Raw genomic sequence first — 71,345 nt, forward strand, 5'->3', positions numbered from 1 at the left:
TTTCACACATGCTCCGTCTTAGGAAGGGGTCATGTTGCAGGTGTTGTTCAGTGCTCCGTCACGTGCTCCGTTGGTGTTAAGAAGTAGCTGTGATGGGTTTGCACTTGTGATGTGTGGCGTGGTGCCGACCTATAGGTGAGACTGAGCGTGACAATGGCCTGCATGGTGAGAGATGTGACCTCCACTGCTGGTAGATAGGCAGACAGCAACGAGCATTCCAGCATTAGTTTCTTACAACTGTCTCACGCCAGGGAGAGGTGGGGGGGGGGGTGCCTTTCATTAAGTGAGATTAAATCACATCTAATGCTTCAGCAGCATGTCCCCGAGCCAAAAGACACCACCCACCCCCCACCCTCGCCCTGACGCTTTAAAAATAGACAAATGCATTTCAGAAAAGATTTGCTCTTTTTGTTGGTGGCAGCTTGACAACCTGTTTTTAACGTTCCGGCAGCACGACTCGGATGTCACAGCGTGTGGGAAACGAGGGGACGTGCAAGGGCGATGCTTTTGGACGTTGCCCTTTTTCCCTCGATTCCACCACCCACCTCCTCTTCACCAGCTCGCGACATGTTCTGAAGCAGCGCTGCTTTGCACCCGTCGGGGCGGATCACCGGTGACGACGGGCTGAATATGGCACCGTGGGATCCACAGCGACAGCCCAGAGAGGGATGGTGGACAACATCCCACTCGGGAGTGAAAAACAGGATGACATCCAAGTTCCAAAAGCAGAAACGGCAACAAATAATAAAAAAAAAAAAATCTCGCTCCTGCTAACACACACAGAGAATGATGAGTCTTGTAGAATATTCAGTTCATAAATTAGATTTATTTTTGATACAGTTTGTAGTTATACTCATTCCAAATGTTTAAATCATTTCATAAATGAAATTAATTGATTTTCTGGAAACAAAAATCTGTCTTGAGGAAAAAACCTGCACGCCTGAAGCACCATGGTTTTGTATCGTCTCTGTTATGTACAATTACATATACTCTTTTATTATTTTTGCTTACAGTAAGTTACACTGTACATAAATATGCCACACATATCCCTCTTTGCATTTTAATCTGCATATGTTTTCCTCTCACCATGCACAGGGTTTCTTAAACCTGAAGCACAGGCACTGAATTTGTCCTCGTTTTGAAAAAGATGAAATAATAAACCTGCTAGATTCTGATGCACATGTTCAGCCCTGTTCTTTCTACCGTTTTGGCCAAATGTCCGACAACCAGGAAAAATGTTGTTTTTTTTTTTGTTTTCATCTAAAATATTTTCATAGAAAAAGATGAACAGCTCATTTGACAGACATTTCAAGAATAAGCAATACATTCATTTTTTTTTTTTTTTTACATTAACCCATGCACATTATAGCAAAGATGATTTTGTTTTTTTATTCTAGTCAGGCTTTAAAGCCTTCCAGTTTGTTAAAGTTACTTTATTGTTCAACCTTACTGACAGTATTAGGGATAGTCTCAGCGCTGACTCTCAGTTCAACAACTCAAGGGGTTTGTGAGTGAGCCTGTACAGTAACAGCAGAGCTGACATACAATGAAGGCAGTCAAGGTGCTTTGTTGGTCTGATAAACATCCGAGTGCTTTTTGTTGTTGTTGTTGTGCGACACTCAAGAACCACACTGACGACCTTGAAAGAACAAACGTTAAAGAAAGTGTATGAAGTAAACTCCTCCGCGCGTTTGGTTTGAATTTTCTGCTCTGATTTACGGCTGCAAAAAACTTGTCTTTGGCAAATGTGATTAACTGATAGTCTTACGTGTTTACATTCTGATGTAAAAAACAACAACAAAAAAGATCTTTTCAAAGGAGGCTGGAGAATAACTGTTGTGCTGCTCTTTAAAAGGTGCTATGTGTAACATTTTAACCAGCACGGCAATGAAAACGACCGTAAGCCGCGATAGCTCGGTTATCATCATTAGCATACATACGTATGGAAAAGACTGAGACAACAACTAGTCGCTATTTAAAGGAGAAGTGTGAAGAATTTAGTGATGAGGTTGCAGATTTCAATCGACTTGACACCCCTCCGCTCACCCCTTCCTCTTCCAGAGGAGTACGGTGGCCTTCAGGTAATGTAAAAACGTGAAAAGCTCTCTTTAGAGCCGGAGTGACTTAACATTACGTTACATTACAGTCATTTAGCAGACGCTTTTATCCAAAGCGACTTACAATTCAGTATCTATCTACACACCGTAGACGCAGCTACGGGAGACATTTTGGGGTTAAATGTCTCGCTCAAGGACACATTGACATGAGACTAGCCGGGGATCGAACCGACGACCCTGTGATTGAAAGGCAGCCCTGCTCTCCACTTAGCCACGGTCACCCCACTTAAACGTGCATTCTCTCTACTGGCCATCAGGGGGCGACTCCTCTGATTGCAATAAGAAGTCTGATTGTATAGAAGTCTATTAGAAAATGACTCTACTTCTCACTTGATTTATTACCTCAGTAAACGTTGTAAACATGAGTTTATGGTCGCAATCACTAGTTTAAAGTCTTCTTCAATACAGCATGATGTTCATTTAGTACATGATGGTCCATTTAGAGTTAAACAGACCATAACGCAGGGTATGATTTAGGGAGTGGCTACCTTGTGATTGACAGGTCGCTACCGCCACCAGAGCCGTATACGGCAAATCTATGTCAGTCCTCCGCAGTCCAAATACGGTTACTTCCGCTCACTGGTTGCAAGAAACCAAGATGGCGACGGCCAAAATGCTGAACTCAAGGCTTCAAAGTGGCAGTCCACAAATCAATGGGTGACGTCACGCCGATTACGTCCACGTCTTACGTACATTCTATGAGTCCGTGAAGAGGACCCACTCTTTTTGTCGATATGAAGGACTTCTAAGTTAACGAAAACACAACGATTCTTAGTTTTCCGGTGATTACAGACTAATGAAAAGATAGTTGTGAATATAATATTCCGATTTCAATAGATCCCCCTAAATCCTACGCACTGCTCCTTTAACGCCCATGGTGCTGTATTATTAGTCGTGTTTCCCAAAATGCACGCCGGTACGTCCCATAAACTCTGTCACGAATGATGCTGCTAAATGTCCTCGCGCTCCATTCTCTTCACTGAAAAGGACAAACCTGTCTGAATTCATTCTTTCTCCTGGCATTTCTTACCATCTATCATCTGCCATCGGCAAAAACAGTCGAGCACACATCTGAACAAATATGAGACGAAAAAGGAAACTGTGTAGAACGCAGAGAGAGAGAGAGAGAAGCAAAGTGAAAATGATACACATAGCACCTTGAATCTACATTCTCCTGTCTCTCACTCACTCACTCATTCACTCACACGTGCGTGCATGTGCACACACACACACACACACACACACACACACACACACACACACACACACACACACACACACACACACACACACACACACACACACACACACACACACACACACACTTGACATCAGCTAGTCAGTGCTGAGCACAGTTTAGCATGCAATAATTCTGCTGATTTCCTGCTAGTTACTGTAGAAAACTCCTTCATGCAGTTAATATCTCAGGCACCTGATCGTGACGGACGTTAAACTTAGAACAGCTCAGGTTCAGTAACACTCTTTTCTCCCGACATCTTTCTTTTTTTTTTTTTTCTTTTTTAAAGAAAACTCAGGAAACTCAAATAAACTCAAATAATTTGTATGCAAAACGGTCCCTCCTCTCACGTAAGACAAATGAGTGTACAGTGAAGTCTTTCCCTTTTCTTCCCTCCACTACCTACTCACAGGTACAGGATGAGGAGTGGTACAGGCATGTACCAAAAAAAACTAAAACTAACAATACAAAGCAAAACGAACATCTAGGGAAAAATACTTCTGCTCGTCACATTACAGCAGTTCCTCGTAGAAGAGCAGGTATGCCTGAGAGTTGAGTACCCTTGACTCTGGTACCGTCTGAACGGTGGTATCACTGATGTACACCCACTGGCCCTGGAAGCTGCTCCCGGCTTCCCTCGCACCTGAAACGCACACAAACACACACACACACACACACACACACACAGTGTGTCATTATTGTGGGGCACAGAGACTCATTAGAGAAATATATGGGGTATGTGGTGCTGTATCTGTTTCGTGGTGGGGATGTCATCATTTTCTTTTTAATGGTGGCGGTCTGAATAAAGCCCAGTGTGGGTAAACAATCTTGTTCAGTGTACAGAAATGTAGACGAGCTCTGAGAGGATGGCTCAACAAAGCTAAAATAAGACTTTCCAACAAAGTAGCATGTAACATTTTAAAGCTTCTCAATGTCACAAGGGGACCAAAAGTTGTACTCTGGTCCGACCATTAATCAAGTCGGGACCACCTTAGCTTAATGGTGAAGCCAGCGCACAACGCCTTAACCCAGGGGTTCCCTTAACCCAGGGGTTCCCTTAACCCAGGGGTTCCCTTAACCCCCGGGCCGTGGACCTGCAACGGGTGCAAAGCATTTGCTGCGAAGCGCAACGCCGTAAACCGCAAATAAATATATGAAAAAAAATAAATAAATAATATACATCATAGGCTATTTGTGCAGTAATTGCATTGAACTTGGCAAGGTCCGTCTGCTTTCCTCTCACCAGCCGTGCACGCAACACACATGCACGCAACACACATGCACGCAACACACATGCACGCAACACGGTCGTCACTGTCATAATCACCCGCCTCCACACCTCACAAATTGGATCGGACCGAGCCGCTACAGGGCTGTACAGAATGTCATTTTTTACATTTAAAGCTACCTATTGAGGTTTTTTTTTTTAAACAAAGTTTTGAATGTGTGTTAATACAGGTGCCTGCACCCTTTTATGTACAAAATTTAGGACGCATTTTGAAAGAATAAACGGCAACAAATATTAGATGAAGCGATAAAGAGGTTTTTATTGTCATTGTAGTGATACAACGAAATTTCGTTGGGTTTGAAATATGGATTGAAGCAGAATATTTCGTTAGATAAAATCATCTTGTGAATTATGGAAATGATTGTGTGTGTTTGAGAGAGATTAAGGAGGACTGTCACTGATGTGCACACGTTTCTGTAAGTGTCCATATAGACAAACAACTCTGAACTGAAATTATGTTGGTCATTCCTACAACTCATACAATTTTTGGTGAGATCGCTTTTTTAATTTTTTTGCTCTTATGAAAATGCTTTAATTGATGCAATTTGCTGGCTGGTTTTACGTCATCTCTTTTATGTGAATTCTTTATCGGCCGATTACTCGTCTGTTGGCTTTTTCCTGTTCCAAACTACCGTTATTACATCGGCCCTGTGAGGAACAGAAAGAGAGAAAACAACATGGATCTATAGAACACAGAGAGCTCTGTTCACCCTGCCCTTTGCAGAGGACATTTTCTCGGTCACAAGGGGTACGGCCTTTGCTGCAAAATGCTGACCGCACACAAACACACCGACACAGAAAATAGGTCTTAAAGGAGATTCAAACCCTGACCTGACTGGTTCCTGTGGTGCTGTTCCGTTTTCCTCTGGGGAGAGCGCACTTTTACATATGCAGTGTAGTGGCCCCCCCGCATTGAGCCACTATGTTCAACAATCCCATACAGGCTGTAGAGGACACGCTCACCAGCTGCCAGGTTCTAGTAAAAAATAAAAATAAAAAAGGAGGAGGAAGGTTAGCAAAAAAGGAGAAAAAGAACAAAAAAAAGGAAAGGTTTGAGAAACAATAGCACAGAAATAGTAAAGTAGTGGTAAACGAGAGTTCAAAAAGCTCTGTATCAGAAGTTTGACACAGAGTGTTTTTTACCTTGCAGGATGCCGAGCAGAATGGAGCCAGATCCAGGATCAGGGGAAAGTCAACATGGCGGTTCACTTTTCGTAAGTTCATCCCTGCCTTGAAATACAAAACAACAGCGTTTGAACATTTAGGCGTGTAGATCGAACACAAGCCGCATGTTTGGAATATGTAAAAAAAAAAAAAAACAGAATTAGCAATTTACATCCATGTCATCACTTCATCAGTTTATACTACTGGACATTTCTTTGATATTGACATGATTAGCATCCTTGAGTCCAAGAGGGCGAGAGAGATATGGCGTTCATATGGTACGGACGCACTGACAACTCCAAATGAAATGGCGAAGACATAAAAAACACACTCAATATTTGACTATATGCACGATAAAATGAAGGGCGAGAAAAGGCAGCGTGCGGCTGCTCACCTGGTGGAAACGTTTCAGATGCAATGTGATGACGGGAGGCAGCGAGGAGATCAGAATTTGCTTCCTAGCACTGGTGTAAATCTTCTCCAGCTTCTTGTCTACGGCAACAACACAAAACACACAGAAAATGTCAGGTTTAACCGTTAAAAACGTAATTCTGTCTCCGTGTAAAACAAAATAACAATCCAGACTGCAGGGGATGAGTTTGATATTCTAAAGACGGGTTTTGTTTTGTGAGTATTGCTTTAAGGGTTTCCTATGTACAATAACCTGGCAATAATCAAGAATCATTTTGCAATGAAATTGCACCACATCAACTGTTCGCAGCCCGGTTGCTCATCCTCAAAGCTCTTTGTCGTTCCAGATGTTTTTGTCTTACCTGCCGAGCTGCTCTTGCGCAGCTGTTTCTGTCTGCGCTCGGTGCAGCTCTCACACAGCAGCTTGTTGTTGCCCATCAGCAGCTCCACAGAGGTGAACTGGTGCAGGCAGGACTGGATGGAGCACTCCTTGGAGCTGGGTGTGTAACTGTGGGACAGCGCCTGGAAGGCCCCCTGGTAGTGCTGATGGTGGAGGTTGTCCCGGGACTGCGTGTCTCCCGGCTCCTCTGGAGAGCAGTGCGTCAAAGGAGAGCACTCCCCCGAAGCGAACCCGAGGTTGACTTTGGACACTGCGGTGACGAGCTGCTCCACGGCACCGCCTTGCCTCGTGGCGGAGGACGACGAGGACGGGGAGGTGGCGGAGACGGGCGTGGGGGACGGAGTGAGGGTGGAGGTGGAGGACGGGGTGGACATGTGCCCGTGGCTGTGGCTGGAGGAGAAGGCGCGCGGGGCCCACTCGCTCTCCGAGGCCTCGCTGTCGGCGTCGTTGCTGCTGTCCTGAGCGGCCGAGTCTCTCTCGCTGCCGTCCGACAGGCTGCCGGCAGCGGCCATCTTGCAGACGGAGACGCCGCGGGCCGATCCGGCGGCCACCCCCTCCTCCTCTGGCCGCTCCGCACTGCAGCCTGCTCCCTTCTCCTCCACAGAGCTTGAAGACCTCCGACTCTGCTGCTTCTTGAGGAGACAACGACAGATACGTTAGCCTCTTTACAATTTTACATGTAGGTTTAAAAAGGATCTTGATTAGTTTCCAATACAAGTTGATGGCCATCTGCCCACATAACAATTTGCACTGCTCAAATATGAAATAAAGCATCTACATTACCAGTAAAGGAATGCAAAAGATGCCACTGAAATGAGAACATTTCTCTCTTGTGCACAATATAACACAACGATATGTTGCAGTAATGATTATCCTCCTTGTAAATTATGTAAAATATATTATGTGCTGCTTCGGCTGGTGTGCCAGATGTTAAATACTGTGGTCGCTTTGTGGCTCTATCAGTAAGGGGCACACACTTTATTAAGACACGTATAAATAGGGTGTGACGTGGATGTGAAATACCTTAGAGGTTAGGTATCAAATTTGATAAATAATGTAGTGATGATTACACATCTGGACAACATCAGCTATTAGCTTATTGGCCATTACAGCATGTTTGACATGTATTGTATTTCTACTGGTGTTAACGTCACAAGAGAGTAAGAGAATTTCCCTTAGAGGAATCTGAAGGGTCAGGCTTTGTCTTCTTTCAAAGTCTCACACAGGAAGAGGAGAAATAACAACCGAACAAGAAATGAATGACATGTTGAAATGTGAATGACCAGCATGTCATTCAACAACTCTCATACAGCAAACAAACAAATGAACAAAAGCATGAAAATCAACAGTAAAGAGAATCGCTTTACAAATAAGCAGCGCTCACAAGCAACTTCTTCTCCATCACACACTTAACATCAGGGCTGTGCCGAACGTCTTTTTTTAAAAAAAAATGTTAAGCTTCTATTGAGGGTTTAGAACAAAGCTTTGAATATCTATTAAAATATCCTTGAACAAAATCCTCAACTTGAATATTCTTTTCACGTTAAATCAACTTTCTTTAATGAATAGAAGATAAATAGGAATATGAGCTAAAAGCATGTTGTGAATTTTGAAAAATGTTTCTTTTTTTTTTTTTTCAATCAATTTTGACTTTGGGACTCACAAATGCTCTGGAGTCATTGGACAAGTTGAGTCAGAAAGAATCCTACGCAGCCACCACCGGAATCTAACTTGATTCAGAAGATGTCAGCGTTACGAATGAGGCTTCCAACTATTCGGTACGGCCCTACATTACACACGTATATCCCTACCTGTCCGCTCAGCTTCCTCGTGTTCCTGTTGACGGAGTGCGCGGCGGCAAGGACCTGCTCGTTGTTGTGAGTCATGTGGGTGTCCTGCTCCCGGCTGCCCTTCCCCAGCCTTCCGGGGTTGGAGGGTTTTGATATCTGAGTGCGACATAGAGAGCATCTTCACTTCTGGAACCGTCAGCAACACTTAAACCTGCCAAACGCAAAAAACAATCTTGCCGCCTGTCAAGTAACTGTGGCATTTTTCTTGTTTCCTTCTCACTAACTTAGGTATAGTGTCTGTAGGAGAGTGATAATTATCATCCTCTGATAATATTTGCACAGATTTCCTTATGAACAGTCGTAGCAGCTCACCCTCTCCTCTATGATGGGTAAAGAGATGTCTATGAAAGCCTCTTTCACTGTGGAGATCTGGAAGACAAATCACATGGAAGTCAGTGTCAGCATGCATATATATATATATATATATATATATATATATATATTCATCATCTTTCTAAATAGTCAGAATCATACAGTCAACCTCTGCTGCAGATTTTCTACAGGTCTGTGTGAAGCTCTGAGCGGCTATTTTTCAGCTTTTCACTCTCCAGCTGCACACCTGGTGCTCTCTACCTTCAAGGATGTTCATGAATTTTAATAGTGGCGTTTGCTTTGTTAACATCTCTCGTGTTATTGTAAACGCCTGCCGCAAACAGTTGGTGTTTGAGCGGGTCCTTGAAGGGCTTTTTGTTTTTCTCAGACTTCTTTCTCAGCACATCCTTTGGGTGTGGGAATCATAGTCAAAAATGTCCCCTGGATGTAACAGCTGGAAGAGAAATGGGCGACTTGATGCTGGTTAGCTACACCTCGGGTCAGTGACAAACATCTGTCAATTCATAGTAAATGGAGAACGCCAGCGTTGCTGGAAATTGTATGGCAATCTACCGTGCTTCCCGCAAGCAAAATAGAATGAAACGTAAAGGAAAGTGGGCAAGGTTACACATTTTCTATTTTAAAAAGCGATTACTGCCTAAAGCCGAAGATAGGGTGATCTTGTTGACCCCGTGCTCTTATGTGTTGCGTTGAGGTCATCGCACCGAGCTGTGCCTGTTCACCCCCGTGCACACTTACATGCTCGCACTCTTCACACATTATTGTGTTGGTCAGCTCGCCCACAAAAATGCGGTCGACGAAGTTCATCTTCACACCTTCCTTTCCGTATGCTGGTGGGGAAGAGAAGACATTGTTTTTAATCGAATAACGCTACGAATAATCTGTCCATTCACTCCACTAAACCACGGTGGTCACTAGTATTGACAGTAGAAATGTTTCGGTAGACAGTGAAGGTTTATCTAACAAACACTATACTGTGCTCTGTCCTCCATCAAACCGGTCCTTTGCCTGATAACGAACTGAGCTGTAGTTCCTTTAACTGCCACAAGATGGGACTATTGATCTGGGCCAGCTACCCAGGACAGCGAGATCACAAACCTTTGACTTGGCGTTTGGTCTCCTCATCTGCTGTCTTTTCTGTGGGATTGTTGAAAGCCTTCAGAATTCCTGCTTTCACCCTCTAGACACAACAAATACAAAAAAAAAATAAAAATATGATGACGCAGGCTTAAAATGATGCCGAATAAATACATTAATTAAAATACAAATTAACCCCGGGATGGGTGAATTTTTTCCACGAATTCCCTCCATTACATCCATTAGTGAAACATCAAAACCCAGCCCACAGCTCAGTTTGACAGGTACACCTCTTATAAGCGTCATTAGTGTAAAAATAATTATTGTGCTTGTCGAAAAACGTTACCATGTGAATCTCTTAATTAACAGTGCATGTTTGTGTGTGTCTATGGGCTCTTCACGGGGCCCTCTTATTGGAGGTGACGTGGTCAGTGAGTGTGTCTGTGACAGAGCTGTGAAGAGGCACAGCCACAGTAAAGCACCAATCAATAGATAATTGGCCGCGGTCTATGTCTGCGGTCGAGACCAGTCAGCCCCCCCCCCCTCCCATTGTCCCGGGACCCACGCACTGGACTGGCTATTTAGGTCAAAAAAAAGTCCTGTTAATCCCAGCCTAGCCAGAGTGCACCCCACTCAGTCAGCAGTCAAACCAGGCTGAGCCTCTCCTAGTAATTAATTACCAGTAGCCCCATACCCTCCCTCTCCCCCCCTTCCCCAAAGTAACAGCGTGCACTGTCCCACACAGGATGGGCCGAGGGAGGGGGTTTCGGGGGAGGGGGGGCGGGGGTTGGAGAGGGTTGCTGGTACAAGGGTGCAGGGGTGGAAACAAAAAACGAAGACAGGGCGAAGAAGGACAGTCCATGCCCTGAGAGAGTAATAACTACCGTCTCAGCTAATTGGTGATAATTGACTGGGGCCAAATTAGCATATTTAGATCTCTGATACTAATGGCCAATCAACACAAACACTTAGGGCCTCTAAAAGGTCGGTGACACCCACTGCTAAAAATACCAGTCTCGCTCTGTGACACACAGCTCACACAGGACAGTGTGTGTGTGTGTGTGTGTGTGTGTGTGTGAGCTATTTGAGCGGAATTTAAGTGTTACTCAAATGTGCCTCTTCACAATGAATAGGTGTATTCAGGTTCACTTGGAATAGATTCATCGCTGTCAGCTTAGAACATTTTTCTTTTGTTGTGTCATGTTTGTCCAGTGTTTGAAGAAGCTATATTAACAAACACCTTATGATAGGAATAATCTTTATTAGAAAAGTTTGTAAGAAGTTTAATGTTTGTGTTCATTTTAAAAATCCTTCAACAATGTCAGCTAAAAATGCCACTGTATCTCTGAATGTGGCTGGCTGTGTAAATGAGTTTCTGAGTGAATGAATAGAGGAGGCTGTAGCCCCCTCCCTCTTTACCTCCTTGATTGGATTGGGAGATGGGCTGATGAGTATGTGTGTGTGTGTGTGTGTGTGTGTGTGTGTGTGTGTGTGTGTGTGTGTGTGTGTAGGAGGGGGGCTGTGGGTGACCCTCCAGCACAATGGGACAGCCCCGGAGCTCATTCAGCAGCTGTGGGTTTCCCAAGATCACACAATGATGCCGGTCGTGCCACTTGCAAGTCCCCTAAGTGGCACAACTGTCAGTGTTCACAAGTTTGAATGGGAGCAGGGGAGCCCAGCCTGTGGCCCCTCCTGGGTCTGGGGCTGACCACTAAACACACCCGCTAACTTCTCCTCCTTGGTTCACATAGCCACTGGTGGGGCCACAGGGGCCAGCTCAGCCCTGAAAAGGGCTGCTGTGGGGCCTCCTAATTGCTCTGTGAAGGGAGTCTGTACAACCATAAGGTTGAAACAAAACAAAAATGACTGGCAAAGCAAAAAACAAATATTGGGTTGTGAGAGCATACCCACCCACACCCACACACACACACACACACACACACACACACACACACACACACACACCGCTGGATCTTACATGGTCTTACATTATGACTACACAAGTCTAGGATGGCTTTTCGAAACAAACAAATTCCAGACGATTCTGTTATTGGTGCTACTCTCAACTCATTTCAGGCATTAGCATGAATGATATAAGTGAACTACCATCATTGTTGCTTATATCAATTGTTCAATATAGTCCAGGAAACACAACGCAGCAACCCAGGCAAAGATTTGAAGATAATAAAATTAAAAAAAACAACTAAATACAAATTGCCACATCAAATAGAAGAAAACTAATTAAGGTTGTACAGCCATGCTAGCAGCTCAATGCTAAATGCTAACGCCAGCATGCTAACATTTTCACCGTTACAGTGGTAACATGGTGATGTTCAGCAGGTTTAATGTTTACCATGTTCACCATCTTAGTTTTGAATGTTAGCCGCATGCTAAAATTGAATGGGGGGTAATGATGGGTTTGTTAGCAATAGCGTGGCTAAAAAAAAAAAAAAGCATGTGCATGCAGTGTCTGCCCTCACTAGCACAATTTCTCCTTCCAAATGTTGAAAATTAATTTTGAAAGAAACCTCAAACACTAGAGGTACGAGGAGCACTCTGTACAGATTTAAAGGACCTTTCTGTACTGAAGAGTACTTAAGCAAACTTTCAAAGGAAATAGATTAACAGCAATTATATTCAGGACTTGGTCATTACAGGAGTACGTGTGTGTATGTCAGCTCACTTTAGTTTCCTCTACTCGTATGGAGTCCAGTAGGTAGTGCAGAAGCTCCTGGCTGTCTTGTTGTTGGTAGCCCTTGAAGCGCGGCGCTCTGGGAAAAAAAGAAAATAAAAACATAGATGAAAGTCAAATGTATTGCCAGTATTTAAACAATTATTTGATTTAAATATTAGATCTTGTCCACATGCATTTTTTTTCTTCTGTATTTCTATAATTCAAAATTATTCCACAGACTTTCAATCATATCTTATGCAGGCAGGAAGTCTTAAAAGACAGACAATGCACTAAAATGAATAACCAATTGACACAATCTTTCCTCCATTGGGTTGAATACAGAGGACCATTATGGGCCAAAAGTGCTCCACACAGGACAAAGATAATAATAATAACAACAACAACAACAACAACAACAACCGGTAGTCACAGCACAGCTCTACCATGCTGGCAGGCAACTTATCGTGACCTTTTGCTGAGCACATTTTGTCGGTGGATATCCATCCCGGACATTCATGCCGGAGCGGTTAGAGGGGAGGCTCTCCTTGGGCCCGTCCCCTGGCCGTCCGCAGTGAAGCAGATGTGAGGACAGATGCCAGGGGCAGATGGGCAGCCAGGGCCGGAGCCAATGCAACCTGTTGGGCCGAGCCAGCCACATAACCACAGGACAGGTTGGTCCGACAGGCACAACGGCCACAACACACACGGAGAGGTTTGAGAAGCCATAAGTCAAACGTTTAGGACGTTCGGAGGGCGGTGGGTTAACTTCTTTTAATGGCATTGGGTCGATTACACCAGTGCTCCTCGGGTTCTTATAGTGTAGCATTAATAGATCTGCCGTCACTTTAAAGGGGAAAACTTATCTTTTGTGTATTGTGGTTTGACAAAAGTGTTTTTAAACGGAATTGGCCACCAATTCTTTGACCCAACAGATACATACCATTCTTTATTAATAATTATGCACAATAATAATATAAATTTATCATCCTGGTGTAGACAAAATCTGGCAACAGTGTTTTGTATCCAATTATTAATGCCATTCATAATCCTATTTATTGGAATAATTCACTTAAAATGAATCCTCCCTCTGAGACACGCTGACATGTGACCCAAGACGGGATGTCCGTGGTTGGGGGAGAGATGGCCAACCACCTGCCCTCGACACAGGTCATAACCAGGAGGTCTGGAGGAGCCTCGAGTCCCCCCCCACACACACACACACACACACACATAAAGACACGATATCTGTCTCTTATGCCCTTTTTGTGCAGACACATGGGAAAGGGTGGGTGGAGGGGTGAGGATGGTACAAAGCACATATGTCACTTATGCACCATCCCTAAAAGTGAACAGCATGTGAAGGAATGCTCGCCTCTCGTTCCACTGACTAGTCTGACGACCTCCCGAGAGAGAGAGACACAGAGAGAGGAATATATGGCAAAAGAGAGAAGGAAGAGAGTGAGACGGAAAAAGAGAGACAGAGAGGCAGAGGAAGTAGAGAGGAAAAAAAATATGAAAAGGTTGGTTGGGATCAGTGGGAATGAGGAGGTCTGGAAGCTCATCCCAGTGGAGAGAAGCAGAAGGGCCCTGTAGCGCTGCTCTCAATCTGGCCAAAGCAAACAGCTGCGGTGCTAACACAATTAATAGCCGGATGAGTTAGTACCAGACACAAGACCACACAAGCTCCCCGCCCCCCAAACACACACACACACACACACACACACACACACGTACTGTATGAGCGACACAATGCACCCGCACACTGCTCACATCGTAAATTCATCCAGCATTTGCTCACACATAGGCATAAACAAAATGCATCTATATGACTCAATGACTTCCAATATGTTCATGAAAAACATAGAGCTCTGTGCAAAACAAAGCCATACACATACCTGAACTTGGCTTTGTGCCGTCCGTTCTAAATTGATTCTATTGATTTGACAGATTGTATCCTGACCAACAATAAAACTCCTACCTCTCACCCAGGAAACTAAGTTGGAAGACTTCACTTTGAAGGTTGACAACATTCGCTGGCTGAATATGTTGCTAGGTGACAGATGAAAAGGACAAAAAATGTAGTCATATCTATGCTATATCATGAGATGTTGGTGTATTTGAATGCTTGTGGGCCAATTACAGAGTGAATTGTGTATAAATACATTCTAATAAATGTGTTTTTTTTCTTTTTCTTTTCTTCATCAGTAAACCATACAGCATCTATTGACTTCTGGTCTCTTTAGTTTCCTTTTTGTTCAATCAATCCACACACATACCTTGCAAGACTGTGGCTGCTGTGTTTGAATTCAGGATAAGTTAATGCAACCTTTGCCTCTGTGTCTCCCTCTAATTACAAGGAACGGTTTTGCAAGATTGAGAGACGCTAACAAAATCCATACCTGCCTTAGGTGACGTTTCATGGTCGGCGTATTTGCACAGGTTTAATTATTCCTATTATGGACATAGAGGAGTCATCAACAATCCTTATTTTCAGGTTTTAACATTCACTGGTAAACCAAAGTTAATGGAATCTTATCATCAGGGGCCAGTATTGAAAAACCTGTCATTTAGATCCGAATGATCAGGATAATTGAATCTCTCTTTACTTAGTCAAGGATCAAAATTATCTGTCCGAGTAATTCAAAACATCGGCAGGTTGGATCCAGGTTGATCATGGTGATCCCAATATGACCGGCTAAAGGATTTCCAAATCTCGACTCCCAGCCCCTGGTCTGAACAGATCAAAAACCATTGTTGGACCATTTCACAAAGTAGATTTGGCGCCCAAATTGTATAAAATTTAGCATTTGTAAGACTATACGGATGGCAAGCCAACATGTCAACAGCCAACTACTTGAGTACTTTTAGCAATCGCTAACTGCTTAGGTTATGCTAACAGTAGCTAACTGGGCAGTTGACTTCTATGTAAAGTAGCCGCTAGCAAGCTAGCTGGCTTTGTTGATGAACGTCACAGTCTATAGTTCAACTTTTAAAAAAGGGAATTCATTGCAATTATGTCATACATTGACTCAAACAAACACCAACGTAGCATTTTAATATATGATTTATATATGCTTAAGCTAACGTTAGCTAGCTAGCTAAAGTTAGTATGTGCCTGCCGACACAGCAAACTGTGAGATCCTTTTAAAATACCGGCACCAGATTGTTAAGTCAGAATCCCTGGAATGTGGTTTCTCGGCTCAGCATATGTGCGCACACCAATATTTGTATTACTTTTATCAATATCTGCCTCTTTTCTTCAACCTGAAAGAAGTTTTCCTCCTGAGCAGACCAGTATGCCAGCCCTGCCTCTTTGTGTTTGCACTGCGTGTACATCAATGTAGATGTGTGTGTCCTGCATGCCAGAGCACTAGATGGAATCTATTGTTGTCCTCTGCTATGTCTATCAGAGATGTAAGGCTTCTCATGAAGTCTCATCATGGATGGAGCAGACAGCTAGCATAGCTTTCATTTTTTTATTTTTTTTTGCAATAGAAGAAAGTGGCGTCCTGAAAATGTAATCAGTCCTTGAAAGAAGCAGGTGTAGATGAATGTCTCTCTGTGGCCTTTTCTATTCATCGTATGCATTAGAAATGCATAGAGAGGGCCTGCCATTCTTAACAAATAGCAGCAGTAGACAGGCCGTATGAAAAACCACTGTCCCTGACCTCAGACTCCAGGTGTCCATGGGGAGGTAGATAAATATTTGAATCAAAAGTTATTTTCCCCTGTCTTCACACCACCGACGAGCTTTGTAATAAAACAAGGCCTTGGTACAAGCTGGGACCCTCTCTGGCACCAGATAGAGTGTGTGGTGCTGACCGTCCAACCCACATAGCTTGGCACTGGTCCGAGCACAGACCAGACCCCTTTTGCTGGCAGGGGGAAGAGGCAGGCTGTGGGGTACTCAGCTGGTTGAGGTCAAACGCACACACGCACACGCGCACACACACACACACACACACACACACACACACACACACACACACACACACACGACCAGAAAGTCAATGACTCAAAACAGCTTCTTTTTTAAGAGGCTAGAGCTATGAAGAATGTTGTGCTCTAGTAAACAATTTAATTTAATTTAAACACATTGGTTGCATGGATATGAATGGTGAATGGTAAAAAATATTAAATTCAAGATGAAACTGTGACGGGCCACATTTAACTGCGTCAAATTTGGTCGAAATCATCTCAGATTTTTTGAGCTGCCAGATATTTACAAAAACTAAAAAACAAGGTGTAAATAGCCAAATTGTTGCGTTGAACAGCCAAATCTGGTTCAAATAAAAAAAAATTCTGATTTAGCCCTAATAAATAAAAAATTGTGCTCAATAGGGCTTCAGTGCTGCACATTAACACTCAAACTGGCCCCTATCGTAGCCAGATAACCTTATTGACCTTCCCATTAACACCAACATACTGGGAAAGTCAGTGAAAGAGAAACGGACAAGCGCTTTGGGTCTACCCGAACCTCTTGGAATGACAAAAGGGGATGATATATGTTATATTCACAGAGTGTAGTGAGCACAGAGGTCACTGAAATGGAGGAACATGTAAACAGCAGCAGTCCTTCAACTCGTCCTTTCAGCTCAAAGCTAGAGACCCGACTGACTGTAGATGAGTTGCCGTGTGGAGGAGTTTACTAGAGAAGCATGCGAGTGTCCAGGCTAGTTCACAATGCTACTGCAATCAGGTGCACAATGTGGATGTTGAAGGGAACAGCATTTAAGTGAATAAGGCCTTGAAAGCAAATCTCCAGTTCTTCCATAGAAATCACAATAAGCAGCCAAAATCATGTTGACCATTACTTGATAAACAACAATTTCCCTAAAATTGTTAAAACAACAAGGGCTGTACCGAATATTTCTTCAAACTCCATTCATAATGTTGACATTCAAATTATAAATCAAGATTTTTGTATGTCTATGCATTCTGTTGAAACCGGTATTTCTGCACAGTTGCAGATAAAGATTAGGCCACGCTAATCACTGTATCCCCGATATTCATGCTGCTAAAATTACACGCGATCATAAATATCCTCTGCTCTGGTGTTTCACTGACTGCGGTGAGTGAATAGTTTTATACTATGTGTAGAATTAGATTCCAGTGGTGGCTGCGAAGGATCGTTTCCAACTCGTGTGTTCCAAACATGTCCAATAACTCCAGAGCCTCCTAATGTCCAAAAGAAAAAATGTGTTGAAAAAAAAGATACGGGTAACCAAAATTCTCAACATGTTTTTATCAAACAAAATATTCTGCGTCAATCCTTATTTGTTGGCGTTTCAAAAACAACAGTTTCCCGGCGGTCAAAAAATGGTTTGCTCTCCCGCTTGCCGCACACAAAGGGAGGCAAACACTGACGATTTATAATTATTAATTAAGGAAAGTTGATTTAATAAAAAAAGACCAGCTCCTTTAATCCCAATGAATTACTTAAAACTACTAAGAATAACTCCAACTGAAAATGTTGTTAGATGATTTTTGTGTGTGATTTCAAACTCTTTCTTCATGAGGGTTAAGATCTAAAAGCTTGTGTCAGCTTTCAGTTTTTTCAGAGATGTAAATTCTTTAATCCTACCCACTCAGCTGTGGTGAAAAGAGGTAAAAAAAAATTAAAAATGTTTGGGATGATAACACCCCCCCCCCCCCCCCCAAATATTATTTATTGCTAAAATCCAGGTTGTTCAGCACACAGCTCACAGTTCAGAACAACAGCATAGCTGCTAGTACCAAATCCTATTACGTTTACATTATGGGGTTGGCTGCTCCCTTACATTGCCAATAGAGTGAAACAAGGTAGAATATCATATCGTACTACATGGTGCAGCAACTAGTGATTCTTTTTATTATCGATTAATCTGATCTCTTTTATTTTATTTAACCGATTAATAAATGTCTATAAAATTGTGAAACTTCCTCACAAGTTACCAGAGCCCATGGGGACGTCTTTAAGCTTCAATCTGGATTTCTTGGTACTTTCAACAGTCCAAGCTTTTCATCTGACGCACACGTTTTGGTGCGCAGCAACTGTTGAAATGTTACCTGCTGGTATCTCTTCGCTCTTTGCGCTCAGTTCACTCTGCGCCATTACTTGGAAATCAGAGACTCTTTTCAAGAAATAAAACAAGGTCACTGAGAATGAACCCAATACTTTTGAGTTCTTGGTAAGAGATGTTCAGAGAATTGTATCATTCCCCTATATACGTTGACGCTGTGAAGGTTAAAGTGAATGAAATGAGTTCAAGTGCTCAACAGTGATTTTTTTGGGTTCTTCACTGTTAGATTTTTTTTTGGTGTCAATCGACTAATCGATCGAGCTTTATACCTATGCAACTATGTTTTAAATAAGAAAGTGACAGAATTTTGCTTTGAAATCTCCAACTTCACGATACTTGTTGTTGTTCGCTACACTTTTGTTGCTAAGAAACAATGCGAGTGGATATTATTCTTTACTGTAATGGTGCCGTTTGGAACAGGCCACAGGTGAAGAGTTCGAAATGTTAAAGTACGAGTATTAATAATGAACAAATTGGACCATATTCAACATATATTGGGGTCTCCAGCAATACACCCGCCGTGTGTCAAGTAGATCGGATGAACGGTTCTCGACAAACGCAAAGGACATACACAAATACGTACAAAGCGTTCACATACTGGCCTTAACACACGTTAGCTTGTGGTGTAATGGGTGCTGCTGAGGCTTAAAGGCATATTCAATCTCTATTCCAATGCATGTCAGTGGAATAGATTAGCCCTAGCTTGAATTAGACGCGCATGAATGCATAAAGGTGTGTGCAGTGCTTGCTGTCTGAATGCACAATTGCCTGCATGTGTGTTGCAGGCTGAGGTGGTACCAGGTGAGGTGGCTGCCCACACACACGCACGCACACACACACACACACACACACACACACACACACACACACACACACACACACACACACACACACACACACACACACACACACACAGGCCTTTCTGATGAAAGCTAGGTACCAGAATAACTGTCAAACCGCATCAGAGACGCACCCAGTCATCCAATGTCAAATGCTCTGGTCACCCACCTGCATTACTACTCAAATACACACACACATATTCACATACACACACACACATATTCACATATTCACATATTCACACACACACACACACACACACACACACACACACACACACACACACACACACACACACACACACACAGGGTGGATCCAACCAGCAGTGTACCATGCTCAAACAAGAACCCAGCCGACCAAACATTCACACTGCTCATGAAAGAGCTGTTCATTCGGTTCACAAAACGTCGGGCTGTTCCTGCCCGTCACACGGCCTGTTGGACCTTGCTCCGGATCAAATGTGACACAGGTGGCACAGCAGTGTGGCAAGATAGCAGATAGAGCTGCAAATGGGTTGCTGCCGCTGCACCTCTAATAGGGTACAGAGCCCGTAATGTGTGGTTTTGTGTGTGTTGAAAGAGTGCGGGAAAGGCATTCAGCTGGGACCAGGTGCTACCTGGGTCTGGCTGGTTAAAGTGGTCACTATACTGCAGTGAGGGGATGAAAGCAGGTGAAAGCTGTGGCCTCCCGTGTTGTAAACTGCTGCTGGGATGACGGAGAACTGCAATACGAACTAACTACGGCACAATCTGGCAACTTCACGCACCCTAAGATCAAATCTGAGCATACAGAGTCATCGTGGGGGATTTGATGGCGATTGATAAGAAGAGCGGCGCCTTACTTCTGGCAGAGCTGGTTGAAGAGGATCTTGGGATTGATCGGGCCTTTCCCTGGTTCCTTCATGTTCTGGAGGAAGAGAAACATGGCCGCAGTCAGCGGCTCTGGACTGGGCAGCGTTACTGTCAACGGACTCTGTAATATGAAGAGACAGAAACATTTATTTACAAATTTCAAAAGACTTTATCAAAGCAGGATACCATTTGTATATCAAATACTCATCCCATGATGCCTTGAATTCTTCAGTGTTTAAGAGAGACAGAGACAGACAGAGGGGAAGATAAGGTAGACTACTGCATGCAATATTTCTATAAGTTATTCATAACTTCCTCCGAACGCTGCTTTTTCTCACTTTTTGATGTAGTTTCACTGTTTCATTTGTTCTTTACTGTATTTCAAATTCATCCAGACTTTATGTTTTTTTGATTCTCTATTCACCTGTGGAGGCTGGGGTGAGTAACTGATATACAAATGGTCATTTGGTGGGTGAAGCGTTCCTTTAAAAATTAAGACTGAAAGTTGACTGGAAGCCAAAAATACCAAACAATGAACATTTTCAATTAACTGATTTAAATCTAATCTAAATTCAGTTCTGGTTAACGGTCACTGATCTAACGCATGTAAATGATACAGCAGGGAACCATAGGTCATTGGGATGATCATTTCAAAGGCTATGGTGTTAACAAAGTAGAAGAGGTGGACGTCAAACTGTACCGCGTTGGTGTCGACCGTGGGGCCGATCCTCAGTTTGTAGCCTTTGTCCTTCACTTCCTGGATGAGGTCTATGAGCATGTGCGTCTGAGACAGGTTCTGTGGGGAGAACAGAACTATTTTCAGACCGCTATGCAAACATTTCATTAACATTTTGAATTAGGTATCGTTTGTAAGATCAACAACGTTAAGCAGCAGGAATACTATTTATACAATCATTGGATCATGAAATTGGTCATAAGCACTGAGTTTACTCTTCAACAAAGGAAAAGACACGGCGACAATTTTGCGCAGGAGAAAATAAGTTGTAGTTCTTCAAAGATGATAAACTGTATTCACAGTTTGCTTGTGGCAATCTAATGTGGTCAATTAAAATACCCTTGAGAAATGCTATCGCCATTGTAGTAGGATTTAGAAAACTTGTGGTGGGTTCATTATTCTAAAAGTGGGTTTCAAATCCACCCATTATCTGCGAGTTTGAAATGTAGAGAAGATCCTTGGTGGGGAGAGTAGCCTGAAGCCATCATTGTCCCCTCTTGTTAGAGACACATCCCTTCCTTCCCTTTCAAGAGATGTTTGCTTTGTCACATCCTGGCGATGAAGACAGTTGCTATGGAAAACGCACAATGAAGCTGGCATTGTGAACGCACACACAGCTCATCCCCTGACAATTACGTGTTTTCACCAAAAAAGATTGCAATTTTCAAGGAGACAACACAAACAGACAGGGAGAGGGAGGGAAGCGCGCTCACTGAAATTTCAATGAACGAGGAGGGCCCTGAGGGTGATTAACAAAATGGCGAAAAAAAAACAAAAAAACAGCTTCATTGTTGAAGAGGCACGATGGTTTGCAGTCACCATGACACGACCAGAGAAAGAATGGGGCTCCTCTACGGCTGTGTTGTATGGCGAACATGCTCTGCACCAACTGAGTACCACTCATGTATGGGAAGGTGAACGGCTCCGAGCCGCCACTACATTTACTGCTGCATTGAATATGCTTCAAAAATTACCTCGAGGCCAAGGCCGTTTACACGCGCAGTCATTGTAAGACTGACATCTGGTTTACTACAGGCCAGGCTCTTCCGAAGCGGCACTTGAGGAGTGTTTCCACATTGTAAAAGCCAGTGTTTCCCAATAATTACCTAGACTGTGGCGGCCCGCCAAAGTTTATTTTGCCCCGCCACAGTTTCATAATGAACCAAAATGTATTTTCTCAAAAAGGGTGGGCTGGCTGGCTCTCTCCGGGAGCATTTCCTCGGCAGCGGCGCACAGCGACCGGCTCTAGTTCCGCTCGGAAAGCTGTCTGGCGGTCCCTGGGCCGTGAACTTGCTGGCTGCGCCCTCCCTTCCTGCGGCGAGCGACAGAACGCCCTGTTCCCTCGCACGACGGCTAACCAGGCCGCACTCTCCTCGGTACGCGATCTGCGGCGATGTCGGCAAACCCACCAGACCCCCCCCCCCCCCTCTGGAAACACGCAGCCCGTCTCATTTACCACGCTTTGTGAGGGTGGCTTTTTTTAACCTCGTCATCGCCATTCACATTCATACAACCAATGATTCCATTATTTACTAGAGCACAGTGTGAAAATACTCTGTTACAAGTAAAAGTCCTGCAATCAAAATATACAAACATATAAATATAAAGTTCCATAAAATGGAAATACTCACGTAAAGTACAAGTACCTCAAATTGTACTTAAGTACTTGAGTAGCCTTAAAGTTACATTTCAGCACAACCCCTAGAGGGTCCGATATCCACCCACTAGTCTCATAAAATCCTGCCGGAAACACTGAAAGGTATATTTTATATATGCACGTCCATACTGTCGTGTTGAATGACTCATGCGACTCATTAGGCTATCAGGGTCTCTTGAGATAGAGCAATGACTACAGCAGGTTTTATGTGCCGTGAGAAATCCACCTTCAAATAATGTGATCATGCTTCAGGTTTCAGGAAACCTTTAAATCACACCTACTTCTGTTACTTCCTACGGTATTTATTCCGTCTAAATCGCGTAATACAACGGCACCATATTTCACGTAGGTTTCTTCCCTGATACTCGTCGCTATACCAACCTGCATGACAGCGTTGAAGAAGCAGGTGTTACCGAGGTTATTTATGCCTTTGACGGGGACCAAGGTGCTGTTGGCGGCTGGACTCTTGCCTTTCGGCGAGTCGGTATGTTCCGACGGTTCCTCTTGCAGCTTGATGATCTTGGGTGACGCTCCTGGAACCGAGAAAAACAAACCAAGTGAGTGATGCACAGTAGTAGAAACTTTAAAAACCAACGTCTACAAGCCTGGAAATTACGAACACATAATGGAGCTACGCTGTGTGGGCTGTCTTTGAAATACACTAAAGATTCGGTTTCTAAACCCCGATCTGGCTTTTATTTGGAGATTATTTTTGGATAATAAGACCTGGCGGCCAAGTTTAAAGATTGATCTGAGATGGTGGCTGAGTTGGCAATTTGTTTGAGATTGAGGGTAGACGTCGGCCTCCCTTCAATTGCGATTGCGGCGGGATACAGAATGAAAAATCGGGCTTAGCCTTGAAGCGAGACTGGGGCTGGGAGCAGGGCGCTGGGATGGCAGCTGGAAGGAAAGCTGGGTCATTTGGGAAAGCAGATGACAGCTGTAGAAGTTTCCGCTGGTTAGTGAGGAAGGGGTGGGGGCAGGGGGTGAGAGAGAGAGAGAGAGAGAGAGAGAGAGAGAGAGAGAGAGAGAGAGAGAGAGAGATGGCTCTCCAGAGCCAGCTGTTACTGCCGATCACCAATGAAAACTAACCTTAAAACAGAAACTCAGACACAGATGGTTAGAATCTGACAGTGACACGGTCGGTAGTGTAGCTGTGCGAGCTGAAGGCGTGCCAGCAGCTGACAAAAAAAAAAAAAAAAAAAACACGCCACGATGACTCAATAGCAACGACTGTGTTACTGACACGTGCTAGTAGTTAAGGATTTGCTGAGTTGAGGTGAATGATGTGTAACGGGCCAAAAGCATCATCTCTCAGCAACTTTAAAACTAGGTTGAAGCCGCTGTTTTGGGTCAAACAACCCTTTGCTGCCAATTCTCTCTCACTATTCAACAGATAATGGATATTTCACATTTTCCTAAACTTTGCCTTGTTACCCCAAGTGTAATAGTCAGTAGAGATAAAAAGTTTAAAAAAAGCTCTGAGCAGTAGATGTGCAATAAATGAAATTTTTTTTGCAACTGAGCCATTTAATATGAAGAACGTGCTGATAGAGAGTCTTGTTCTAATAATCACACTGTGAGCCTACACATTCACATAGTTAGAAAAAACAACCACCCATAATATACAATGTAGAACCAAATACTGCTGAAACAGTACTACCAATTTCAGCCGTAAAAGTCTCTCACGCAGGTTTGACAAAATACGGATCATTTATTAAAGGGTTCCCAAATGTAACGTTCATTTACAGACTATTGCACTTTTGATAATTACGAGACTTCTCACCTCTTTCTCTGTAAAATTGGTCGCTGCAGTTGGGAGGAGATGTCCGTGTGTGAAGAACACGCTATAACACGGTGACACTTCGCTCAGAGAGAATGAAGAAGCGGAGGTGGTGCTGATGGATTTACGGTTACCGGGGTGGGGGGGACGAGTGAAGCGATGAATGCGAGATAAGTTAGAAGGTGCTAATTGAGGCAGAGAGGTGTTCGCTCAATGCGGTGTTGGAGAAGTTTGACGGATTCAGAAGATCCCGGCCGTTTAGCCTCGTGCAGGATATCATGGGCTTCACAGTAGAGCGCTACACGGTCCCTCTGCTCTCTAAGGCACAACACACAGGAACCTCCTGGTATCTACAGGGACGTCGTCAGGATGGCTGCAGAAAACACTTGATTGATATTAACCTGGTAGGTTAGAATGAATTTGATTAGGAATGAAACATTGTGGAAGTATTCTTATTATTACTTTAAGCAATATTGTTCACAGTAAAAGGTTTCTTGTTATATATATATATATATATATATATATATATATATATATATATATATATATATATATATAATGGTTGAAATAAATGTTCATGTTTTAGCACATTAAATAGAAATTTTGATTTAGATTGATTTTCTACCTTTAGAAAGGGCGAAGATGGAAATCAACTCGCAAAGATTTAAAAGCTTCTTCAGATTTAAAGAAGGTTCTATATGCTAAGTTGACAAACATGCCCTTAAATAGCCCTGGGAACTGACTGGTGGCCTTTTTTTTTTTATTTTCTTTTTTTTAGATGGAACGGAACAGGATGAAACAAAACCATATGGTTGACTGATGCTTCACTGTGTCATTGGAGCGCTGACCAAAGTGGAGACCGGTTCACGCCAGTCGCTCGGCGACGCGTCGGCCGTCAGTTCGTAGCTCCGTGTCACCGGCTTCCATTGACAATCTCACACGAGCATCTTTGAAGACACCCACAGGAGGAGATTGCAACGCACAACATATTACCAAAAGGGAGGAAGAATATTGTCCATGTTGATTAGAAAATGATTGCTGTAGAATTACAAAGTGCTGTCATTTGCTTACAGAATTCAAAGGCTTTTGTAGTAAATAGATACGACAAGCTCCTTGTGTTGTAAGCGGATAACAGGACGTGTCGGTGCAAAATGGCAATTTTGTTACAGGGACCGACGGCAGCGCCTCAGGGTCTACAGGCTGTAGAGAAATCAACTAAATGCTGGGAAACACAAAAAGAGTTCGGTCCATGAGCACTTCACCCGTACGAGCCAGTCAAGAGAGCAGGCCGGCGGCGAGGTCGCTGGCCTGAACCCGCTAATATCCAATCTTAGGAAATTCAATTGAACCGTAAACCATCACGATCACCCGAATCACCTGCACCTTTACTCTCTCCGCTCTTTTCCCTCAACACACAATGGCTTTGCCCTTGAACACATTCAATTCACAGCACCGCTCCTTGTGCAACACGTGCACTGAAGAAGCTATTCAACCGGCAGCCGTAGTAACTCCGCCGCTGGCCGCTGGCCCCGCGGGCTTCTCCTCTTCAAGGCCAACGACATCAGCGGAATGTGAACCGTGGGCTTTTCACTCGTGGCAATTTGCATTTTATACACAATCACATCCCACTTAAAGGAAGGGGGGCATCTTCGCTGTTGAAACAGATTTGAGAAGAGCCGCACTTACTTGAACACATAAGCACGCATATACAGTCTCTTTCAGGTCTGCTGCATTGTTGTGTTTCTCTTGGCTGCACCAACTGTGGTGTTTGAAATTGACATTGCTTTATGTGAAAAACACGCAACACCGATGATAAATGAGGAGAGCGTTTGTGTCTAAGAAGGGGGCGAGGTTCAGCTTGTCGGGACGACGCGCTTCTGTGGCGCTCCACCCAGTGGTGCTAAAAGCATCTGGCCCTCTGCGCCGGCAACATCTGGAGGCCTATTTCCAAACGTCAATAGGCGGCCATAAGGGAGCTCCCATATGTCGGCACACACAATGCATGGCAAACAAGTGGAGGTGGGGAAAGACGGCAGCCCTGATCAGGGAAACAAACTGTGCTTCTCTGTATTTGGTGTGAGACCGAGAAGGTGTGAAGAGATGTGCTCACGCAAGTGTGAACGACTGAGCAAAAGAGAAAGTAATTGAGAAAGAGAGAGAGAGAGAGAGAGAGATGTGTGTACATGTGTGCGACTACTTGTGGTGTTTTTGAGACGATCCGCAAAAAAAAAAAAAAAAAAAAGAAGAAGAAGAAAAAAATCAACAGACTTAATGCAACTTGAGTGTAAGGGCCGTGACTGGGACTTCAGCTGAAGAGGGAGCAGAGGAATGAGGAAACTAACTGGGCGGAATGGGGATGCCGATGGACACACTCTGCATCTGGGACCGTCACCCAAGGTAAACAATGTTCAGGGAGCCATCTGGTTGAGACTGGGGAGAAGGGGGGGGGGGGGCAGAATCAGTGGGATGGGAGGGGGGGCAGTGGGTGGAGGGAACGGTTGCAACGAGCACAAGCATATGGAAAAGCAGATTTTTCCTCTCCCTGCAGCAGTCGGCGAAGGCGAATGTCACAGCATGCGCTGCGTCCACGCTTGACTGTGCCGCATTCGGCACCACCACCTGGCCCTCCTTGCTCAGCCACCGAGTGTGGGCAGCAGCGCCACTGTGGAGCCCTTTCCCCAGGGCAGCGGAAAGCGTCGCGGTGCTCGGGATCGTCCACATGCACGCATGTACACCAACACCTCCCGCACTCCCTGCTCTTTTTCACACAAGGGACCCACAAAAGGCCCTCGTTTACTTTTACCGAAAACAGCAGCGGAGTCCTCGCAAAAAGAAAAAAAAAAAGAAAAGAGACGAGACACAAAAGCGTCACTGAAACTCTTTCGAAAAGCACAATGTTGTGCCGCGCATGTGCTCGCATTGTTGTCGAGCTGAAACAAGGCCAACACCAGGCCCTGTGTAAGACAAATCAAGCTCATGAAAAGATGCCATAAACTAAGCATATTCTTTTCAAGTTTCTTTTACACCAACATTTGCTGCTCTCTCAAATTTACACGTGCACAGGACTTAAGTCGATGCCCCTTTTTTTTTTTTTCCTTTTTCAAAATCTCACAGACACTTTGTTGTTATAATAAAGCAAAAAATAAAAGCCTGTAAAAAAAAAAAAGTATTTTCCATTTTGAGAGGCTTTTTCATAGTCTGATCTGATTCACAGTTGGGCTGAGAGGCCGTCAAATCCCATGGCCAGTGGGCTTCATGCCTCCTCCATGTTCTCACACACACACACACACACACACACACACACACACACACTCTGCAGCAGTGTGGAGGTTCAAGGCCAGCTCCCTTCATGCAGAGCAGGCAGTCAAGAGGAAGGCCAGGCAACACCAAATGTCTTATTAATTCACTAATTTGTTGTGACTGCAGGGCACGAAAAGCCTGTTTCTTTGCCATCTGAGGCCAAAAAGAACCCAGTGCCATGTTACTTACAGACACACACACACACACACACACACACACACACACACACACACACACACACACACACAGCTTTTGCTACCCACTATCTGGCCTACTTTCATGTGCGGTGGTGGGAATAAAGACAGGATCACCCTTGATTACCTCCATGAAAGCACCACCAGGGGACAAGCATCTTGCTGGCTACTGACTCGGCTGAGCTAAACTGACAGTAAGCCAAAAAGACTATACGGTTTCCAAAGATCAACAGCCAGAGGCAAGAAAACCAGGTGAGTAAAGGTGCAGCAACACTAGATCATCGACTTCACTCAACGTCTCTCAGACGAGGACGAGTCAATGGAGACATCGATCTCGGGGAAGTGAGCGCAGGAGTAATCTGAATATCTGGCAATGCAGCCATATGAAGGTAAATATCCCTCATATGAGCATATGATAACCTTCACACCATGACAGCACTCCACACAAAAAATAAAACAGTCGTACTGCTGAGACAAACACGTCTAAAATAAGTATGACCTTCACAACTGTTACGACAGAGTAGAGTCAAACACAGATAAATATAGAGGCCACAGGTGGAATAAGGAATAAATATATTGAAATCTTGGTATTCTGTTTTTTTTTATTGTTTTCAATATATATATATATATACACACACACACACACACACACACACACACACACACACACACGTATATATATATATATATATATATATATATATATATTTGTATAATACATTGAGAACACATGTATAACCCATCTTTCAAATGTGTTTGAAAGATGGGCCAGACCCTTTGTTAAATATAGATAGATATAGACATATATATAGATATAGATATAGATATAGCCTTGGCTTCAAAATATTGTCCAAACACAATGTCACGTTTCTATAGACTACATCTGAATGAATGAATTCAAATAGACCCGGAGTTTAGCATCAAGATAAATCATTTTTTACAAGATTTTAGCTAAGTTGACGTATTGCTATAAAAAAATGAAAAAAAACACAGTATGGTAATATATGCCAGTAATATAGCGATTGATAACAATTGCTGCCATAAAACAAGACAGATTTGACAGATTCCAATGAGAGACGAGCTCCGGTGCCTATTCAGAACCAACGTTTTAATTTGCTCCACAAAGACTCCCCAGCTGTTACAAGCTGGAGTCTAGCTCCCTGAGGTCAATTTGCTTTTTACTGGGACTCTGGTACTTGAGCTGAAAGCCTTGATGGTGAGAGAGCACAGTTAATCGACTTTCTTTCTACAACTGCGCTGTTGCTGTACAAAAATTATTATAGATTCTGAAAAAAATAAATCCTTGCTGGGATTCTTTTGTGCTTGGGGTCTATAGCAAAAGCCGTACAACAGCGGTTTCCTCTGAAAACATGGCCTTCATACTGAAAATGCAATTTCACAAGCTCCTCAACAGACAACAAGCGCCTATTTTGCTGCAACAATGGCTGCCTGCTTCTATATCCATTTGGCCGACCGGTGTGAAACAATCGGGTGGCGAAAAAAGGTGACAGGTAATTTAAAGAGGTAAAAAGGGGAAAGCTGGAGGCAGCAACTGTCCAGCTCAGAGGAGCCTTTCCCGCCCACGTGGACCCCTGGTTTGCACCATGTCAATATAAGACACACACAAATTGCTCATCCGCAGTCTTCTCTGTTCATCTGGTTCAAAGAACTGGTGCGCTACGCAAGGGGTTGTTCGGAAACTACGTTATTGTGATGGAGAAACAGCATCGCTGAAAGAACAACGCGGGAATTTAAATGAAGAGTGACTCAACGGAATATGCTTGTAAAGAGCAGTGGTCATGGAGGTGGAAATTGGAAACTAGAAATGTGTACATTTGTGAACCAACTGTACAGTTTCTCTAATGTATAAATACTTCTGTTCATTCCTTGTACTGTGTGAGGTCCTGTCTGTTCCTAAAACTACACGGGCCCTCACTCAAAAATCTAATCTGCCTCAGGTATGTAATGTACTCTGCAAATTAAAGTTATCCAGGTTCTGTTCCTGCGAGAGCTTGTTGCTCTCTTTTGCAAAAGAATACACAAGAGTTCCACTAATGGCAATTCTAACTGAGACACAAAACCATTTGTAGCGGCAATACAAAACATATGACGCAGAGAAAGAGAGGAAAATAGCGTTTGTGAATTTTCCAACGTTCCTCGTTGTGTAGCCGCCGAGAGTTAGTGCGCTCCAGCTGTTTCGGATCCAGTCGCTGCGACTTGTTGAGGACCCTGTGCTCCCACTAGTGCAGCACACAGGCCCAGAGGTGGTGAGACACACAGCGGCTCGGCGGAGGGAGCGCGGGACGCGAAACGGATAGCGATGGAGAGACAAAGAACGACGGGGCAGTGGCTGAACCCCCGCGCAGCTGCTCTTGTTCTTCAGGGAACCCAGCCGGGAAGCATCGCTCGAGCGCCTAATTCCGCTAATGTGTGCAGTCATGCGATGTTGTAGGGGGGGGGGGGGGGGCCACACACCAATCCCGCACACCAATCCCGCAATTCTGAAGCTGTGGCTGAGGGACTGATGGATGGGTGGGGGGGGGACCAGCCTGATTGGGCCCGGTTTTGCTGGCACTCTGGCCACTGGGCTAAGCTGAGGCGGTCAGTGAGACCGAAAGTGGTGACAATGCCCACCACCCTGAGAGGCCTCTCTGCATGCCAGCACTAAGTAGGAGAGGTACAGGGAGGCAGGAACAGAAGGTGTTTGAGGGGGGGGGGGGGGGGGGGGGTAATATCTATATGGTTGACTGACTGGGCAAGGAGGGCTCATGTGGCAGTCAGGGAAAGACTGGGAAAATCCTCTAAATCAAGCAATATGCATTATGAAATATATATATTTCAATGTCAAGGATACATTCTAATTAGAAGGCATGAAAAAAAAGGCTAAGCAGCTAAGTAAATCACAGGTGAAGTAGCTGCATTCCTAAGAAATAATGCACCTGACACAGAGGGGTCTCACTGCAGTGTTGCCTCATAAGGCACCCAGGCCGTCTCTGCACCGACCACAGGTGAAACACAAAGATTCAGACGACCACCGCCACCAGGGGGAGCAGCTGTACTGCAGTCAATTTTGAACCTGTGTGACCAGGTAAATCATTTCATCTGTATTACAGGCCACTTTGTTCCAACAGTCACGGCTCTTGTCGTGTGATACACAGCCGTGGTGTTATTGTGCCGGGTGCATCCGGTGCATTTGTTTGCTGCCGACACTAAGACATTAGGCACGTGAAACCCTGTTTGAGGTTCACTTGTGTCTGTGTTAAAAGTCAATCATTTTCCGCTATGAATGACGATGCTGCTAAATTAAAAGGAATGTTTCTATAAAACTCCAAATGAACTGACTTCAGCCTCCTTGAAACGGCAGTGAAGATGCACGTGTTTTTTCCCCATCAGTAGTGTATAGACCTTCAAGATGTTGCCAAACACCTTACCTGATGTTGCCTTGACAGAGTGCTTTTGTAAAAAGTCCAGGGTCTGAGCCAAAGCCTTCTTGTTGCAGTGTGTGGAGAGCTCCTCATTGCATTCAAAACACCTGTTACAAAGAGACAGGGCCGTGGGCAGACACACAACAGCTTTAAGTCACCACGGAATTCAAAAACTGAAACGAGAAATAAAACATATTTTTAGAGCTGAATTACTTGTCTGAAGTGGAGAACCATTTATACACACTATCAAATAGAATAATGAAATTGTGTAAAATAATACACAATGGTCTAGAAACTGAAACTGCCGTGTAAACTGTGGCAGCCAAGATCAGGCGGAGTTTTAGACAACACACACCAACACACACCTACAGCTTATGACACGCGTCACTCAAGACGCCCACGCCTATTGATTTCTATGTCAGCCCACACATCTCGACATGTGTCACGGCAGAGTTGACACACACACACACATTGGTATATGTGGCGTGCAATCTGGGCTTTTCATTGCGGTTCACAATAAATGCAGAGGTTTCTCACCAGGCCTTCCACGTGCTCAAGCTGATGGTGATGCAGTGAGACTCTGGATGGAAAGCTTGGTGGTGCCTGACGGCGTGCTGGATCCCTGACTGGTTACAGCCCTGAAACGTAGTCCATTTAAATGTGTTTGGTTAAGAGTCTTTGTGAACAAGCGCGACATATCACAACAACGCACAAGCCCGCGTTCCAAGACCACGGCTCTTTTCCAGCTCAATGAAGCCAAATTTGCATATGAATATATGGAATATAAAAATATCTTTAAGCCTTTTGGCGATATACAATACACTGCATATGTACATATGTATGCATTTAACTACTAAATAGATTTACAAAGGCATCTGTCTAATTAGAACAACAATTTTGAGTCAATAATGTTTTTAAATAGTCCAAATTTGACTGTAACCATTATGTATGCGCTGTTGGAAAAAAATTATTTAAATGTAGAAAATAAAGATTTAATTCTTCTAATTAAAGAAACTATAAGATAACAGGTGTGCCTTTTATTTCTGGTGCAATAATTCACTAGTCAACAATTTATTGTAATGTGGGTTAAATTCAAAACACACAGAACTGAACTGTCCCTGCTCCCTTTTACAAATGCACAAAAGTGAATAAACATAAAAGAATCAAAAAGGACCATGATATTAAGGGTTAATGGTGATGATGTCCCTCTGTTTACTAGCATTTTGAATATTAACACACTTATAATATCAAGTGTGTTTGCACTGTAAAAATAATTAAAAACAATCCCTACCTGAAAGCCACACTTTAAGCACACCAGGATGTCATGGGATGCTGCTGGCTCTCCATCGATCATGGTCCTCTCCTTCAAGCACTCGGAGCACACCAACCACACGCTGGAGACCACCGATTTCTTCACCGAGCTCAGGTCCACCGCTTTACCCACATGCTGGCAGGTCAACCCTGATTAAACAGAAAAGATGCTTTCACCGACCAATCGACCTTCCAATCACTTTCAGGGACCAATTCAGGCTTCCGGGTCATTATGTCTTCAAAGGGAGACGATGTGCTCAGCACCTGATGTTAATTGGAACATCCCCACAAAATAGAAGCATATACTATCCATTGTAAGATAAATTCCCCTTTATGGATATTTCACTAGTAACAAAATAGACAAAAATTTACAAAATGTTCACTGTTTAGTTCAAACCAATGCAGTTATTTCAATACTGGAAACAGTCAAGGGAAGTGGATGCATGTCATTTGTAAATTACTAAATGAACATTTTTACAAAAAGTACTATGATGTGTCATAGATAAGAACCCTGCTTTGGTAGTATAACTAAATATGTAATCCCACTCACTATCCACTATGCTAGCATTCAAATCAACACTCACAGACCCAACTTTAACAGTCTGGTGTTGCTTCAGTGACTCACCGCTGACTTCGTCTGAGGACTCCTCATCTCGAGGTTTTCTCGGTTTATTAGTCCGCTTAGTCATATCGGCGGCTTTCAAAGAGAAGGGGTCCTTTAGCCGCATCTGGAGCTCTTGAGTAGGAAGAGGAGGAGGACAAACATAGGACTTACTATACAAGGTTAAACTACTTCTACAGAGATGCATGAATGATGCAAACGCCTGCACTCGACTGTAACTGCCCTGATCATTTTAACTTCTGTCGCACACAAACCAGCTACAGTGCAGTGCGTGAGTATCTGTACAGTAACCTACTACAGTGGATCTAAAAAAGAATCTGTGAGCCATCCTTAAGCAATAGTTTGAAGATATTTACATTTGCACCACATGAACTCTGAGTTTGTTTCATACATAGTCCTCACTTTAAGAAAAGCTATATTTGCCCGAAGCATTCATTTGAATTTGAATGACTGGCTTAGGTATACATCCTAAAGACATCAGCCCATACTTGGTCTCTTCACTGGGACATTAGGCCTGTGCTGCTGCTGCTGCTGCTGCTGCCACGTTCAATTCTTGCTCGTTTTAGGGGGATTTACACCTTCAGTCTAGTCTTTAGCAGGTGAAACACAGCTCAGGTGGACTAAGATCAGGGGAATGACTTAACTTAGCCTTTCTAGAATATTCCACTGTTTGGATCTTATAATTCATGGTGGCTCGTAGGTTGAAGATGATTATCCTACTGCATGTTGTCATGTTTCAAACACGCTCTGTATAAATCTGACCGCCCTCAAGCGTCTTTACAGCTGAAAGTCACTTATCCCCAGTCACACTGACGTTACCATGTTCAAACCATTCCACAGGAGCACCGAGCCAAAACAACAGATGATGTGTGACTGTCCATATGCTTACGGACTGCATAGTATGTCGACGAGAATAAATATAGCCAGCCAAATAAAAAGGTGGTACTATTATGAAAGATAACTATTCAGTATTGTGCAATAACACGGTTAGGAAGCCTCAACCTGCCCCGAAAATCCAACTTAGGTAAGCATAAGAGGCATATATGTCGAATATCAAATATATTTTACCATCGAATGATCAGCTGTTCTACAGTTCGACTGGGCGAAAAGGCAGTATGAACTCACCTCTTTATTTTAGCTCCTATGTTGACTGTGTTAGCTAACCTGAAGCCAACAGTGAGATGTCAACTCTTCCTGGCTAGCAAACAGGCTAGCTACATTAGCTTGTCAGGATAAATAAAACATTAACGTGTGTGTTTTATCCAACAATCCGCGGAGATATTAAGGCATGTCAAAGCAAAGTACAGTGTACCGACAATAACAGCCCAATTAGCTTAATAATTGCTCGTTTTTGCCTTCGATTTTCAATTATTTTGTCGAGCTTTCGGTAGCATCAACTAGCAAACTAGTCAACATGTGACGCACTACGGTGGCTCAGTTTGGCCCAAAGCTGCATTCACGTACAATGGGAAATCTCCCCAAAAAGGCAAAGCGTCACAGGATCTGTGAAAGAGCTTTTCTACGTTTTATAACACACATGGTACTACAGAGAACAATTTATGTTTTATTTATAGAGAACGGTAGTGAACACATTAAGGTGCCCTACTGTGTCATATTATAAATGCAAACTTAATAACTGTATGTAATGTGGCCTCAAGTCTTTATTTTTATGTGACGTGAAATTAGTGGTATCATCAACATGTATCATTTTCAAATTCAATCATTTATGGTCAGCATTCATTTAGATGGTGTAAATTTAGTTTTGACAACAAATAGATATAACTGAGCTGAGATCATAACAGGGGATGTTATCAATACATTTTAGTGTGATTTGTTTATTCAGCGTTCAGGATAGCTGTAGTAGCCCGAGGCGCAGCATACTACTACTACTAAATCACTGGTCAGATGTGGACAGACGTGTCATTATCTCTGTTCCGTCTTTCCCTTGAGCATGAATGCATCATATATTATGTCTTTGATCATTTTAGTTCATTAGTTATAACTACTTCGACCGGATAGCGCTTGACTTGCGTTTGCACTTGCTATGTAAGAAGTGAAAGGAGGGAGTAGTTTGTCCTTCTGGGGATCCATACGTCTGCGCATGCGCGGGTCAATGTTGGCAGGTTGAGTGTAAGCAGTGGGTATTTGTTCTAGTAACGTTAGTTGTCGCGCGTTGTATTATTGCGTACTTACGGGTTTATGTTGCTAAGTGTCAATATAGAGCGTAACACCGGGTGTAACTAATCCCATGGCTCTCAGAAGGTGTTGGCGGTTAGCAGGGGTCGCTCCGCGGCTGTTATGGAACAGTACCGTCCTGCCTGGAGCTTCCGTCCCGGGACGATCCTCTGCGTCCAACCTTATCAACTCTCACCACGGTGGCAAAAGTGAGCTTTACATGTAACGTTAGCGTTGTCTTACCTTTGCAGCGCTGCTGCCCATGTGTGGGCAATGTCAGTGTGAATGTCAGCCGGGTGGCTCGTGACGCACTGTCACGATTCTGATCGACATGTAGCCTTTGACATGTCCGTTTTCGCCCTCAGCTACAGAGTTGCAGCTCCGCAGGTTCACTTCTGCGCCACCGAGCACGGGTGTGAGTTATGAGCAGATGAAGCAGCTCCTGGCGGGCCGGAAAGCTGTAGTTGTAGACGTCAGGGAGCCCTGGGAGCTCAGGGAGTACGGCTTCATCCCCGGGTCAATCAACGTTCCCCGTGAGTGTTGTTTTCCCTAAAATACATATCAACTTAGTTTTAGCTTGGCAGGGATGTAACGTCATGCCCAGCTGTTAAGACCAATATACAAATGTAGTACCCGAATAGTTTATGTTATGTGCGGGACATCAACAAATTTGGAAAACATGCTTCGATGTGACATCCCCGGTCAAGTAAAACATATTTCAACATGACACCTGCAGACAAGCTGCACAACTCTCCTCATGGTTAACGTTCCTTAGACAATCCTAATAAGTGTATCGAGATCACACCAGACCCATTAACGTTTTGTTTTCCCTAACAGCACAGATTTCTACAAGTTCTACTGGCCGCAACTGATCTGTCTGTGCTTCGTTGGCTTTGCAGTGGGACAGGTGAACACCGCCCTCCAGCTGGGTCCGGAAGAGTTCATCGAGAAGTATGGCGGCGAAATGCCCCAGCAGACGGATAACATTGTGTTCACCTGTCTGGCAGGGGTCAGGAGCAAGGCGGCGCTCAACACAGCCGCCTCGTTGGGATACAAAGAGTGAGACAAGTCTCCTTGGCGCATATCTGTCAAAATCATTGCTTCTCACGTCATCGTCAAGTCATGTATAGGAAGTGTCGGATAAGACTTCTTGTTATTGTGAGTTGTTAAAAGTGTTTATTTTCCCAGTCCGAGCCAAGGCTAGAGTACCATTACCCGTTTATGGCTGATGGTTATATCTGTTATATTTCATCATGAGACAGAATCACGTTTCACCAGCTTGAGATTATTGCAACTGTTGTTGCGCAACGCCAACCCATCATGCAGTGCCCTTTTGAGTGCTGCCACGTACCACATGCAGAGAGTTACTTAATAACAGTACACTCAAACACAAATTCAGTTTCATTTTGACTCGACTTTCTTTCTTCTTCCCTCTGTTGCAGTGTTCAGCATTACCCGGGCGGATGGCAAGACTGGGTGAAAAACGAACAGCAGAACTGATCCAGGGATGTCGAAACAAGAAAAAAAAAAAGCTATTTAATTTAAAGCGTTTAACCGAGATCAGAGTGGCGAGCGAGAGTGCGTAACAAAGGGGTCTTGTAAAGGGTTTTTAAAAATGTTCATTGACTCTTCTGTTGTTTTCCTCATCTGTGAATCCCAAAGACTGAAACCAGAGGGCTCAGCACACAACAAGTCACATGTCTGCTGCTAAAAAAAATACATTTAAAAGTACTGCAATCCTACTTGAAGTTCCTTGTAATTTAATTTCATCATAGAACTATTTATAAACCCTTTACAACTTCTAAAGAGACAAATATATATATAACCTGTGATTACTCTAAACCAAAATACAACTATCAATAGACAATAATTTCTACATTATCTATGCAAATGACTACTTTTGCTGTATATGATTGTGAGTTGAAATGAAGTGGTCCTTTGCCGACGCGTCACGTTGATGCTCATAGATGCATCTGCAGTTGTTGCCAACATCACTCAATAAATAAAAATATAGTTTTGATTATGTCATAGTTTGTGTTTTGTAATTCTTTTTTTTCGGGTCTCTTTTTAAAAACGCCATTTATTTGAATAACTTGTGATGTGGTTGCTTGCTGAGGTGACAGCTGCTGGGACTAAGATGATCTACGGTGTTGAAGGGCTGTGTCTAATAACCACTGTGTCTCAGTATGAATTTGCCACCCACCCTACAGGGAACATTAACAGCTTCCTCCGTCATCCACGATAATGAATGCGTTTGTTTTCAACGGAGAAGAATACCTCAACCACAGTATGTCGGCCGCTGCCGTGGACCTTGTTCCCTATGAACAGGGAACAGTTTGAACAAGCTGAACAGCTTCAGCTTGAGCTGAAAGTCCAAATCGGACACACACACACACACACACACACACACACACACACACACACACACGAGATTCTCGTGGTTAGTTTGATCAGGATTTCAAAGTGATTTACTAGATGCATGAGTAAATAATCTGGCTCAGAGGAGTTAATGCCATTTGTGTTCATATTATAAACAGTGTTCTCCCAGCAAGCAAGGGAATGTTTGGACATATTTATATGTAACTGTTGAAGCAGGTCTGTGAGTCTAAATCGTATAACTAGACCCTAGCATGTGGCCTCTTCAATTAGGAAAACACAAAAAGCAATAAATGACTCTGCAAAGAAGCACGTCCATGCCTTCTCAATCTTGTGTTCCCCCTTAGCGATTCTTAGCTGAATAAAACATTCGACATGGAAGGTGGGGTTGACTCAGCATTTGAAGTGAGGCCTCACAAATAGGCCTGCCGTAATAGCAAATACCACAGCGATGAGTGACGCTATTTGTTTGCCACATGAAAAGAGCTGGTCCGCTGGAGATGGATCGTTCACGTGACTGATTCCACATCTCCCCAAAAAGTCCCACGCTGCTGCAAGATCATGAGCTCAATGGAAAGGAATAGACGCCAGCTTAATCCACCGGGACAGGTTGTCACAGGAACACGAGATTAAAAAGCATTTCAAAAATGTGCTGAAAAAACTACATCTGGCTTTTAGACAGGTTATAATGTGTGTGTGTGTGTGTGTGTGTGGGTGTGTGTGTTTTCTATGGGGGGTTAATGTTGCTGGTATATGTTTACAGTAAATATTTAGGACAGTGCAGCGTTTACTGACCCCTGACCAAGTGACCCTGAAGGTGTCAATAAAGAATCGCCCCTGAACAGACGTGAGCACTGTTTTCTCCCCTCATATCACTGTGCCATGTCAACCATGAACTCCAGAATACCCCCTCCCTCCCTCTCCTTTTCTTCTGCCTCCTTATTTCCCCTCAGCAGCAGTTAATTTCATCTTCTCCCTTTTTTCCCTGATTGCTATGGTTTTAATATGTTGAAAACACATCAGACAAATAAGTGCTCATTTATGTCAAATCATGCTGGGGCTCTTTGTTCCTCTGCGGCCGCAGCCTCATCAGGTCACCCTCCAGCTTCGGCTCAGCATTCAATTAAAGTCCCTCGTCCCATCGGAGCAGATCACGTCAGTGCTGCACCTACTGGCTGCTGCCGGACCCTGTCTGCTGCCCAGAGCTGCAGTGGACAACGAGGTGGTGGATGTACAATAATCTCAGCAAAACCCATAATGGTTCTGATAAAAAAGGAAACTGATACATGATCGCATTCTGTGTTTTCCAGACCAGAAAAGAGACTAATGGGTGACGGTGTCAACCACTATAACAGCCAAGCTCTGCTCCTCACAAGCTGCTGGCAGATATCTGGTGGTCAGAGGTCAAGCCTGATTTGGAGCAGAGGTTCGACATTCCCCAGGTGTGGGCTCATGAACTGGGCTGTCTTTGACAGAGCTGGGGGTTTGGCTGGCAACGGGTAGTATAAAACCTCCGGCTGGGTTGCCAATCAGGGAGTGCGAACGAGGTGGAACAGTGAAGTGAAGTGCAGCAAACCGCAGACAGGCCCTGCTTGAGTATTTCCTTCATCTCCCATCAGAGAACCGGAGCGAACACGACCGCTGACGCCGCCATGAGCCGCAGCCCGGAGAGGATCTCGTCCTACCGCCGTCACTTTGAGGACAGCAGCAGCTCGTCCTACCAGGTCAGGGTGTCCAGCCCATCCCCCGCCAGGAGAGACGCCCGTCATGCCTCCGCCGGTTACTGCTGCAGAACCGGGGCCGGCGGCATGCGTGTGGAGTCAGCGGGACGGAGGACCGCCTCGACTGCACGCAGGACTCGCACGGCAGGAGCAGGGTAAGCCACAGTGCCTACAGATGGACAGATGTAGGGTTTATGAGTAAGAGGGCTGTACAGTTAGATTATTTGTCATTGTACTGTAAATAAAGGCTCTCTTTCAAGCCATTTTGGAGTACTTTTCTTTATCATATTTTCTCATGAAATGCCATCTAGCTCTTCAAAATCCAAATGTCTCTTTGGCCCACAGGTCACCTTTCAGGATGAGTGCAGGAGCCATGGTCTGTGTTGGGCCAAGTGGAGAACTTCCGATGGATCTGGATGTGGCTGCTGCCGAAAACCAAGAATTCCTCAGCACCCGTACAACTGAAAGACAGGAGATGGTCGTCCTCAATGACAGACTGGCTGTATACATTGACAAGGTCAAGCAGCCTTCAAACTAACCTCATTTGACTCGTATTTGTCAGGCCTGGGTAAAAAAATGCCTTTCGTTGAAAAATGGGAGCATATTACTCTCACCTCTTTGAGCACATGGGCAGGGAACATATTGTTGTGTCTGGTTCAGACACACTCGAAATCACAGAGGAGGTTGTTTTTTTTTTTTGTGTGGTCACAGGTTCGCTCACTCGAGCAGCAGAACAAGCTTCTGGAAGCGGAGATCGAGGCCTACCAGAACCGCTTTGAGAGTCCATCAGGTCTGCGCCTCCTATATGAGGAGCAGCTGAGGGAGCTGAAAAAGATTGCCGACCAGATGAGAGTTCAGCGGGTGAGACAGAATTCTCCGAGCCACACATCGCCTCCGTTTCCCCTTTTACATTTCAGACGCTCAACAGAGCGTGAGGACTGAATTCTTTGTTTCCGGCGGAGGTTTACACCTCACTGAGCTGTAGCGGGATCCATCCAAGCAACGATACAAGACGTCAACTTGGTGTTTTCAAGGTTCCTTACCTGGTAACAGGCTTATTTCTGGCAGGCAAATGGAGAGGTGCCTCAGCGTGTTAAGGTGTCATGGAGTACAGCTGTCTTCAGCTATGTGTTATGCACAGATGAGATGGCTTGATTGTACATCTGAAGACACACACACACACACACACACACACACACACACACACACACACACACACACACACACACACACACACACACACACACACACACACACACACACACAGGAATGAAGTTAGGATATAAAATGCAAAATGCAAAAGTGGCTGATCTACATTTTGCACACCCCCATGCACACACCTTCAAATCTAATAGGCGACCATATTAATTCTGGCTTCTTGGTTTTCAGGACATTTCCTTGGCGGCTAAGGAATCCACAGCTGCTCAACTGGAGGCAATCAAAATCAAATACGAGGAGGCAGTGGGGCTGAGGAGGAAAGCTGAGTTAGACATTGAAACCTTCCGTCCAGTAGGTTACATTAATTAGCCGGTGTCTCCTTCATCATTGAATTAATTTACAGTCCCAAACCCACGTGTTAACCATGGTGTGTGTTCTTCAGGATGTTGACAAAGCCACCTCCTCGCGCATTGCCTTGGAGAAGAAGCTGGAGCAGATGGAAGTTGAAATTGAATTCCTGAAACGGGTCCATCAACAGGTAGATACTATCTACTATGTAAGAAGCACGTAACTAGTTTGCCTTCCACTTTTGTATGATGACTAACGATTTCCTTTTTCCCAGGAAATTGAGGAGCTCATGGCACGGATCTACTCAGCTCACGCGTCGGCTCAGAGTGCATTCACCCTGCCTGACCTGGCAGCTGCTTTGAAGCAAATCCAAACGCAGTACGACGACATCGCTGCCAAAAATCTCCAGGTAAAATAACCACACATCAGCGAGGTCCGAGATCAAGTTCTTTGCGTTGTACATTAAATTCATGTAAATTTTTCCTTCCTTATTTTTAGGAAATGGATTCATGGTATAAAAACAAGTTTGAAGATCTGACCAGTAAGACGTCAAGGCATGTGGATAGGGTTCGAAGCGTTAGAGATGAAATAGCAGGTGCCAAAAAGGACGTGAGTATCCAAAGGGAAAATGAATGAATGAGGCTTGACTGACAATCGATATTAAATTACTATAATCATAAAAATATCTCCAGATCCAAAGCAAAGACCGTGACTTGGATGCCCTGAGGAGCAAGAATGAAGCTCTTGAGGCCAAGATCCGAGAGGCACAAGAAAAGTACAAGAAGGAACTGGAAGACCTGCAGGTAAAGATTGACTCATACAGTCCGAGGCTGCAAACTGGGTCACACCAGAGTCGATTGTGAACACATACGCTTACTTTCATGCATGCAGACACAAAGCCAACACAATACTTCACTAGTAACAGTAATATTATGGCTCTGTTAACCTAATAGGCTCGGATTGAGGCCCTGCATCTTGAGCTGAAAACCACAAAGGGAAAAATTGCACTGCACCTGCGCGAATACCAGGAGCTTCTGAATGTCAAGATGTCTCTGGAGATTGAGATTACAACATACAGGTGAAGGAAAAATGACTTATAATTGATGTAGTGCTATGAAATATTTTAAATAAATGTAAACAAAAGTTTTGTCCTTTTCAAATATTTGATTTTCGTTACAGAAAGCTTATTGAAGGAGAAGATCTGCGGCTCTCTGACATGATGCAAACCCTGTCCCTTACCAGCTGTAGCATGGGCGCCATTGGTGGTGGGATGAGCTTCAGTGGAGGAGGAGGAGGCACGGGGGGTGTTAGTGGAATGGGTGGCGGGATGATGGGAGGTAGTGGTGGAGGTGTCGGAGGCATGGGGAGTGGAGTAGGAATGGGTGGGGGCATGGGTGCAGGAGGCATGGGCACAGCTCAAGGCGGTGGGGCTGGAGGAGTGGGTGGAAGAATGGCTGCTGGTGGTCCGGATGACAAGAAGGGTCCTGTTGGTAGGGCAGGAGGGGCAGACATAGGTGGCGTTCATGGATTGGGAGCTGGGGGTGGAGGTGTAGGAGCTGGTGCTAGGGGTGTGGGTACCGGTGGAGGCAGGGGAGGAGTGGGTGCTGGAGGAATGAATGGCGATGGCGCTAGTGCTGGTATTGGGGGTTTGGGCACTGGGGCTGGAGGTTTGGGCACTGGTGCTGGAGGTGTAGGTAGTGGTGCTGGAGGTGTGGGCACCGGTACCGGAGGTGTGGGTACTAGGGCCGGAGGTTTGGGCACTGGTGCTGGAGGTGTGGGAGTTGATGGAGGTGTGGGATTCGGCACCGGAGGCAAAGGTGAGGGTGGTGTTGGAATGGGTGGAGGTGGTGGCACTGCGGGTTCAGGTGGCATGAGCGGCACTGGCAAGGGGTTTAGTATAGGAAATGGCAGTGTTGGTGGAGGGACGGGTGATGGGATTGGCGGAGGCATAGATAGGGATGGAGGTAAAGATCGTGGAATGGGTTCTGCTGGGATGGGTGGCGGAATCGGAGGCAATAGAGGAACTGGGGATGTGGGGGGAGGTGTTGCACTGTCAGGCATTGGTGGAATGGGGAAGATTGGTGGAGGAATGGGTGTCACTGGTGGGACCGGGATGGGATATGGATCCGATGGATATGACGGCAACAATGAGCCCTACGCAGAGCAGGCTGTGGAGCTGACGGAGAGGAGGACGGTACTCATTAGGTAAAGGTACCATCAGGTATTTTTTCTATTTCTTTTATACATACATTCTTTGTATCGCAGCAGTAAAACTCAGAAAATAAAATCAGACATGCCCATGCTTAGGAAATAATGACTCAACGTGTTTTAAACCTGCTTTTACAGCTACTTTGAGGTCCAACAAGCTTCTTTTTCATACTTGAGCCTTCTGCATTCTGTGTCCTCCCCCTACAGAACTGTTAAAAATGATGATCAGGTGCTGGAGATGGACCACCAGGAACAGACCTACATCATCACCGGTGCAGCCGACGACTCCGATGACGAATGAGCAGCATGAATCCCCAATTGACCTCCCCTCGCCCTTAAACCTCCACGCCCCTCTGAGCTTTGCACTGACCAAAGCCCATGTCTGGGCACTGACCTTCGCCCTTTGCCCTGGACAAGAAGACCATGAATGACCTTTTGCCACAGAGTGAAACCTTCATCTCATAGGGTTTAAATATGCTTCACTAACACTAAACATGGTCTCTAAACTTTTGTGTGCCTTACACCCCCCCCCCCTCTTTTCTACTTGCTGCAAATAAAGCTATCAGCATTCAATTACCTTGTCTTTTTTGTGTTTGTGCTTGAGGTGCCCTACAGGACACAGGATGTTATCAATACTACGTTCATGAAATGCATATTTTTTGCTCAACTGAGAGAGATGTTGCTTATTTTGATAGTTTGGGCTGGGAAGGATAAAAATTGGAAAAAGGGGAAAGGGAGTATAGCGAGGGAACAGCAAAACCGAGAGAAAGACAGAATCACCTGAGGGTCAAGGCGGTCGCTCTGACACTTTCTGGAGGGCTAAGGAATCCGTCAGTCAAATTCTGTCCTGCAGCGGAGTGACGGCACACAGCCGTTTCCTGTCCTCATTCCATCTACATCCACACCTTTTCCTCCTGCTGCTGATTGGGAGCGATTGGCTCTGGCCAGCAGATGCCAAACACAGTCAGTGTCCTGCTCAGGGGCGTAGAGCAGAGACATGCAACACATCCGATCCTCGGAGAGAAACTGCAACAAAAGACAGGAACAGGACCAGTGTTATTATGGAAACAAAAGCATAGCTGTGCCATCATTATAATAATGACTTCAATCAAGTGGAGATCAAAAACCTTATATTATATCACAGTGGAATAATTCTACAATAGTGGAAACCTAAAAAAAAAAAAAGATGGCAATGATCACAGTAATAAATAAATGCACATATTTAATTGTTATCTGCCTAATATCTAATGCTTCAAATGTGATAATAATACATTTTGGAAAGGATATGTTGGTTAAACACTCTAATTCCTGAGAATTTGGAATACAATTAATTTAACAAAACAATAACATTTCCAACTCACAAAACAAAAATAAATTAAAAAAAATGTAATGTAATGTATTTTTTACACAATCCAACTTATGATTCAGATGACAACATAATGAAAAACAAGCAAGATGAAACCAAATTACCGTAAGTATTTGGAGCCAAAGCGCCTCTCTTTATAATAATACAGTGATGCCTATCTGCATCACTGTATTATATCATCGCTTAATAAATCATTTTTGCAATGTTTATGCACAGACTTCATGTTGAAGCAATCAATAGTTCTCTCGCACATCGTTTCCACAAGCTCATCCCACCCGACCGCGCGGGAGACAATTAGTTTGAGCCTAGAACTGTCAATCGGAGATATAATGAGCAGCCGCGAGACGGTCATATCATTAGATCACATTTTGATACCGCGAATTATTTAATGTGCAGCCAACCCGAACGATCAGCGGCCTTTACATTTAGGCTCAAGTTCAGGGAGCTAAATGCACTTCTCATCAATATGATAAGATGGAATTTATTATCAATATAATTAACAGGCAAGGGGGATTCATTGAAACTTGCGCGTGTGTATGTGTGTGGATGCGGAGCTCTCCATGGTGCTTCGTCTTCACGGAGGAAAAACGGACGCATTGGAAAGGACGAGTGTTGTCTTATCATTCAAATGAATAAATAAAATACACACAAACCTGCTGCCTTCGCAGACGCAAACAGTTTGTCAAAAAGCATTCCCTACAAATGATCAAATCACAAATGTGAGGCACTTTTTAGTTTTTATATATATTTGGCAAATTTAGACACAAATTATTATTATTATTATCATCATCATGATTATCATAATTATTGTTGTTGTATGTTGTGTGTATCACCATTATTATAATAATAACTATTATTATTATTATTGGGATTATCATTCATATTTTTGTTTGACTGATTACTGCAAAATATCCACTACAAAACAGAAAAATAAAAAAATATACATTTTAACTGTCTAAAAAAACATGACATGAGGGGAAAAAAAAGGCAATACAATTATTCAGATATTTGTTCAAATAATAACCATGACTTCGGTCAAAACATCTGGCCTCGTTCAAACATACAGGCCAGCCAAGGTTACGTGTCTTTAAACGTGCTCTTTGCCATCATAGATGTTTTGCTCCCGCTTTTAGTTTGCAGAAACACGCCGCGCAGCCAGTTGGGTCACTAACCTCCGTCCATTTAAGAAAACACGGTTTTAGTCGGAGCAGAGGGAGAGACCTCCTTGCATTCACCAAGAAGGGCAAAAGTTGTGACTTTCTTTGAAACCAGCGATTTTCTGTCACTTTGTGCGTATGCTTTGGGTGGCTAAATCCCAATTAGGGTCGGCTGACACGCTGCTCTATTCACGCAGAGCCGCGCCTGCATACATTTGCCTAGGAATGAACTTCTCAAATAGATCTCCTGCTAAATGCGTCGGACAGCAGAGAGAATTGGCCTGAGTGACACTTTCTTTCCGAGGCGCTCGAGTGAGAAAAGGTATGAATTTATAAGGTACACCGAAACATATCAATTCACGCAAACTTCACACGCTTTTATCCGCGGCTGCTCATGCGAGACAAAGTGAGTTTAAGTCAGGGAAATGTGGCCTGAAAAAGCCCGGCGCATAAAAAAAAAAAGAAGAAAAAACTTTGTAGAGACTTTGAATACCGAAACGGTGCAGCCCACTTCGGTGGGAGGAAAAAAAAAAAAAAAAAAAGAAGAAGAAGAAGGGGAGAAAGCATTTTGAATGAAATCACGCATGAGCAGCGTTGAATCAGGTGCCGTTTATTCGGCTCCTCTCTAATGCGATTTTGAATATTAGTCTGGGTTAAAATCCCAATCATGTCATCTGGTGGGAGTCCCATACAAGCATAATTACTATTCAAACGCGTCGCTAATGTCCCACCCGCATCAAGGCAGCTGGTCTGCCTCTGGTGCAGCTTGCATCTTTCCCCCAGGTTTCTCAGAGAGAAGAAAACACCTTTAACGTGGTGGGTGTCAAGAGAGAAAATAAAAAAAAAAGAGGCGAGGAATAAGATAAACAGGCCCGTCCGAAAGCTCTTTCCTCTTTGTTTGAGATCTGAAAGGAATAATAATACGTTCTGATTCCTTTGCTGGAGAGAGTTCAACCTGTCCCCGAAAACCAAAAGCGCGAGGATTTAAGATTTCTTTTTTGTAATTAGGCTATAAGAAGTGTGACCAAATAAATGTGAGAGGTGCCGAAGGTGTGGGCTTACATGCGGAGAAATAAATGGATTTAGACAAACACGGAGTCATTTCCAAGACGTGGGAATCTGTGAGAAATAGGCCACGCTGCTAAGTGGGACAATGATTGGGCTCCTCTGAATGGACCCCCAAACAAAGTTTATGGGTCGACATAAAAAATGTGTTTTCTCCCGAGCTCGGAGGGGTCTTAAATGGTAGGCCATTGAAACCAGTCCAGGAGAGGTGGTGGTGAACCCTTGGCACCCCTGAAGTATAGTCGGGGAGCTTGAATGCAGATCCCTGGTGGGGCATTGCTCTCTGTATTTACCGCGTTGCTTTGCAGACAGGTTGTTCCTCTATATTCATGGCTCATTAAATGGCCAACCAGTTAAATCAGAGCCCCACCGTTTAGACAGTTAAAAAAAAAAAAAAAGGCTGGCAAGAGCCAGGCAGAGCCGCCCATAAAAAACGTCTTGAGACTGCGATTCTTCTCCGGCCGTTATTTACGTTTATTAAAGAGGCGCGGGGTTTGATTTAAGGGATGCGCACTGGCGGAATGCTGTTGATTGACGCCGCGATATTGTCCCAGAATAAAGATCAGACCGTGTAATTAATGTGTCTTTTTTTTTTTTAAGAAGCACGAGGAACAATACCGCTGGTCAAGCCATGTAATTTCCTTTAATTTTCCATCCCATTTGCCTCCAACACTCTGACACCGAGCCTTTTGACTGCTCTTCGGGGCTTCAGAGCGCACAGTGGAGCGGGGAGATTCACCCCCAGCGAGAAAAAGTCTTCGCCTTTTTCTCCCTCCTCCTCCTCCTCCTCCTCCTCCTCCTCCTCTTCCTCGGAGAATAATTCATTTCACTGTGGAGAAGTGCGGGGCTTTAAAAGAAACCAGCGCAAGGGTGGATGGGAACCAGCCGCAAATGGCGAGGCGTTAATAAATAACCCCCTCCGCACAGCCAGGCGCAAACATTGCGCCCATTGATGAGATTGTTCGCGTGTCGTTCAGGCTCTTTGACTGACTGTGGAGGAGCGCGGGGAGGAGAGAGAGGGAGAGAGGAGAGACGAGGGATGCCTGCGGAGAGAGAGAGAGAGAGAGAGAGAGAGAGAGAGAGAGAGAGAGAGAGAGAGAGAGAGAGAGAGAGAGATTAATGTCTATTAGTTTATTTACAGCATTTGTTAACTGAACACACTGAATTCAAACTGGAATTATTTAAAGCGCTGATTTAATCCGAGCTGTGGATCGTGTATCATTGTTGTTTCGTGTTGGTTTATTTCTATTTTATTTTATGAATTCGTATCAAATACTGCATGGAGGTATAACTCCAATGACTTTTGGACATTTTATTAATTAATTAATTTATTCTAAACAGTCCAGGGGATTTTGTTTGCTAGCACAAGAATAGGCTACGTGTCCACAGTGGACAGGTCAGAGGTCAAAGTGTTAATGGTCTGAATTGATCGCCCACAGGTTCCTCTGTTCTTCCTCTCTGCTCAGACTCATCATCAGCATCAAAAGGCTCCAATAACGTGAGACAACCTGCTGCACAGAGCCACGTGTTCTCCCTTTCTCTCCGAAGTCTCCAATCATAACACATCCATTCATAGAGAACCTGCGCCAACCAACCAGAGAGTCAACCATTGCAGGCCTTTAAGATCCGTTTAGCATTAGAGTCATGTGATCTGAAGTAGTGTATGCCTATATGTGAATATGTTCCATGATAATGAGGTTACAGTTGAGCTGATGGTCCATCACAGTTCTGATTCAAATGTTTCATTGGACTGTTTTCATGTTTGCTTATCAATGACGCACAGTGAGACATGTGTATCCATATGGCAATTTTTTCAGATTATTTATTTTTTTTAGATTATTTTAATCAATTATTTGATCCTTCTGACAAAAATCCACCTTTAAATGACACCAACCATTAGAAACCAACAGAAAAAAGGCATTGTCACAAAAGCAGGGCTGCTTTTCTTCGATCAATGCACAATTTTGGAGATACGTTTCTAAAATGATTTTTTTTGTCGTAAAATAAATAAATCAAGACAATCAAGACCCTCAAATCGATTAGTCAAACATTTAAAATCAATTATTTATTCACAGTATTTTAATCTGACTTGGGGACGGCTTTGACAATGAATTTAGAATGAAAATATTAAAGTAAATATTTAAACATTTTATTCACCAAATATCATATTTTCTTCTAATGCCTTCAAAATCTATTTACATAATATTCATGGGAATATTTTTGCTGATATTGTGAATTTAGAGCAATTTATAATTAATTACTTATAATTCATAATTATAAATGAATATTTTGTCAGTAAAACGCCTGAATTGAGCTACCATTTAGATATGAAATAGTGTAATTATTACCCCCTAAAGAAGATTTGTGGATTGTTTTTTTCTGGCCCTTGCACACTGATACAGCTGAATATACGTGTTGAACGAGGAAGACAAGACGAGAAAACCACAAGTGTGTGCGTTGGGAAGATGGGGATGGTTGTTCTTTAGTCGTTGTTTTTTTCCTCTCTCTCTCTCTCTCTCTCTCTCTCTCTCTCTCTCTCTCTCTCTCTCTCTCTCTCTCTCTCTCTCTCTCTCTCTCTTTCTCTCTCTCCCTGCTGCTGGTTCCTTTTCAGTACCTGCCTGATCTCCACCCGGCACACGCCGAGAGTCAATAGAAGTTAACAAGTCCTCTAAACTTTCCTGCTCTTTTGTTAAACTGCGGGAACAAAGGAGGAGGGAGAATAAAGCGCTTTGAAGTGGATAAAACCTCAAAGAATGCCAGCCAAGTAGATTTAAAGTAGCCGCTGATTTCCAAAACCTGGCCTGAAAGGAGAGAATGGAAAAGGGTGAGGATTTATGGATAAATTATACAGTGGATTTGTCAGTTAAAATATCGGAACTGTCCGGAGGACAAAGCCACATGCTGAGGATTAATGGTCGCTCCGGACCTTTGATTCTGCTCCCTCTTTTCTCTGCTCTTGACAAATTGGATTTTGGGGATGGGAAGGTCGCCTGGCCCTTTGTGTCTCTTGACCGTTTTGGAGCAATTCATTATGCGGCGGGGTGAGGGAAAGTCTCCATGTGACCAGGCCGGCCCGTTTTACCCCTCTCCACACAGCTGCTGGGAGAGCCCAACTCTCTCACACTCACTCACTCACTCACTCACTCACTCACTCACTCACTCACGCACACACACACGCACACATGCGCGCGCTCAGACTCGCTGCTTCAAACTCAAGACCGCTGCCCCCCTTCTCCCCCCCTCCCTCCCCCTTTAAACTACCTTATAGCACAGCATCACCTCGGGAGGGGTGGAGGGCGCGGAGGGTTGTTGAGGGGGGGGGGGGGGGGGGGGCTACCTTGCCTGCACCATCACTAGAAAAGCCGGAGAGCATAACGCCAACACATCACTTTGAGGGCGGATATCGGCCGGTCCTCATCCTCTCTTCCTCCTCCTCTTCTTCTTCTTCCTCCTCCTTCCTTGCACTCTCCCACTCGGTCTCCATCAGTCTTCATGGTTCTGATCTCACCCCACGCCATGCAAGCCACCCGGGCGTCCTCCACCGTCAGTGTGTTTGCGGACTGCAGCGTCCCGGCCGCGCTCCGGATAGGACCGGTACCGGGCGTCTTCAAACTCGGGAAGTACGTGTCGGACCGCAGGGAAGTCGGACCCAAGAAGAAGGTGAGTTAAAGAAAACTATAAAAAAACACAGAAAACATTTCATGAAAATGTGTTTCTCTCTAAGCTGTAGGGTTTTTTTGGGGGTGTGCGACGTCATAAATGCGTTTTATTTTGAAATGTGTCGAGGTGCTGCGGGTTAATCAGGTGCATTCGATAGCTTTGAATGAAGGTTGCTATATTTTTAAATACACTTTCATGGACCACTTTTATTACCAATTTTGTTATTCAAAAATTGCATCAAAAACTTTTCTTTTCCAAAAGTTTTTATTATTTTTTTAGTGAACAAAATTGACAATAAATAACCCGCTTTAATGTCTAAACACACTATCTTGTACTCGCTTTAAATTTCAGCGTGCGTGGTATTAAAAACGAACGGACTGACTTGGATTTTAAGGCTGCACTGTCAAACTCCATCGGGCCTTCGCTTATTAATTGGTTTGGCCTGTCAAGTTGGAAATAATTGAGCTCCATTAGTGGCCGACTTGTCAGTCTGTGCTTCTACTTAACCGGCCTAATGGGCGACCCGGCTCTGCTGTGTGGGATTTCATGCCCTCAGCCGCCTCACATTTCACCGCCTGGCGGGCCTGTTATCCCGATGAGCCGTTTAATTTTAATGCAATCCGGCCACAGAAAGATGCCACCGAGGCCGTGGCCGCAGCCTGGGGCTATACGAACATTGTTGATAATAATACAACTTATGAAATATAGAAACAAACAAACCACATTCGTGTTTTTTGGACTGGGATTATTCTGAGCATGTGTGGAGGTAAATCATATTTTTTTTTAAGTCCAGAGGAGCAGAGCATTAGAAAAATAAAAGTCTCTAGACATTGAAATAAAAAATATTAGAAGAAAAAAAAAAATCAAACATTCAAACACACCTATTTTCTTCACACGCACAGGAGTAAACAATTTACGGCTCTGGGTGCATCTATAACCGCACCCTGTTATTGTTGGGAGCTGTCAGCGGCTGTGATTGATGCGTCTAAATGCGTGGCCCCGGGCTGCCGGCGATCATCAGGTGCAATCTCCGTGTCAAATGTCACGCTTCGATCTTTAATGTCCTTGAACAGTTTAGAAACGCTCTGACACTCCTCAAATTCGTTTCCCATATCAACTCAATTAGGCCCGAGTGTCATTCTCTTTAGTAAATTATCAGCAGAGCGGATAAAGACGCATTAAGCGCGCTTTGGTCATGCGTGGCCGAAGCACCTCCAGGTAACGCAGCAGACAGACACTGACAATAATGGCGAGAGAATTCGTGAAACAAATAAATTAAAAACAACAAAATAGGGTGATTCATAAATAAAGTGGGTGAAGAAAAACTGCAGATGTTGAGCTCTTTCAAAAATAAATAAAATAAAGAGGCCAGCTGTAGCCTAAATATGTATTTAGTTAAAGGGGGACATGTTAAATAGCCTCGGTGTTCACATTTCTCATCATTCCTATCATACTGTATATATAGTCAAAATGCCTCGCGCTCATTCTGAACCGTTTGTCTGCATTGGCTTATAGATCCGCTTGGTGCGAGGGGAGTTCGTGGATGAGTCGGGCTGTCCCGTGCCAGACTGGATCGGACTGATCCGCGCCGCTAGGAACAGCCAAGAGCAAAACCTCGAGGCTGTGTCGGACTTACCTGGCGGACAGGTGAGTGTTCCTCACATCACACGTTTGAGGCCGGATGTACGCACATTTGGACACTTCAGTGAATTTCAGCTCCTCTTTTTTTTCTGTTTTAAGATTTTCTACCGCGTGCTGAGAGAAATCCCCGCAGGAGAGGAGCTCAGTGTTTGGTACTCCAACGCTCTGGCCCAGTGGTACGACATCCCCACCACGGCCACTCCCACGCACGACGAAAAAGGTAAATCCGACCGCTAATAATGACCCAGAGAGTTCAGCCAAACGACCTATATTATCTGGAAATGAAGTGATAGGAATTACAGGGAAATGACCACCCGAGCTCTGAATTATAAGGATCCACTGTATATCTGGCTGTGAACAGACGTGGAGCTTTGGGGATTTAAGATGTAATACTGATGATAATAATTAGAAATACCATATCAACTTTAAGTTCGACGTTTTTTAATGCGTAAAGATGTTTACTATCACGTCTGAGTGGGCTCCCGTGTCTACAGAGAGGGCTGCCATTGACACAACATCGACATGTTGAGGGGTCCATCACTGCACAGTTAAATGACTGCCAATACCCGTGATGTGCCTCCTTTATCGCTCAGTGATGGAAATCAATTGGATGTTGTTTTTACCTCAGGCAGCCTATTTTTTTATTTTTTTTATCTATTCATTTATTTATAGAATCCCAAACGATACCACGTTTGTTTTTCATTCAACGAAAAATAAAATAAATTTAAGAATCACTTTCTTTTAGAAAAACAACATCGTTAGATTCGTTTAAAAAAAGGGATGATCGCATTATCAGGCCTATGACACTGTTTAGCCAGATGAAGGTGAAGCCTTTAATCATTTGGAGTTGGCTATTATTAATTCAACATTTACGAGAACAACTAACTCCGATTTTAGGAATTTTAGACAATAAAATAAACAGCACAATTAATGGGGCACTACAGTCCGATTTCAGCTTTTATCACCACAGACATTATTTCCTTTCAGAATATCTGAAGAGTTCTTGTGTGAGTTTTGTCATCAGCCTGTGTTGCGACTTTGAATCGGTTTGTTTGGGCTAGTAATGATAATTTGGCGGTTGCGCTTGGGGATTAGTCCCTAATCTTGGCAAAACACCAGCTCGGAAGGAACTAATCTGTTTAAAAAGATTATTATCAACAGACAGTTTGCGGGGAATTCCATCAATTGACGATGATATTTGGATTACATGTTTTATTTGGACCGGGAAGGGCCTGTTAACTAATTGAATAAATATAAAAAAAACAAAAAACGGTGAAGCTTCAAATGATATGAAACTTGCGCCGGGAAAAGATAATAATAATAATTGCAATAAAGTAATTACGGTACTTAAAGCATCATTAAAAAAAAAGAAGAATAAAGAAAATAATTAAAAGCATAAATTGACGCGTCTCGGTGACCATGGAAGAAGAAAGAGGGTTGGTGATTCAGTTGCGAGACTGAGGTTAACAAATGTCATCGCGTCATTAATATTCATGTATTCAAAAGCAAATAAATTCAAAAACAAGTGCTTCACGGCAAATTAGGTGGGTGCGTCAAGGTATTGTGGCCTAATGAATGCTAACTTTTATATGGGGTGTATATTGCCCTGATTCTCCGGCCCAACACCGTGTGCGCTCCTGGACATACGCTCGCTCCCATTATTAGGCGTCAACAGATGGGCCCGCGCCATTGTTTCTGGAGACTTGCGATTTCAAGCAACAGCTGCTGTCACTTCCACGGGAAAGCGCACAGAGAGGGAGAGTGCCGCGTTCAATGCATCGGTTCCTGGGCGCCAGATTGGGCAGGGCGTTTGCTCTTTTGATGGAGACCATAAACAATGGCCCGTATGAGGATTACAAAATCATTACATCTATATTAACCTCTGAGTGCTCGACTGGGGGGCGGGGGTCATTAAAATGGCCTCCTGGGTCTGTTACCATTTGGCACCAGATCTTAGACACCGGATCACATCTATCCTTATATTTGAATTTATAGGTGATGAGCAGCAGTGCCTGATGGAAATGTTGCTCTTTAAAAAGGGACATTTCCAAGGGAAGATGTTTTAATATGACAACCCCTGCATTTTGATGGCAACACACTGCAAAATGTATGTATTTTCGTTTACATCACACCCTCTGTACAATTTGTGTGCGCGTGCTGCTTGTAACCCTGACCATTATGGTGGTTTGAGAGAAGAAGGGAGGGGGGGGGGGGGGGGGGCACTTGTCCGCGTAGGCGCTCACAGGTCTTTTCTCTACAGGTTGTCAAAGCTGTTATTTTCATTTTACGCACGGACCTGGCATTTTACGCACGGGGATTTATAGGACATGTTCATGTCGGTATCTGGCTTCACGCTGTGTTGAGCGACTTAATGATCCGCATCCATCTGATAATTAATGCCACGTTTTGCTGTCTTCGCTACAGGTGAGGAGCGCTACATCTGCTGGTACTGCTGGAGAATATTCAAGTACCCGAACACGCTCAAGGCCCACGTCCACTTCCACTGCGCCCTGAGCAACGGGCGAGGGTTTGTGACCAGCGAGCAGGCCAGAGGGACGGAGACCTTCAGCAGGTCGCCGAAGTCTGGAGACATCCCCAACACTTCCACCTCTCCGAGGAGCGGCCACAGTAACTCCTCCATCTCAGACTCTGGCAGGCGGGCGGTGTCCTCCTCGCCGTTCCCGCACAAAGCGGGACTGTCAAAGAAAAGCAGCTCAGAGGAGCAAGACAGGGCCCTCGACATGAGCGTTACCTCAGCCAGAAACCAAGGACACATCCTCGGCTTCGGCGCCACATCCTCAGTGCTGAGCAGCATGGGCTTCCACCCGGGTGTGCGCTCGGCCTTCAAACCCACCGGCGTCGCCAAAGTGCCGGGCGCAGACGCCTCCAGAGACGACACGAACGGGAAGCTGGGCGGCCTGGGATTCAGCAAACTCATCGGGAACATGAAACCGATCCGCAACGTGGGCGAGGCTCTGAACGGAGGAGGGAGCCACCCTCCCAAGTGCGCACCTGCAATCATGGACTCCGCATCTCCAATGGTGCCATGCACAAACACAATCCGAGGTTTCCCGTTGCTGCCTCACATGGAGGAGACCTCGGCTTTTAAGCACGTAGATAGTCGGTTGCACCCCGGCCTGTCCCCATCCCGATACCCCCAGATGCCCCCCGGACTCCACTTTGAGCGGTTCTCCCTCCCTCACTTCGACGGTGTCAAGACGTATGGCGGAGACTGTAACATCCCACTCATGCCCCTCACGGTCTACAACGGGGAGCTTCTGTACAGCTCGCCTTATTACCCGCTCAAATTCCACTTCGGCAACCTCCTCAAGTACCCGGAGTCCATGTCCTACTTTGGCGCGCCCTCGCTGAACCACGACCTGGGCTCAATCACCAACATCGACCGGGAGATCGCCATGCACACGCAGCAGCTGTCCGAGATCTCCGCGGAGAAGAACCGGACGAGGCTGGACACGATGCCCGCCGGGAGCGCCAGCAACGCTGGCTCTGGCAAACCGAAAAAGGGACACCTGTGTCTGTACTGCGGCAAACTGTACTCGAGGAAGTACGGCCTGAAAATCCACATGAGGACTCACACGGGTTACAAGCCGCTCAAGTGCAAAGTGTGCTTCCGGCCGTTTGGCGACCCCAGCAACCTGAACAAACACATCCGGCTCCACGCGGAGGGGAACACACCGTACAGGTGCGACTTCTGCGGCAAGGTGCTTGTGCGGAGGCGGGACCTGGAGAGGCACGTGAAGTCCAGGCACCCCGGGCAGACGGTCAAGAAATTGGAGGAGAAAACGGGCGGCCTGTTCGAGGACGCGGAGCAAAAGAGCGACAATGACAGTGACGTGGACGTGTGCTTCACCGACGACCAGAGCGACCAAGAGTCGAGCAAAAATAACGACTGAGATGCGTCCGCGCGCACAGAGACACTGCTCATTGACTTTAAATTATGTACACGAGGAAAAATAAATGCGTTACATTTGAGACACTGACCCGTCTGAACTATGGCACCAACTTTTCTAAACTTAATGATAATTCGCAGTTGAATTATTACTTTTTGACTTAAAGGGAGTATTGTTTTTGTTTGGCGGTTTGTTTCATCATGACATATTCGAGCAAAAAAAAATATATGTTCCCATATATTTAATTGTTAGTCGCAGTTAGAATGTTCTTTGTCTCGCTCGTGGACACTGCAACAATGTCTCCCGGCTGTGCCAAATAACCTGTGGCCTTTGGGTTTTGGCACGCTCTCCTATCCATGCTGAAAACAACACTGGTGCGGCAGACAATTTCGTTCGTTTCAAATGCCCCAAAAAATCTGAATTGGTATCATTTTTTTTTATGCAAATGGTGAAATCTGTCTTCATCTGCAGCGTCTCAAAATACTGACAATTCTACAAAACCATCAAAACAACTGCACACAAAACGAGAACAATGATCCAACATCACTAAGAGACATTTTCATAAAAAAACAAACAGTCAAGGCTGAATATGAGACTTATCCTAAGATATATATTTTTGGTAGTTTTTTTTTAATGTCTCTCTCTGAGGAAGGATCTATGACTGAAGGCCTAATCCAAAAAAAAAAAAAAGAGCACTACATTCCATCACACTGGATATGGCCGCATTCTGGTAAATTATGAGCTGCAAAAGAATATGATTCTTTTTATTAATATTATTTTGACTTTGTTTTTATTGTAAGAAAAAACAAATGGCATTATTCCCACATTCCTTTCTAAAACTGTCAGTTGCACTTTAAAAACAGCAATGGGCATTTTCATTTCAACAGGACGGATGCATCGCGATTATTATAGACGGATTTATGGTCAGGACTTCATTAAAGACCTCGGATTCCCTGCGCCTCGCTGAGTAACACACTGTACTTAAATTTGCACTTTCTTGCCGAGGTTACGCTGCTCTTAAAGAAGCAGCAGCAGCAGCAGCAGCGCCCAGTTTATTTAAGGAGTTATTTCTAGAGAGAGGAAATTGTATTGATTGCAGTTATAGCCTATAAGAAGTGTAAAGTATGATATTTCACATTTCAGTGGAGAAGTGTTGTATACGTTTGTTTATAAGTGATATTGTCTATGAGCACAATATTTTACTCCCGTCCGTTAAGTCGTTGGTTTTTTGAATAAATTTAATTTAAAATATCCAAAAAAAAGTTGTTTGCGGTTTTCCTTTTTTTTTTTTTTTCCCCATCTGTGAGATGTTCAAAAATGAGTAACAACGTAATGCCATGTAAACCCGATTAAACTCTACGATATGATATGATATTCATTACGTTTGCTGTGTTGTTTTGTGTGGCACAAAGCCTTGAGAATGCGGTTGAACAGGATATGCAGATATGTATTAGTCATAACAGTTATACGACGCAGTAAAAAAAAATCCGCATTGATGCTCAGTCAGTCGGGCCTGTTGCCATCAAGGAGCACGTGCATGCACAGATGACGAGCCCAGCAAAGCTATAGTGTAATGGGGGTTTTCCCTCTTCTACTCCTTTTAATAATAATAATAATAATACAAAAAATAATAATAATGAAAAATATCTCCCAGAGGAAGAGGTATTTGGATGCTTAAATAATAGCAATACAGCAATGGATACGCTGTTACAAGTTCTGCATTAAAATGCTATGGGGCCATTTTACCCCAAATTAAAAACACATATTCTTCCTCTCACCTGTAGTGTTTCAGTATTTATCGATATATATTTTGGTGTGAGTTGCAGAGTTTTGGAGACATCGACCGTGGAGACTTCTGCCCTTTCTCCAACATAATGTCACTGTATGGCACTCAGCCATAAAAAATAAAAAATAAACATTTGGAAAACTCACAAGCAATAAGAGCATCAAATACTAGAAAAGAGTTCCTCCATCAAACTGCTCACAACAAGGTTCCAGATTATCTTGAGAAACCAGGTCATGACTTCCGGAAAGACACATTGCTGTTGAGTTTTCAGAAATTATTTTTTTGCCATATAGTCCCATTATATTAGAGAGAAGGCAGACATCTCTACAGACGATATCTCCAACACTTGGCAACACCAAAACAACTAGATTGATTAATAGCGCTACTTGATTTGGGGCTGAACTGTCCCCTTATTTAGGCTATAAGCAGCAACTTCACTAACATTAAATGCGAAATACTTTAGCATAGCATTACACTATCCTATTATTACAGCATGAGTAATTAGCATTTTTCAGTTCTCTGGTCGAGATCATTTATACCAATGTATATGCTGCATCATATTTATTATATGTTTTTGACTTGTACAGTGACTATATAGCTGTCAAATTAATGTAGTGGAGTAAAAAGTACAGTATTTCTCTGTGAAATGTAGTGAAACAGAAGAATAAAGTGGCATCAGAAGGGATTACTCAACTACAATTTTACTTCAGCACTGTCCCATTTCACCATACAATCCCCATGTGTTGAACCTTTGTTATTCGTATATGTATATAATATATATAATATATATATATATATAATTATTCAGACAGGTTTGTAGGTGGTAAAATAAAAGCTGCCACCTGGACTCCAGCAGGAAACACTGAAACACTTCAACTAAAAAATACATATAGCAGGACACATTTGAATGCACTCTACACACACACACACACACACACACACACACACACACACACACACACACACACACACACACACACACACACACTCAGACTACTGGTGCATCATGGATTGAGGTACAATATATTCCCTTTAAGAAATGTTAAATTGAAAAATGAAGAGACTGGTGAAAATTGCTCTTGGTTTTTTCAACATTAAGCACACATCAATTTTCTAGGACATAAAATGAGTCAGAAATAATGTAATCAGGCAGCGGACAAAGCACCCCCCCCCCCCCCCCCCCCCCCAAAAAAAAAAGAAGTTATCTACTAAGAAATGATGCAGCATGATGTGAAGAATAATCAAGTTTCAGTCTGTCACACAAGTACAAGTCCTGTCATGTAAAAAATGCTGGAAATTATTTCCACGTGTGACACATCCATTATAAAAGTGCACTCACAATAGAAACTATGTAATCCTCACATTTCCTTATCTGCACTATTCTGTTGGGGGGGGGGGGGGGGCTTGGGAGTAATCTGCTGGCCGCATTGTGTCAGCGGCCAAAACACTATCAAGTCCTCTGTGGCTGTAAATACTTTACTTACACTTTACACCACAGACAGAGATACATTCCACCTGCGCTCAGCTTCTCCACCATGCACGGCTTGCTTTAACTTACCAGCATTGATGTGAAGGTCTGGTTCTTACAGCGAAGCCGCGGGGGTCAATGTCGGCCATGCTAGCAGATACATCGGAACAGCGTGTAAATATGACAACTTTGGAGGATTTCTGTTCAACTAACTGCATCTCCTCCATCCGACATGCCAGAGTTACTGTGCGTATTCAGAAACTGTAAAGTACTCTAATTACTAAATTTCAAACTGTAATCCTACTGTACTGATGGTAAGTGATGTGGGAGTTTTTCCTTTTCCAATGCGAGGGTTCAAGTACAGAGGATGTCCTACGCTGTAAGGATCGTTAAGCACTCTGAGGCAGATTTGTGATATTGGCCTATACAAATACAAATAGAATTGAGAATTGAATGTGTCCAAGTTACCAAAAATCGTTCACTGTTCTGACCGTTTAGGGGTAAAGTTTTGCTTTCTCTCTTGGCTTGCTTGAGCTAGAAATGGGTTTTACTTTCCCTGGACACAGTAACTACACCATGAACACCTACATTCATTAGAAAGTGGCAGTACTGACCAACAAGTGGTGCTCCATACACTACCATCAATTCAAGCACTGCCTGTTTGGTGTCAACGGACTCGAGTGGGAGCTTTGACTCTGTCTCTAAAAAAAAAAAAGTGGCCTTTTCCTTCCAGATAACAACTACCCAAAGCCAAGCAGCCCACACACATCCTGAGGGTTGTTTTTTTTCCCATTAGAGAGGGTGAAATGGATGGATGGTGGCGTTGAGTGCGAGTCAGGTGCCTGCGATGGTTAAGATAGACCTGAACAAAAAAAAAGCAAAGCTTTTGATTTTTTTCCGGTTGATCTTTGTTCACCTGTTGGTCACAAGCGCTGCGCGGCGTTTGAAAGAATGAGATTGCAGATACCGGCAAATCAAATGAGATTTTCCCACAGGGGGGGACGGTGACCTCACTCTTCCCATAAGAAGAGTTCAGTGATTGCGTTCCCAAGCTATAGCTTTGTTGAACGGAATTATCCAGGGAAAAGAAAAGAGGGTCTTTGCAGTCGAAAGCAACGTGATGCATGTATACTTTCCTGGCAGATTTATTCCCTTGGATATTGTCAGATGAAAAGAAGAAAAAGGCCAGTGTGTGATGCACATGAAATCTTTCCTACCCCAACATGTATTCTCTTCATGATCGGACACAAAATGCACCCTTACGAATTCAACCCACAGGAACGATTGTAATTAACCCTAAAGTGTTTTCACTCTCAGCAGGGTCGGAGCTGTCTGTCCCTTTATGTGGCTGCCCCCCCTGTGTTCACTGTACCCTTTATTATATCCACTCCTCTACGCACAATACTCAGGGGCTCTCCGCTGTGGGCCCCCACATCAGGCTGGACCGAGTCCAAGCGCTGTTTGTGTTTCCTCTGCGCTCTCACACTATAACACCCTGCTTGCTCATCCCCTCCCACCAGCGTTTTCAATCAATTAGTGCCGTTCATTAGTGGGAACATTGTGGGGGGGGGGGGGGGGAAGAGTTTGATCGAGAGAGTTTGTCTCCCAGCCTAGAATTCGATCCAAAAGCAGACTTCACTGGGCAGGCGGGCCACCACACCGAGGCCGACTTGTTTTCAGGCTATGGTTCAGTCTCTTCCAAAGGCTGCAGCGGGTAACCTTGATCACAGGAATCCCTTTCAGCCACTTTGTCTTAACTGACCAAGCAACGGGTGAGACGCGGCGAAGGTAGCGGATATTTCAAAGAGACATGTCAGGGTTTAAAAACTATTAAATATGCCAGGCTCCGCATTCGCTGCAAAGGCCGGAGACTGTGAAGCTGAAAAGGAAGCGTCTCATTGAAGAACTCGTTGAGCTGAAAGTGTCCGTAAGAGTCTGAAGAGGAGAGGTTCTGAATAAAATGTTGCATCATTCAGCAAGTGGCCTTTCGAAACATGGAAACGATGCCCAGCACACGGCACAGTGGGAGGAGTTCATTTTGAAATCAGCCCGACTGTATACTAGACACCTGATTATCGAGATTAACAGATGAATTATTCGTTGCCCTGATGGATGGAAAGATGATGGTGTTTATATTCGCAGTATTAAGACCACATTTAGTTGGCTGAATGAGACCGGAGACAAAAGATCAAAAAAAAAAAAAAAGGATGTATATTCTCATTTGAGCATTCAAAGAGATCAGCTGAAGTCATGAAGCCTTTCTCTTTCCTCTCCCTACTGAATGCGCTGCGCCCTGTTAAATGATTTAGCATCTATTTCAGCAGCTTCTGGTCTGATAAAGGTGAGGTTAATGCCGAAGAACATTAGAAACAAAGTTGGTATGCCAGCTGTAAAAATCCGGTCATAAGGTCCTCAGGCATCTTGATGTGCTGCGTGTGAGTTCTGTATACACATACAACTACACGGCGATATACACTTTAACTGAACCTTGAGCCAGAGCCAGAGCCAGAGCCGGCTTAAGAATGGCTTAAGAAGCAGAAAACCTTCATACTAAACGTTTGTATGTTCACTGTCACTGTTTCAAACATTCATTTGATTCAAAAACAGCTTTATATTATGCCTCAAAGGATAACTTGTCTTGAACAATCGGTGCCCACGTGGATATTTTAAAACAGATTTTGCTTGTTTTCATCAAAATCTTTCACAGAGTTCCTTTGGTCTTTGAAGAATGCCTGCAAAACCAAGGACATTCCCATCAAGCTCAGCTGCACTTTGGCTGTGTTCCAAATCATATACCAACATACTATCCATGCTAACAATGACTTAAAATTGAGCGTGTAGTGCGATTTAGTGTTCCCAAGAATAGCCCGGATGTATACTAGATTAGTCAGCCGTGTGAGCCAGGCTTAAAGCTATAATATATGCCAATTTATTAAGTTTTCATTTGATTAAGTCACCATTTTGATTCCTAATATGTGGTCAGTTTATCCAAATAACACAACGTTTTCTGAGATGTGACGTAACCGCTGGACTTCAGACCGGACTGGTCGTTGCTTTAGCGTACTTCAGTCTGCTGGTAAAATCTTAATCATTCATTTTATTTGGACTTATGCAGCACATTCGTATTGGGCATGTATCATAGGCCGTGTATAAGAACTGGACGCAGTCATCGTGACGTCACCCATTGGTTTGTGGACTGATATTTTGAAGCTTCGAGTTCGGCATTTTGGCCGTCGCCATCTTGCTTTTTTGCCAACAAGAAGTGACGCAAGAGGGCGGAGCTAAGTACAACCAAACGCTGAATAAGACATTATTAGGCAACCAAAATGTTACAACTTTCATGAGCTGAGAACACACTGTGAAAGGGTTAACGTTTTGAGATGAAAACACGAGAACAACACACAGACAGGTCAGTGCCGTGGTAGCAACCTCACAACGTAGCCACGCCTCTAAATGGGACCGTAATTTACTAAATAAACATCATGTTGCCACCTGCTGGCCATTAGAAAGAATGCAGGTTGAAGGCACTTCCCCATTGGCTTCACTTTTCAGACTGCTCAGATTTATTTCCTTGTGTTTATCATTAGCAAATATTAACAGTCCGAGCTGACAAGAACACTGAAATGCTAAATTAAGATAAGGAAAACATGGTAAACATTACACATCTGAATGTTAGCATTGTTACCATGAGCAGGTTAGCATGCTGACATGAGCGCGAGGTACCAGTCTGTGTAGCGACAACAGCTTCAATCAATCAGATTACAATGCAGCCGCAATACATTGTTTCTCATCAAGGTCACGCCGGTTTGTTGTTCGCGCTGCTGCAACTGTCTCTCTCTGCGAGGCAAGTTGAGAGACAATGGGGACGAGGAGAACTCGTTATTATTTCTAAATTAATACATCTACCAGTTTGACAAATGAGAGACTGTATAAAGATAGACATTCTCAGTCAGGTTTCTCACACAACAATTGAACTTGTCGTTCTGTGTTCTGTTGCCACTTAACAGGTTAAAATCATTCACAGGATGTTGAAGAGATGTTAGTCCGCATGTCGCTGTCAATAACAAAAAACTTGCCGCTTAAAAATGTCAAGGCTGTCCTTTTTCTTGTAGAATAGTGAGGGCAGCTGGATTTGTTTTTCTTCAAATCACAGGCATCTCAACATTTAACAAACAAAATACCATCTCTTACCACCCGACACACACACACACACACACACACACACACACACACACACACACACACACACACACACACACACACACACACACACACACACACACACACATTTACTAATGCAGACACAATTTGTGCTCCTAAGTGTTGGACCAAGTGTTGGGTCAATTGGACTGAACTAGTTTGTTTCAGCGAATGTACTCACAATACTTAAAGGTCAGGAGAAAAAAAACGTATTCTCTGACTTACATCTGGTTGCATCCAGCCCATGCAGATTGGTTTTATTTGTCCAGGTTTTGAAATATTGGTTGCTGAGATGTCTGCTGTCACTCCAATACAATGGAAGTAAATGGAAAATCGTCTTTGGCCCTCAAAAAAAAAAAAAGAAAGATGGAAAAAAAAGGAATAAATTCAGCAGCAGCATGTCTGCACAGAATCCATGTCCTTGTTATTCTGAATGGTCCATAGACCTCGCTATGTCCAATTTGGAACAACTGGACTTTCAACTGATGGAATAGTCCCTATAAAAACAGTTCACAGGGAACAGAGAAGCTATTCCTGGACCTGCTTTTTTTTTTTTAAATGTCATTATTAATGTTGTAAGCTTCCATTGTTCATGGGGTGAAAGCAGAAAATCTAGAGACAGATATATTAAACCCAAGGTAAAAAAACCCAGGTGAAATAGTAAAATGTGTTGTGTAATTTGAATGAACCAACCCTTTACATATGAGGTTGTAAAATGTTACAATAAATAAATAATAATAAAAGTTAAAATTCCCCCTGCAGTCAAAAAGGTGTCTTGCTTATTGTCACTTGACTTGGATGTTTAACACCTGGACCTTAGAGGGGATTTTTTTTGTGACATCACAACTAGTTTGGAGCCAATCACTGTCTAATATGCAACTTACACAGCAGGTGTGACGTGGAAACTTAACACCTCCAACATACATTTACTTGAGAACTGACTTTTCGGGGATGTAGGAGACATCTGCAGCTCATGAGTTCTTTCTCAGTGCAAGAATGACGGACAGTGCAAACTACCATATAATGAGGTAACTAATGAGTTTAAATACATTTAATGGCTAAAGCAGAATAAATGACGACCATGAATAGTTTCAAAAATTGGGTTTGATATGATGAAAATCGTAATGAGTGTAACTATTAGAGTTGTGGTTCTCAGCAGCGAGAGCCTGCTGCTTCCAATGATTTGAGCTGTGACTCCAGGTGAATGCTCACGGTAGGACAGGCAAACAAAAGCACCTTTGATGACCAGGACTGAGCCACTGGTTAGAGTATACAATATCTGCCATTACTAGGAAATAGGATGATTAGTCCTTGTTCACTACCATTCATGCTATTTCGGTGCACTGCAGCACCTGCTTTTCTCACAATGGAGCACAGACAAAGGACAAGGAAGAACTAGAAAATATATTGTGATGTCACCACGTTGTCATTTGAAGGCCACAGTCCAAGTTCTGTATCGACTAACCTGCACAGGATCTCAGCTCTCTGTTGGGAGCACAGTTGGAAAAACAAAGACCCGTCTCTGTCAGGGAGGCAGCGAGAGCTTGTCTCACTTTCTCAGCCTGCTTTGGGTCTGATATGGAGTGACGGCGCCGCCGCCGGTAGCCTTGCTCTCCTGGAGCAGGTAGACCAGGAAGTGAACGCAGGTAAGAGTCAACACGCACAACTGGTCGGACGGAGCTTGAGAGAGATGGAACAAATGGCCGCGCCGTCTTCAACTTGGAATGACCCCGGCTGTACACGCCGTGTCGGCAAATATTGAGGTGGACAATGCAGACCTCCTGGCAACGTCGGCGGTCTCTGACAGAGCGGATGTGAAGTGACGGGGATGCTGCCGGCAGCCATGCTCTCCTGGAGCAGGTAAACCAGGTAGAGTAAACACGCACAGCTGGTTGCACAGAGCTGCAGAGACACACACACATACAACGCAGGGGAAGCATGGAAGAACACGAAAGACTCTCTAGATACGTCTTGACATGCATGCGCACAACTGTAGGGAGTTATAGAGGGAGGTAGGAAGGACACAAGTTATAATCAGAAAGATGGACATCTGCATTTCACTGCCTTTAGCGTAAAGGTAAGAGACACTGCCCTGCATTATACCGGGGAGCACCATGTACTGGAATTTGTCGTCCCTCTGGCAAATAGAGGCAGACAGATGAGCTCGAAAAAGACGGCCGCGGAAGAAACCAGCTGACAACTCGGGCGCAGACGGATGAACAAGCAGACACGAAGGTAACAAGGCCGGTGCGTGGGTAGAATCCACAGCCTCGGCTTCAGTCAGAGAGAGACTATTAGTCCCTGGTCGTGGCCCGGCCTGTCAGTTGTGATAGCAGCAGGTAGAAGGTCGACACTGTGGCACACCAGCTGTGGCTCACTGGTACCCTCTCCTCCTCCGTCCCTCCACCACCTCTGCAACGCAAACACATGCTAAACAGGACACTGTCTCCACGGCCTCCCACATTCAGCTGCAAATGAGCCCGCTTCGGGCCTCCAGCTCTGTTTGATGTCATGAATAATGAGGATGAATTTTCATGTGCGCAGGTTTCTGAAAACTAAAACCCACTATTGTTTAGGTCCCTCACATCAAGCAGTCAGGTCTGTGAGGTTGGGGGGGGGGGTGGGGGGGGGGCTATTCATGTCCAAGTTACAAACACATACAATTCAAAGCCACACATTAACGGACAGATTTTGTTAAAACGAATACACTGATATTGTGGTGATATAAGACAGCACACCGCTGCTGAGTGCAAGAAACAGAGGCTTTCTTGGTTGACTTTCTGAGTTTGTGAAGTATCCGTCTGAGGTAGACATGTGGACCTCCGGGCAATGATGGGCATCTGACAAAGTGGATGAGAAGTGGTGATTTGACATATCAGGGAAAAAAAAAAACATGAAGCTCACAAAACCACACAAATAATAAACAACACTCACATTCAGGAGAAGCAAGTGTTAGACTTGAATGGTGGACGAAACATGGGATGGCCTGAGCATGTTGAGGCGTGAGCTTTAAAAGGTGCTGATAAACGGGTTTATTTTACCGTCAGGCTGATCCAGGCTAGCTGTTTCCCCCTGCTTCTATAGTCTTAACGCTAAGCTAAGCTAAGCTAACCGTCTCTTGACTGACAGATATCTATCATCTCATTTACCTCTTACAAAAAGGAAACATAACTACACATAATGTTACATCTTTGTGATGAAAACAATTAAAAGGTGGCTGAATTCAAAATTCAGAGCATTTCTACTGCCTCTACATGGCTCTCAACATGGTGACAGCTAACAGTGCAAACAACGACAACAGTGCGGACAGAACTAACAGAACCAGCAAGATAAAACTGAACATCATGAAAGATCTCGACTTATTTTCATTCATTTTACTTTTGAGATTGTTTAGAGAAACAACAGCCTGCCAATGAACTCACAGCATTTGATATCAGACAGCAGCGCTGCAAATTCCCCCCAAAACTAAAATTTCCTTTACCCCTTCACACACATGGGACGGAAGTGAACGGGAGGCGAAAATTCACCATTGTTAAGTTCTGGCCGTGCCGAAAAGACGGAGTGCGGCGTGGTTGTGGATCAGAGTGAGAGAAAACAAGTGTGGGGCAGTAAAAAGTAGCAGGTCGAGCTCTCATCGACTGGCTGGCGGGTTAAAAGTTGGATTTAATTGAAGCCCACAGGCTGCTACAAGCTACTATCGACAGGCTGCTTACCCCAGTCTAAAAGGGAGCAACAGTTAACTGGTCGACTTATCCTCCTCGTCGGCACTGCTGAGCTGTAACTCAGCCACGGCGTTCAGAGTGGAGTTATTTTGTGTCATGTGATTGGTACGTGACTGTTAAAAAAAAAAATCTCATCAGCACTGAGGACGAACGAGCTGTCACGCTGGAAAAGCTCTTTATCTTTTTGTGGCTAAAGATGTGTTGAATGTTGACGATTGATTTCCTCATTACACTCAGCCTACTAAACAACCAGGCGACTGCTAATGCACTGGTCATTACCATTCAACTTGCTGGACTCAACTCTGTATAAGCAAACCTCTCTCCGTAATCCCCAAGGACATTCGCTGTGTTGTTGTATACCGTGTGTGTATGCTAACTTTACAGAATGCAAATCATAGAAAGAGTCAAGATTTCACCTTCGTTCAAAGCAAAAACTCCAATAGTGGAGTTCCTCTAATATACACACAGCAGCTAAGCTTTCTTTTATTATTTTGTTTGATTTGTTTTGTTGCCGTCTTGCTTTTGCGTGTTCTCCCTGTAACTCCCTAGGTTTCCTCTTGATGCTCCTTTTCAGCCATGCTAGGCAGGCGACTCTTGGGATGGCAATGTCGGTTGGTAAGTCCACCACTTTGGTCCAGAACGGAATATCTCAACTGCCTTGGAAATTTGTACATACATTCATGGTCCCCAGAGGACGAACCCTGCTGACTTTGGTAATCCCCTGACTTTTTCTCTGGCAACCCCATGGAGTCGAAAATGTAAAAGTGTTGACAACCTTCGGATGGACTGACATGAAATTTGGTTGAAACATTCACATCCCCCTCAGGATGAATTGTAGTGACTACAGTGATGCCTTGCCTTTTCATCTAGCGCCACCATCAGTTTGAAATTTCAATTTGTCAAACAAGCTCAACAACCAGATGGGCTATCTGCTTAGCATCAGCATGATAACATTGCCGTTGTGTACCATGTTGGCATGCAGATGTTAGCATATTAGCTCAAAGCCCTGCTGTGCTCAGGTCCAGCCTCACAGAGCGGCTAGCGTGGCAGTGAACTCTTAGTCTTGTTCTTTTCAAACTCTGAAGTCATTCAGGTGCAGTGAATTGAAATCCCCTTTCAGTGTAAATGAGTGTGGATGTGTTTGTCGATTTGCATTTGATAGCCCAGTGTTATAAAAATGCAGTGCAGTGACTTCAGTTTATTCTTATTTCCTTTCAAGTGTACTGTTTTGTGTCTGTCACTCGCGGTGTCATTGCCATGTCACTCTAGATGTATTTCTCGGCAACTGGGAGAAGTCCGTTTTTTTTTTTTTTTTTTTTTTTTTTACATAAAAGCAGCGGCTGGGAGCAAAGACTCAAAATGAAGACACTTGTCAGACAAGTAAGTAAATATTCTTGATGTGAAGCATCCAGGCTGTCATGAATTGTATTTTTGTACATTTGTGCCATATGTTGAACTGCAATAAATGTTATGTATAGGCACATGGTACATCTGTTACATTTAAAGCATGTGAACTCCATCGCCCAACCCTATTTGTCTATAACAAGAAGGCAACAGCAAGGGTGTGTGTGCTTAAAAAGGGACAAAATATTTTTTTCCCCTTTTCTCTTTCACATCCTCGGGGGACAATCATTACCAAACATAACAAAGGCTTACTATTTAAACCCTTGCTCCTATTGAGAGCCAACTCATACAGACTCAAGAAGAGAACTTAAAAAAGAAAGAAAAGGAGGGAAAAAAATACAAAAGCCAAGATAGACTCTGAGAGGACGCGGAGGAGAGAAAGAGGACGGGAACGACACAGAGAGAGAGAGAGAGAGGGAGAGAAGGAAAGAGCGAGACACGTATAGAGAAAGAGATGGTGAAGAGGAGGCTCTTTTGGGGTGCAGTGGGCTGTGAGACAGGTCCATTCACTCTGATCTAAACACTGTGTCCCACTGTGCATCACTGCTCTCACCCAGGCAGCCAACACTGTGGCCACAGACTCAAAGTTAACCAGTCAACTCCATTACAGTGCAGGGGGCGTGTACAGACCTGCCACACCAAAGGGATCACGCCGGCCGGCCAAGAATATTAATTGCTTTTAAATGAAGTGGAAGTCTCTTTATTGGGTGTCTGGTGTTGGTTTGTTATCTGCGGGGCTGAAAAGGCCTCGCTGCTCTTTGGTCTCGCCGCCTTTGAAAGAGAAACTGACTCTGGATGAGGTCATTGATCAGCGGGGGCTGTATACTCCCAGTGGGTTTTTGTGTGTCCTGCCCCTTTAACTACCGCTATTGTGCTTCACCCATTCAATCCTCAATGCGCCGCGGTCAATAAACATATTTGTTAATGACGCTTCCTCCCAAATGTAGATTCAGTCCAAAGTATGTTTATGGATCACAATGTTTCAAGGAGCGATTTTTAATAGATAAGTAACTGATGCTCAGTGGAGCTCTGCAATGCACTCCTTAGTAACATGTGAGAGAAGCGGGATTCATTCATTCGTTTGATTTAAAACCTCGCAAAACACATTAGCGGAGAATCCTCATTTTAAAAGGCGCCGAGGTGCTCACACAACAAGTGGAGGCACAACTAAAACCAAAACGTAAGGAGAAAAGTGAACACAGTAGAGTTCACATCTCCGCCAGGTGTGTCACCGCTGCATTGCGTAATTGAATGAATACCCCCCGTCCCCGTCCCCATCCCCGTCCCCGTCCCCGTCCCCATCCCTGTCTAGACGTTAATGGGCTGTAAGGTGTCGTAAAACACACTTCGATCTAACTCAAAAACAAGCGGCGATGGATGCAGGCAATCGTCCTATAGTACGAGTCGTACAATCTTGCCACGAGGCCTCGAGGCAGCGGCTGAGCTTGGCTACCCCCCCCGCCCCCCGTTGGTCACCTGACCGCCACCGCGCAGGTCGTAGCGGCCCGTCGTCGAGAGTATCCCGGCAGCGAGCCTCCACCTAAAGAAACTCCAAAGTTAACGTTAGCTAACTGGTAAGATGTGCTGCGCTGGTTTTGTTGGTGTTGTCCGAGGGTATTTGTAGAATAACAACGTATCATATTCTAAATATTGTACGGCATTTTATCGATCATGGAAGACGGACATTGTCCCATCACAACAGATTCCGTCAAACAAATATGAATATTTCGTCTCGTAGGTAATTCGTCGCCGCCTGGCTGTGACTGAATGCCATTTCCACCAGTGAGCCCCGTCGGCGCTACAATGGCGGCTGCAGCTCAAATCATGTACAGTGTGTCCACCTCTCTGGTCCCCACTGAGCTCTGTGTCTGAGTCCTAGCAGGCTAGCAGGGGGAGAGGATAGAGGACATTATCTGTAATTCACAGCGCCGTCTCTCTCTCTCAAAAGGGGCCCGGGCGCCAAACAATGCCCTGCTGCTAGACAGCTCTGGAGATGAAGACGGAGCTGAGGTTTCACATCCCTGTGAATAAGGTTAGATATTAATCCAGCTAAGAGAAGAAAAAACATGCTACAGGTTGCTTTCTCAGCTCCCTTTGTGGGAGTATTTCTTTGTGTTGCTGTCTGTCTGGCTCCTGAATAGCACCCCCTCTCCCTTCTTACTATGTCCATTGAAAGAAATGGCTTCTAAATACAAGCTATTAGAATATTTGTGTAGATGAGTAATAAGTTATTAGTTGCAATTACTGGTCATCTATTAGTTTGGTATAATAGACTGATTAGGCAGTGGGCCTTTTAACTTCTGAAGAAGTAATTTGGAAGACAGCCTACCTTTGAGAAGGCATAGAAAGGTTTCCTTTATTCAAGCCATATCTGGCTATTGTACTAACAGACATGTTATAATGGGATTACTAGCGACTGCGGCGGACTGATAAAATCAATGGCGAACGCATCATTTTGTATGATTAACAGGTACTGGAGATGAAAAGAGATCTTAGCTAGTGAGAGGGCACTTCAAACAGGATGAATAGGGTGCGGTATACGCATTACACAACCTATATTTAATGTAATTTACTGCATATGGGGAACGGTGGCGGGAGATTTCACTCCCTCAATGTTTATTCAAGGTGACTCCAACACATTTTGACT

General features: G+C 44.1%; 4 protein-coding genes across 6 annotated transcripts; 3 read left to right on the top strand and 1 right to left on the bottom strand.

The window, feature by feature from the left end:
• Positions 1 to 806: 806 nt before the first annotated feature.
• On the bottom strand, positions 807 to 34,738 carry usp45 (ubiquitin specific peptidase 45). 3 transcript variants are annotated; one of them, XM_068730014.1, is made up of 18 exons: positions 34,458 to 34,738; positions 33,336 to 33,446; positions 32,691 to 32,860; positions 31,937 to 32,037; positions 31,406 to 31,506; positions 23,079 to 23,230; positions 21,005 to 21,100; positions 20,295 to 20,425; positions 12,561 to 12,648; positions 9,899 to 9,980; positions 9,539 to 9,630; positions 8,780 to 8,836; positions 8,429 to 8,563; positions 6,580 to 7,243; positions 6,201 to 6,298; positions 5,786 to 5,872; positions 5,474 to 5,618; positions 807 to 3,997 (listed from the first exon to the last, which is right to left on the bottom strand). In XM_068730014.1, the coding sequence occupies exons 2-18, from the start codon at positions 33,436 to 33,438 to the stop codon at positions 3,867 to 3,869; spliced, it is 2,433 nt and encodes an 810-aa protein (XP_068586115.1). In that variant the 5' UTR covers positions 33,439 to 33,446; positions 34,458 to 34,738; the 3' UTR covers positions 807 to 3,866. The 3 variants fall into 3 exon arrangements, with proteins under 3 accessions (XP_068586115.1, XP_068586114.1, XP_068586113.1); XM_068730013.1 differs by having other exon boundaries at positions 6,580 to 7,246; XM_068730012.1 differs by having other exon boundaries at positions 6,580 to 7,249.
• A 693-nt stretch (positions 34,739 to 35,431) lies between these two features.
• Positions 35,432 to 37,530, top strand: tstd3 (thiosulfate sulfurtransferase like domain containing 3). The gene is made up of 4 exons (XM_068730080.1): positions 35,432 to 35,716; positions 35,873 to 36,040; positions 36,407 to 36,566; positions 36,950 to 37,530. Exons 1-4 carry the CDS (start codon positions 35,581 to 35,583, stop codon positions 37,005 to 37,007), a joined length of 522 nt encoding a protein of 173 aa, XP_068586181.1. The 5' UTR covers positions 35,432 to 35,580; the 3' UTR covers positions 37,008 to 37,530.
• Positions 37,531 to 39,535: 2,005 nt separating this feature from the next.
• Positions 39,536 to 43,619, top strand: zgc:172323 (uncharacterized protein LOC564165 homolog). Its single transcript, XM_068730069.1, has 11 exons — positions 39,536 to 39,759; positions 39,962 to 40,121; positions 40,316 to 40,465; positions 40,994 to 41,113; positions 41,205 to 41,300; positions 41,385 to 41,519; positions 41,609 to 41,719; positions 41,803 to 41,913; positions 42,064 to 42,188; positions 42,290 to 43,315; positions 43,526 to 43,619. Exons 1-11 carry the CDS (start codon positions 39,536 to 39,538, stop codon positions 43,617 to 43,619), a joined length of 2,352 nt encoding a protein of 783 aa, XP_068586170.1.
• Positions 43,620 to 50,398: 6,779 nt separating this feature from the next.
• prdm13 (PR domain containing 13) lies at positions 50,399 to 56,309 on the top strand. The gene is made up of 4 exons (XM_068730057.1): positions 50,399 to 50,566; positions 52,082 to 52,213; positions 52,307 to 52,427; positions 54,632 to 56,309. Exons 1-4 carry the CDS (start codon positions 50,399 to 50,401, stop codon positions 56,119 to 56,121), a joined length of 1,911 nt encoding a protein of 636 aa, XP_068586158.1. The 3' UTR covers positions 56,122 to 56,309.
• The last annotated feature ends 15,036 nt before the right edge of the window (positions 56,310 to 71,345 follow it).

Source organism: Cebidichthys violaceus, unplaced genomic scaffold (genome assembly GCF_023349555.1).
Source record: "Cebidichthys violaceus isolate CVI_PGR_0920_01 unplaced genomic scaffold, fCebVio1.0.p SCAF_49, whole genome shotgun sequence".
Classification (NCBI taxonomy): Eukaryota; Metazoa; Chordata; class Actinopteri; order Perciformes; family Stichaeidae; genus Cebidichthys; species Cebidichthys violaceus.

Bases quoted from the DNA above. Each gene is read 5' to 3' on its own strand.
- zgc:172323 (XM_068730069.1), top strand. From the start codon at position 39,536: ATGAGCCGCAGCCCGGAGAGGATCTCGTCCTACCGCCGTCACTTTGAG. The intron at 40,466-40,993 runs GTGAGACAGAAT...CTTGGTTTTCAG, and splicing joins ACCAGATGAGAGTTCAGCGG to GACATTTCCTTGGCGGCTAA. The intron at 41,914-42,063 runs GTAAAGATTGAC...TTAACCTAATAG, and splicing joins AGGAACTGGAAGACCTGCAG to GCTCGGATTGAGGCCCTGCA.
- prdm13 (XM_068730057.1), top strand. From the start codon at position 50,399: ATGGTTCTGATCTCACCCCACGCCATGCAAGCCACCCGGGCGTCCTCC. The intron at 52,214-52,306 runs GTGAGTGTTCCT...TTCTGTTTTAAG, and splicing joins CGGACTTACCTGGCGGACAG to ATTTTCTACCGCGTGCTGAG. The intron at 52,428-54,631 runs GTAAATCCGACC...TCTTCGCTACAG, and splicing joins TCCCACGCACGACGAAAAAG to GTGAGGAGCGCTACATCTGC.
- tstd3 (XM_068730080.1), top strand. From the start codon at position 35,581: ATGGCTCTCAGAAGGTGTTGGCGGTTAGCAGGGGTCGCTCCGCGGCTG. The intron at 35,717-35,872 runs GTGAGCTTTACA...TTTCGCCCTCAG, and splicing joins CTCTCACCACGGTGGCAAAA to CTACAGAGTTGCAGCTCCGC. The intron at 36,041-36,406 runs GTGAGTGTTGTT...TTGGCTTTGCAG, and splicing joins CGGGTCAATCAACGTTCCCC to TGGGACAGGTGAACACCGCC.
- usp45 (XM_068730012.1), bottom strand. From the start codon at position 33,438: ATGCGGCTAAAGGACCCCTTCTCTTTGAAAGCCGCCGATATGACTAAG. The intron at 9,981-12,560 runs GTGAGCTGACAT...TGTTGTGTCTAG, and splicing joins TACGAGTAGAGGAAACTAAA to AGGGTGAAAGCAGGAATTCT. The intron at 8,837-9,538 runs GTAAGTGTGCAC...TTTGTCTTCCAG, and splicing joins TGTGTGAAGAGTGCGAGCAT to ATCTCCACAGTGAAAGAGGC.